We start from the raw sequence: 72,089 nt of genomic DNA on the forward strand, positions 1-72,089 counted from the left end.
GGCCTTCATCTAGGCATTGTTTTGCTTTGGTTTTAAGTGAATGGGAGATGATGTTATTTGCATCCAAAACAAAGACAGTGTATTGCTAGAACTTCTGCATATGTTACCTCACCAGCTCATTTCATGATTTCAAGTCAGACATGAAATAGTAATAGGGTACTGAGGAAAGACTCAGCTGGAAATCTGTTGATGGCTGCCTCAGTGATGGAGACCTATCTGACTTTGGTATGCTGGTCAGTTTGATTTGGTAGGAAAGACCTGAGGCTGTTAAGTTCATTTCTGTTCACCTCTGCTTTATTTTGGCAGTAGAAGAAGAATATTAGATGATAGGCAGCATTAAATGTGTTGCTCAGAAAGTATAGAGCTGTGTCTTTCTTATGAAAGAGCCATATGACCACATGAGAACCCGAAATCCCTGAGCATTGGCCCCAAATCTGCTTACCAGAGCTTTCCGACATCTGCCAAATGGCCCTGTTGGTTTTGTTTTCTTATTTTTATTTCTTATCAGAAAACAGAGTTTGAAGTCTGGATTATAGCTGTGGAGCTGTTAGTACTGAATACCTTTTTATCCAGTGGTGGATAGGTGGACATACTCATTATCATCAGTAGGAGCACTTCAGGCAAAGTAGGAAATACATTTTCCTTTGGGAAAAGGTGGGTTGAGACTGGTGTTATTCAGTCAGGTTTCTGTGATGTGATAAGAGTGAAGACCCATATATCTAGCTCACATTTTTCCAACTGTGCTTACTTAATTCTTGGGCCTGGACTCTGAGGTCATGGACACGTGTACCTGGCAGACATTTTTAAAACAACATGTTTAATTTGGGAATATGAATCTGCAAGCCCCAAGCTGTATAGAGTTTGTCACTGTTGAGAAGGCTTTCTGAAAACAGCTTTTTTCATGCTTGGCTGGGTCTCCAGTGAACAGCAAGGTAACTTCTGTAGAACTCTTCACTTTCATCCCCAAACGCATTCTGCCTGCATCCTAGCTGCTTGTCTGAAGTAAAGTTGATTGTACTAATTTCTAGCCTAAACAAGTTGCTCAGCTCTCCTGAAGAGAAAGATGGCACTGCCAGATGATGACTCGTCCCATCCTGAAATGCATCTTGTGTAACTTGCCTAGGTTAGTTGATGGGCATTCAATTAACTTATGTTAAGTAAGAAGAATATTTTTAGGTGTGAGATGTGTTTGAAAGCCTAAGGTTTAACTTCTTGAAATATTAGGTGATCTTTTTATCATTCTGGATACCCTGATTGCTGTGCAATTTACTGTGTGGTATTGTTCACTTGAGGCATTAAAAATAAGGATGCTACACATTAGAGTTACTCTGGCCCTTCTTTCCTTGTAAAAATAGATTCTGATGTTTGGCTTTGTCTGCTTTTTGTCTTGCTTTGTTTGGTCTTTAGTGATCTTCTTCACAGTAAGGTACTGGTTGTTCATGAAATGGTATATAATAACAATAATGTATAATGTAGCAGAATGAAGTATATAATAATGTAGTATATAATACACAATATTCTGTGTATATTATTCTGGAAATTTTGTTACCAAACGTAATACCTGCTATCACAGGTTTTGTTTGACATGTTTGACAACTATCTTACGATTTTTGTATCATTTGGAATTTTGATCTGGGACATTACTACCTTCTGCCATGCATATGCTCAAAAATTATGAAGTGACTGGGTCTCTCACAATGAAAGAGTTATATAAATGGAAAAAAACCTGGGACCTAAGAAAAGTCCACAAAAATATCTGACATACACATAAAAAATACTTTTAAAGTATCCAGACTAATGCTACAGTATTGCTTTGAAATACAACATGCTCTTTCACAGGTGGTACTTATATATATTTTTTAAACTGCAGTCTAGATGCTGTAGAACAAAACTTTTGTATCACATGATTTTTCGTACAGTTCTGCTTGTGCTCTGGAGTGTACGGACTGTGAACTCAGCCCCCACTGTACAGTGACTCACAAAAGGTTTTAAGCTTCAGCAGTACAACTGGAACAGATAATACGATGAAACACACCAGACTCTGTGTTTGAGTGATTGTGTGTTCATAAAGTATGGGTGCAGAATACAGACAGAAAATTTTGAGAGAATAGTATTATTATGAAATATCATGTATGTCTTGATAGTAGTTGTTAGCATCACGTAACTGTCATATAAGAAAAGCAGTCTGGCAATCTCCCACAAAATCCTGAAACATTTGTAAAATTGCTTTACATATTTTATTGTGGTCAATACAGTATGGAAAATTAAACAAAGTGTTCTTGCTGGAAGGTAATGAGAAAGTATGAATTGACTGGTGTGAGTTTCATTCCATCGGTGTGACTTTAGGTTTATGCTCTCATTGTGTGCTAGAATAATTGTGTTCTTTTGGTAATAAATTTGTAGGTGGTGAGAGTTTAAACATGATAGTGAGCTTGTTTTAAATAAAAATTTGAGAGAAAAAAAAAAAAGCATAAAACACTGTGAAGTAGGTCATAGGCTTCACAGTTGTAGTCACAAAGTGACATTAGATTTGATGGGTGAAACCTTGATCCCAGTGAGAGTTTTATCATTGACCTCAATTGAGCTAAGTTTTCCTATTTGGGTTTTAAGGTAGGGAAAGTAAGCAAGCTGTAATTTATTCAGTTTGGTGAATTCTTTATTTGAGACAACGCTTTTGAAATTTTGGACTATTCACATATTTTGTTCAGTATCTCAGAATGCTTCAGTTCTGCCTGGGAATGCATGCAGCCAGTGACTTCAGAGGTATCCACAAACCCACATATGAGGGAAAAATTTGCCCTTATGTGCTCACCATGTAACTGATTCAATAACGTCCCTGTACACTTTTATTTTGGACATGACCAGAGGTGAAGTAATTACATTTCAACCTGCAACGAGGTGAAGCTCTAATGCTCAGTCTAACAGGAAACAAATTTCGTAGACAGAAGCATCTTTGATTATTCCAACCCCTTTTGTGTAGTTCAGCAAATCTGTTCATTTGCTGGAAGTAGAGACATTTCTTTGCCAATACTTCCCATCCGTCCCCAGGAACAGTGCATGGCTGGTAAATCAACACAATTATTATTCTATTCCAGAGGACATACAGTGATTTACATTTATATGCCAACATTTTCTTCCTTGTTGCCCCAGCAAGAGCTGGGAAATGATTTATAAGGATGCAGAAGTGCTGGCACAGATGTTATACAGCCTCAGCATGTTTGCATTGCACAGTGTGGCAGACTATTCTGGAAATGTTGATGCACAGGTAGGGCGGGAGGTAGCGCGTGTGCCAGCGGTGCCCTTCCAGCTCCAGTGCAGGGCAAACCCTGGCCCTGCTGCTGGCAAATGTATTTGGCATCCGTCTTTCTAACAGGTCATTTCTGTGTGCTGCACTTGGGGGAGGAGGATTGTTTGGTTCTTGTAATTAGTTGCTTCTGTTGAATTCCTGATGGACTTTTGGATCGTAAAAACCTTTCCGTTATGGAACAGTTGGCAGCTTCATTTTATGTATTTACTTATTTTTCTTTCCCTCTCCCCTGCCCACCACCCCTATAGAGGAGGCTTGGAGGCTGAATAGATACACAGAATAAAAACATACTTTGCGATGGGAACCGTCTTTCGCCTTCTTCAGAGAGGCTGGCATTACTGGGAAGCTTGCCTTTTGCTTTGAAGTATTACCAGAGCAATTGAAGACCTCCAAATCATTTAAATCCACATTTCAAATGTTAGCCTTCTGGAAGAAAAAGCCATTGGAAGGTCTGATTGTGAGTGCTGTATGCCCTCTAAGAGATTCAACTTAAGTGGCTTAAAGATATTTCATGTTTCATGATGTAGTGAAGGGTGGGAGTCCACCTGGTCTAACTGGTGCAGTAGTGATACAAGCATCTCCTTTTTCTAAGCATTGCCATTTCATAAACCTTGAATGTCTGAGGCTGAAAAGGGCTAGGTGCTGGGGACAGGTATGAATCCTGCTGCTTTTCCTCATTTCACCTGGTCTGTATAACAAAGTCTTATGTGAGTCACTATTTGGTATTCCTTTCAAGCCCTTCCCAGGGCTGCGAAACCTAAATCAGAGCTCTGGTTTGTGGTTCAGCTTGAAGATGTGCAAAATCATTCTGGTCTCTGCCTCTCTTGAAGGCCTTTGATTTTATGGGGGCTGGTCCCTAGGAGACAGTTCACATCTGTGTTATCTCCTAACCTGCCTGGTCCTGCTGCCTGTGGAGCTGGCCTTGACCTTATGGGAGGCTGAACTCCACAGCTCCAGGCCATCAGGAAGAAGGGGTTTTGAGAGTGGTGAGTAGCATCCTATTTTGGCCAAAATTACCAGCAAGAGGAAAGAGAGAAAAAGCTCACATCTTAGTTGCACTGGTGGAAAAGTGCATGGTTAAAAAGATGAACTTGCTCCTTGGATGTGATGAAGGATGCAATGGACAAGATGATTAAAAAAAAAGTTCTTTACGGGACATAAATCAAGGCAAAATGCTATGTTCCTCCCATTAAGAGAATAAATAAATAAAACTCAAGCACAAAAGCTAAGTCCTGTAACCTCATGATTTGAGGAACATTCGTATAAACTTGAGGAGATTAGTCCTCTGTGGGTTGCAAAAGACAAGGACCTAGATTTTGGGGGCACATATTGTTGGAGAAATTGCTGCTTTAATGCACCAGGTCCATCATAGGCTTGGCAGAGTAGAATACAAGAGTGCACATGCGTGGCTCAGGGCTTAAGTCATTTGGTAGAGGAGCAGTGACGATGAGGAGGAAAACAGAGGAAAGGGAATTATACCTTAGTCATGGAAATTATGCTCTACTCTGCCCAGAGTCAAACTTCTGCAGTGTCAGGTTTTGTGGCTTTAACTCGGAAATACTTAGGCCCATGTGTAGGTGAAATTAAATAGTGCAACAAAGACGGGCTCATATTTGGGGCAAGTCCCCTCCCTTTCGACTATGCACAATCCCATTGCAGGTGGTAGATTGCGCTCACTTATATCAGGACTAATGTTTTCGTTCTGATGGCTGGGTATACTGAGCAAAACAGGCTTTAGTGACTCCCTATAGTAGTAAACAACCTCCCTGTGGGTTCTCTAAAATACCCCAACTCCTTCATTCAGCACTGAGAGATCTCCAAACACTTAGTTCATAAACAACCCAAGCATTTTAACACACTTTCCTCCTTCTCCCAGGGGGTGTTCTTGGCTTGTGTTCTCTCCCTTTATTACAGCTTTAATCTTACGATGTGAACTGGGACTTGTTTACATTTTTATTTTTAAAGGCTTTTTTTGTGTGTGTGAGTGCATGCACTAAAGATCTAAATTGACAGATGCCTTTTTGTAGGACTGAAATGACATATCTAAGTTTTACTGCTCTCTTCCTTGTATTTGCATTTTTAATTACTTGCATCATATTTTATTAGTGTGTTACCTGATGAAGTATTCCAACTAATTAATTTCACCTGGAATTATACGCTGGTATATGAAAAATTATACTTGGCCATTTGTGGAGACCAGCTGTGTATTAGGAATATCTGATCCCCATCTGAAAGATTTAAAAAAAAAAAAAAGGCAAGCAAGAGAAAACAGCTGATTGTAAAAGCTAGTCCTTTTTTTTCTCAAGCCCTAAAGATATTATTATTGGCAGATATCCTTTATTACTCACCCTATATACTACACATTAACTCAGAAGTTTGTTCTAACTGAACATCATTCAGTCAGATGACTTTTTCTTCAACCATTTCAGCTTTAATTTGTAGTAAAGCTAATGTTGTTGAGTTCCACCCATATGCAAAGACTCATTTGTTTCCATTCCAGCATGATTCTCAGAGATATAACTTCACTTTAGCCATAATTTTTATTTTTTTCCACTGTAATTTTATTTTCTAGGTGGAATTAAGAGAGGGGAAATATTGATTAGGAATGTAGGCATATGAAAAGCTATCTGTAAAGGAAGAGGAAGGAAGAAAAGAGAATATGAAACGTGACCCGATCCTGCAACACAGCTGAACGTACACACACACACATGCGCGCACATGCACACTCTCTCTCTCTCCGTGGATATTTCTGGTTTGATTCTTTGTCTGCACTGACAACAGATGGTGTTTTAATAAAGTCCAGTAGGAATATTACTGTGAGTAAACAATCCAATGCATGCCAATTTCATAATTGCTGGGTACTGATACAGCCTCTTACCTGATGAATCCAAATTGGGAGGAAACCAACTGTGCACACACCTACTGGCAGCAGCCAAATTCGCAGCTGTGGTATGCTCCAGCATTGAGCTTCACCACGGAAGGTAAATTGCAGCTCCAATCATCTTTCTTGGCACCGGGCTTGGGGAACAGCTGCCATCTGGCTTGTCATCAAAGTATGGTCACCGAGTTTCTGGGAGATGAAATAGCTTGCTTTTTTACCTTGACATGCATGAAGATTGCAATCTTCATCTTTACAGGTATCTCTTAAAATAACATTCTTGGCTTCCTAAGCCAGAGATTTACCAAGTGGGATTTTCTTCTTTAAGTGATTCCCACGCCTATAGGGACTTGAAGTCTAAACCTGTTATATGCTAATTAAAGATTCACACCCACATGACTTGTCAAAGAGATAAATCTTACTCATTTGTTTTCATCATTAACAGGGAAAAAATTGTAAAGAATACCATGCCTTACATTAGCAGATTTATGTGGAAATGTTTGTTTTTAATAGAAGTGGAGATGCGTTATTCCCACCACTGTTGATACAACCCAGTATGGAAATTACAACTTGGCAAAGAAGAAGGGGGTGAAAGGCAAAAGAGGGAATTCAAATACTCAGACTGTATAGACTGCACCCAGTAAATGACTGCCTATTCACTGCATTACATGATCATTATTTATATATTCAGTCCTTTAAAGACACCTTTAAAGACAATGGCAGATTAAAGCACAGGAGGAGCAGGCGAGTTGTCCCCTCTAAAGAGACTAATCTATAGCAGTATTTAGGTGCTTAATTTCTGTTGGTTTCTAGCAGGCTCCAGTGCTGCACAGATACACATAGGAATAACTTTATTTCCATCAGTAATTCTTAGTGTTGAGAATTTAGTCTGCAAATTCCAGGCAAGAGTCTAATCTTTTGAAATTTTCTTTCAGCTCAGATTGCAACATTGATTGAAATGCCAGGTAAATCTCAAATAAATTAAAATCCCAGTTTGAAATCTCCAATAGATGTAATTTTGGAAATTTATTTGACTTTACCAGGTTGCTTTATTTTGATGAGAGCTAAGTCTACTTTTTGTATTATTGCCTTGATATATTATATTGTTGTCTTTCAAGATATTTTTAAATCAGTGACTCTACGTTTTCAAATGGGAAACTAATAATCCTGGAAAATTTTCAGCTGTGGTACTATTCACAGACCTTTGAGGGATCAAGATTTTTCTTTAGTGAAGATTACCAGGCTCTTAGCCTGAGAGTAGAACTACTTTGCTCTGGATTTGGAAATTCTATTGCATTCAGAACTCGCCATTGCAGTTCACTCTGCCCACAGTAATTGTTTTGTGCAAGGAATTAAGTAAGAGAGGCAGAGAAGGCTGCTCCTCCTACTTAAAGGCATGCTTTGGAGTTGCAAAGCATTGCTTGAAAAGGTTCTGCTTCTGTCTGAGAGTTTACAGTAACGGTTGCCCTGTCTAACTAGAGTGAGTTTTTGAGGGGGGTCAGTGGATTTGGATATACAAGTAGTGAGTCTTGCTGCTCCACCCAGGTTTTTTCTTGCCAGGCCACAGAAGGTCAGCATGGACACAACTTCTGTGGTATGCAGGGTTAAAAAAGTGTGCCTAGGTGTTTTATTGACCCATGTACTGAAAGACTTGCATGCTCAATACCTTTCTGATGATTAGTTCAACTGTCGGTGCTGGGCTGGATTAGTTTTGTGTATGCTTTCTGTTTCATACTGTTCTATCCACAGCTAGACTAGAAAACACTTTTAGTCTTTTTAATTCACAGCTGACAATATATTTCTAAAAAAAAAAAAAAGGCAATTTCTGAATAGGTGTGGATAAATGCTAGAGGAATAGCCATTTTATACACTGCTAAATAAATGTACAAGGAAATGTTTTGGCAAGAGCTACCGTGCTGTTCAGTACCTCCAGCAGAACTGAACAATCTCTCTATGGGAAAAGCCTTGGTGGAGCTCCAAGATATGCGTTCATGGTAGCTGCCTGACACAGCAGTCTGACTGCACAGTGCCACTGATGGACAGAAAATGAAGCTGTATGGAAATGCTTAACGACTTTCTGGTGGAAAAATCTGCTCACAACATAAGGTTATGCAGAAGATGAAAAATCGTTCCCTGTGGGTTTCTCTAGCTCTGAGACTGGCAGGCCTGGATATGTTGGAAGGTGCTGACCTCTTGGTCACAGCTTGGTCACACCCACAGCTGAGTGGCATTTCAACACAGCAGCTGCCTACTCGCCCAGATTCTCAGTACCCCATGAAATTTCATGTTTTCTGTGGCAGGAAAACACTGCAATGCTTTCAAAGCACTATGGGGGTTGTGAGATGTGGTGGCTTCAGCTGTGGAGCAGAATAGGATACCTGTGACAGAACTGCGCTTCTTCTACCTTTCTTTTCCCACAAGTTGGGATGAGGGGAATTAGGAATTAAGAATCAGGTCATGTCAGCTCCAGAAAATATTCCAGTCAGGATTATATGTTGCAGTGATCTGTTGTTTGAAAGCCATGAGAACAGGGGTTGGACATGTGAAAGCAGTACTTGCTATACACTGACAAACACTGAATTCACAAAATTAGTATTTTCTTTTAATTGAGAGCAGAGGTTGTGAAATCGCTTTCTACTCCAGGACCTGGGGCTCTAAACATTGACTTATAGTAGAATAACATAATTTGGCCCTAAGCCAAAGCAGAAACAATGAGAGAATCTGAAAATGGATGGGAGAAGCAGTCATAAATCTAGCACTTAACTAAGGATTGATCCAGCATAGTGATGAGAGGTGTTTATCTCATCCATCAGCTAACCTTGAGATCGCCTGACCTGAAATCCATTCCATCTTGTACACTAGCAGTTGTCCATGGCTTTACAATATCTAATAACAGTTTTAGGCTTCTATATAGGATTGAAAGCAAGCTTTGCTGTGATTTTCTGAAAGAACTGCCTATCATGTAGGCAGTTATGTGTCCCTATCTCCCCTCCCTTTCATGGCAACTTGTAGCAGCTTCCTGGCATCAGTAGCTCCTGGAAAAGGGTTAACATTTTTAACACCAGCAAGTCAGCCTTAGTTTTCCATAAGTCAATGCAATGCTGTCACATCTGATGACTTTTTTTTTTGTTGGAATGTCATTTACAAGTATGACTAAATTATTCTCCGAAGCTGAACTGATATTTAAAGTAGATATATATTCCTCTAAAAGAAATAGAAGATATGCTACCTTACCCTTCAATGCTCTAATCAACACTTGGGCTTCAGAGGGAATGGAGGCTGCTCATTTTTAGTGTTCAGAGAACAACTCTCTGAAAAGACTTCACAGCCTCAATACTAATTTTTTCAAATACAAGTATCCTGTTTCTTTTGGTATAGGTCCATTTTGAGTATGGAGAGGGAGGGCAGTGTAGGAATGTGACAAGGGAAAACACACCGACAAATATTGGACCTTAGTTTCTCTCTTTTGGATTTGCTGGGGTAGAGTGTCCCATGACAGAGATCCATCGCTGGTTGACACAGAAACCTTGAAGCCCTGACTTGGGTCCATCACTGATATTACCCGGCCTCCACAGGTTAAACAAAAAGAAAGTCTGTAACTCACACCACAATATATATTCTATTCCAACAATTTTATGATTGTTTTCAGAATAATATATTAAAGGATTAGGTAAAAGCAGTAAGATTTACATCCTCTAGAGCTCCTCTTTGTATATAATGAGGTTCTCCTATGCGTAAAATTTTCTGTGTTGAGAAGACCAAGTCATCAGGATAGACATGTTTACCACTTATGGCTACCAAAAGGATTGCATTTTTCTCCCCATCTTTAAAAGGGGTTTTCTCTATATTATACAGTACTCTAATACTCTCTCATCCCAATGTCCTTTGAAGCAGTGCTGTGATACAGCTGTGTATATGAATTGCTTCCTCAGATTGTGAAAAATACTGTACTTTTCAGACAAGCAATAATACTCAGAGCCACATAGCTGTTCCAAGGAACCACAGGGCAAAATGCTGAAACTTTATTTTGGGATGAAACAATCTGGAGACCTTCTCTAAGCCTCAAAATACAGGCTATAGCACATGCAGCCTAGCTTGCCACTGAACTCCAATCTCAGGTAATGCTGAGTCTTCTTCAGAAAAACCAAAGAACTGCCTGGAGCCCCTGTCCAACTCCACCCCCGTGAAATGCTCCCTAAAACTTTGGAAAATAAAGAGCTCAGTAAATCTGAATTTCAGTTGCTGGCCTGCTTGAGTCTTGTTGTCCAGGTCCAGAAGAAATGTTGACAATACTTTATCTAAAAGAACTTTCTCATGTTATTTGTGGCTCAACTGCAATATTTAGAAGTTATCAGGAGAGGTTATTTTGAGGACACTGTCAGAGTTATGCAGCCACAGCCACTGGGGTAAGCTTTGCTTTACTGCGACTGGCCACTATTCAATCACACCTCGTCCACGCGTGTGTCCTCTTGGTAAAGACAGTATTCATTTCACAGCTAAACGGGGTGGGATTTCAAATGGTAAATTCAGTCTTCAGCCCAGCAAAGCACATGCTTAATTTTAAGCACATCAATATTGCTTAAAGGCAACTGGACTATTTGGATGGTAAAACTGAAATATGTGCTTAGAAGTGAAAAGCTCCACAAAACCAATAAACAACTTAATGACATGCAAGATCAGTTTTCTTTAAAAAAAAAACAGAAAAAAAATGTAAACAAAACAAAACCAAAAGCCCCTGAAACAAAAAATAATCCCTCCACCAAAACAGCCTCAGACCCAGCCTTTTTTTTTCAAGCCAGCTCAACACCCAGCATGGGGACTAGATTTTTCCAAAGAGCTCAGCTCTCATTTATGCTTTTAAATACAGGCCAGATTTTTATAAATGCTCACAATCTAATGTTCAGAGCTCTTTGGACATCTGGCCACTTATTTCTATGCCAGAGCTAAAGCCTTCTAGAAATCTGGTCCCAATTGTGGATGCTTGGCTCTTTTGAAAATTTCACCCCATGAAAACTACTTTTATAATGGCAATTTTTTTCCCCAAAAGGAAAAGCCATGAAATGTAATTATTTTATGTACAATGTCCACACTTAAAATATAATTGTTTACACTTTTTCTTTTGCCTGTTAAAAGTCCCAGGCAAAATAATATTTTCCCCTGCTCCTCAAAGCATTTGGGGTCTATACGCACACAGAAAGATGAAAGAAAGTAAGTTTTGTTCTATTATTACATGATATTGCTTCAAGATTGAAACTGATGGAGGACTTGCATATAGGAAGAGACAGGGAAAAGCTATTCAGAATGAATGGATATCATAGCAACACCTGATGTTGTTCTATCACTTGTAACAAAGAGTCAAGTGTCTTAGAAATCATAGCAGGAAGAAAAAAATAATTTTACCTGAGAAGACCTTGAAACTAATCAAGCTATGGAATCTTCTTTTCCCTTGCAAAAATGTGACTGACCTGTTATTTTTTTTATTTGCCTCTTAAATGCTATGGTTATAATTGCTATCCTGCTGTGAACAAAGACCAGTCAAGCTACCCCAAAAGAAGCATCTTTACTGCTCCCTGCAGTGCTGCCTATCATATAGGGGCTACTGATCTCTCCACATAAACAGAATGCAAGTGCCTAACTGCCAGATATAAACATAATAGCACTATTTAACCGCCGCTTGCACAAAGTGTGAGGAAGTATGCTTAAGTGTCTAAACAACATCGTTTTTACTGAACAACCCGCAATGGATGTTCTAGTGGGGAGCTTGCATGGGCACAGTTAAAAGGCCTCATTTTCCAGCTGAAGAGACATTTAATGAAAATTAAGTAGCATCCTAATCCATCAGCTGCTGTTTCTTCCTCTACCTCATTCCTTACCAATAATCAGGGAGTCATAAATACTGGAGGTGGAAAACACCTATTAGATCCTGCAATTAATCTCCTTGCCAAGGCACAGCCTTTCCCTCCAGTGACCCTCCTCTTAGACATCTCCCAAAGCTACTTCAGCTGTCTCAGACGGTGGTGATTTCATTGCACCCTGTCAGAGACCGCATCCACAGCAGAAATATTTCCTTGTTCTCTGGAGTTGGCCTGATGACGCTCTGACGGTGCCCTGAGTACAGGGTTGCTGTCTCCCCTTCCAGTGCTGGAGCACCAGAGCAAGTGGCTATGGTGCTGGCACCTATCAGCCCTGCTCCCAGTTCCCCATGGAGCTGCACTGGCAGCAACAGCCCTTTCCTGGAAATCCCTGCCTGCAAGCTGGGCTCTTTCCAGCAACTGGTGTAGAAAAGCAGGTGGGACATGGCCCTTCTTCCTCCCTCTTTTTATCTTCTGGTGCACCATGATTGTCACATGTGCTGGAGCATGGCCACCACATCCATCTGCGCATATTGATGGGGAAGGAGGAAATAGGTAGATCTTGGCAGCCCTCTTAACCTCCTCTCCACCCCAATGTAAATCAGCACCTGTCTCCACTCATGCCGTGAATGAGAGGATTTTGCCTGTATCTTCTAAATCCTGGATTGCAAATTATGGGCCACTGCCAGCTGTTGTCCAGCAATGAGGAACTCACCTTTTCCTGAATTTCAAGACTCACTTTTATGCTTAAGTACTTAGCCAGGATCCAAAGTAGCAGTTTGGTAATTATAATGCACCCCAGGGAGCATATAGGCAATTAAATCAAAGAGAATGATTTAAAAATAAATAACAATTACCTTGCCTAACTATTAAGGGTAGGAGAGACTATCCAGGAACCTATATTTACACCACAAAGCTTATTTATAGCCTTAAAGTGATGTTACTACATGTGTGCAGACTTGCTCTTACCTTGGATGGAACATCGTGGAGCCTAAGCCCTCTAGGGCTTCGCAGCCTTACCTACCAACATCTGAACCTCGTGATGGGCCCAGGGAGGTAGGTGTGCAGCCCACAGCACTGTCATTACCCCAGCACACAGCCACCCTCATTCAGAAACGTGGCGCGAAGGCCTGAGGGAAAAGGGGTGCGGTGGAGTCAAAAAGGAAAGTCTGCCTGTTGGAAAACAGGATTTGATTAGTAGGTTGAAGTTCTTCCACATGACTGGGAAACCTGAGCCTTGCCCCCAGTTTGAAAGTGTTTGAACTTATTTCCCAGGAGGAATGCTGTTCTCGCTGGCTCATCTTCCCATCAGGAGGAATGAGACAGTCATCTACATTCAAAAGACCAATTTATGGTCCTAAGTACAAGAAACTGTTTCTTGGCTCCAAGTAAGAGTTTTAAAAAGCTGCTTGACTCAAGGCTGCAGGCTGGCAGCTACATATGACAGTGAAGGATGGTTTCATACATATGGTCTATGTGGCATTTGTTATTAGTTCATTTTTGATAACCTCTCTGCCACTCAGCTCAATGTTGGAACTGTTGTGACTGGCTTTCCTGGACACACAGCTTCTCTTGTTTGTGTAGGTGGAACTTGACTTGGCTTTGTGAATTTTGCTTGTGGAAATGGATACCTTCCAAGCCCCTTTCAAACTCCAGTTCTTAGGTTTGCTCTCTGTCTCTCTCTCCCTGCTCCTCCACTCAGCTTTCTTTCTATTTTCTACCAAGATAACAGCTTTTGTTCTAGCAACAAACAACCCTGATGCTGTTTTCTTTAAAAGCAAGCTTTTTTGGGTTACTTTTCTCTTCGATATGCTTGGTCCACCTTGCTCTAAGCTGGTAGTTTCCAAAGCAAAATGAAAACAAAGAAGTTTTTATAGTGATGGAACATACAGTACCTGTGAGATTCTTAACTGTGAGTAGGAGCATAAATTGATTGTTTAGCTACATAAAAATTGATGTTTTGTTTTGTTTTTTTCAAATGAGCCTTTGTATAGTAGCAGCAAGCTTGACATGTTCCTCGGGAATTGTGCCAGAAGACATATACCGTCTTTCTTATACACTTCTGTGGGTTCTGAGACAAGATGTTACACCCGTATCTATAGGTAACCCAAAGGGCCTTCCCTGTTCCCGCAGCGTTCCTGCATGCTATTTACTGGAGTACTCCATTCTGAGAATAATAAACAGTGGTGCATGTTACCATAACCAATATGTACAGAAACTGGGGGGTTTTTTTGAGTGAAAAGCTAATTAGCAATTTCACTATATGATTTAGGTGACTCATGTAAACAAAGCTGTTTTTAAAATTGACATAAAATTGGCTTTATCTTGAACTGAAATAGCTGCATAGTGCCAGAGCAATTCTTCAAGATTGCTACTGTGAAACTAGCAATAATGCAGTTTTGGGATGGTCAACATGTCACAGAGTGGAGCACTTAGCCAAAAGATATAAATAATATTTGCTTGAGCTATCACCTGGAGCTGGCTTGAGAAAGAGATAATTTACTCTCATTACCCATCCAGTTTCACTGGGAGCTGTACTACTGGCAGATTATAAGGACAGGACTGACTTGCTTTCTTCTTTGGGCTTCACCAGCTCATGTGGCTACCTCATGTAGGAGAACTGCTAGTGGGAACAAAGTACAGAGATATGAGAGCTGGCACTGCCAAAAGAGAAGAAAGAGCCAACACTTCTGCTAAATTTGATGGTTTAATGGCTGATTGCTAGGTTTATTTCCTTGGAAGTCTTCTGAAAACATTTTTAAGTTCTGACTGAACTTTACAGTACTTTTGCATAGAGTAGTTTGCCTTCTGAAAGGAACTACCACTAGGACAAGCTACCTCAAGAGGTTTTGTTGCTGAGGCTCAGGATAGGGTAGGCTTGGTATGAAAAACTGCTAGCAAAATCAATGGCTGTTGGCTCTGAACATGAAGGGACTGCAGGAGGAGACTTTCAAATTTGCACTGTGGCATCCACCAAGGCGTAGTGCATGGGCCTTCCAGAAACAGCATTTGACCCAAGGAGAGCAGCACTTCAAGAGGCAGCACTCCAGTCCCACTCTCAGGTAGACCCTAGGCAGGGTTTAATAGGATAGACAGACAACTTGTGAGAAATTCATGACTGGATATCATCAAAGTGCCATTGCAAACATATAGAAAAGCAAAATAAACTAAATATGCTACTTGTACATGCATATTTGTACAAACACCTGATTGCATTTTCATTTACAAAATTGTTTAGCCTTATTCGCCATGTAAAGGCTGGCTTCCGTCACTGTATTTTTCAGAGGAACCAGCCTCTGAATACCTCAGTGACACAGTACACGTTTGGCAGGGCATTGGTCCCATCACATTAGGCTCCGTCACATCACATCAGTTGATGTGACTGACAGAACCCGACATCTCATGTCACAGCAGGGCACGTCGCCCAGCACTGCAAGTTACAAAGACACACTTTCTAGCAAAGTAAAATAAAGATGAATTGAAATGATGTTGGGTGGGGGAACACTCTTAAGGTCTTCCTGGTCAGAGCAATCTAACGGCAAGCTGTATTCCAGTTCGTTAATTTAGAGTAAGATGGGTGAGACTTACTCATATGTTCTATGTAATTAGCTACTTATGAGAAAGGATGGTTTTACTAAAATACAAAAGGAGATGAAGAGGCAATAGCTCCCTCAGGAAATACTTTGTATATATGTGTGTATTCTAGCTTGGCAGGCATTAAGCTAGCTATATGTGTTTGTATGCTGTATGTGGTTATATTCCCATACATAGGTAGACAACTGGATAAAATGCCTACGGACACAAGGAAAATGGCTACAACCCCACATTGCATTTTATATTTTGGGGCCTCTGGATGACTCACACTGCTGTATGTGAACAAGCTGCTAGTACCATACTCAGGTGTGCTGGGGGTGAAAAGACTGCCCTGTCCCCAGGCTTGAGAGCTTTTTTAAGCCACAGGTGTCTTCTACCTTTTACTGTCAGCCTGCAAGGTCCTCAGCAGGTCCTCAGGACAGCCTTTAATTTCCATTTGGCTTAGTGACAGACATACTTTCTTAACCCCATTGTTGCTCATTTTTTTGTCATTCTGACAGTTAAAGAGAGTGCAGAGCTTTCTTTTCTGCTTGTTCAGCGGGCAATGGAGGAAGAGTGGATCAGCTCTACTGCTCTAACACCCTGTACTGCCAAAACCCTGAAAATCATGAAATATATATAAGTAAGTAGTTACGTATTATATAGTGTTATGTATTACCTACTAATATAGCAGTGATAAGTATATTTTACAAGAATGCCTACATATATCTGTACATATTAGCAATTAATATACATTAGCACCTCACGATCATCGGAGGTTTTGCAGTGCAATTATTCTTAGAGGTTTAGCAGTGCAATTATTTTTTAGTCTACAGATCACATCCCGCATTCTGCCTAGACACCTCACACTCTCTTTTACCCTACACTTACATGCATGCTGTCTGTTTTCTGACACCCTTCCCCCATGCTTCATGTTCATGCACCCTTTTCTCACAGTGCCTTCAGAACCATCCCTTCAACCCTCTTCAACCTCTCTCAAAGTACTTTCCCGTTGGCACTCCAGGATCTCTTCTGCTTCCCCCGTTTGTTTATTGCTTACTACTGCAATCGCTGTCTATGGAAATCAGGAGAGGGCCCCCTACCCTGAGTCAAGCTGAATTTCCTCACTGCAAGCAGTGGAAGTGGCAGCTGTCGTCATTAGGGTGGTCAGCCTACCTTTTACTGGGAAAGCCTTCTGGAGAGGACAGCCAGCCCCGCCGAGATGGACTTGGCACGTGCCCCAGAGGAAATAATGGGCAGTGGCTGCTCTTCTGGAAAGAAGAAAACAACCTAAACTTTGAAACGGATTACTTGAGCTCAGTCTTTTAAAACAACAGTCACACCAAGCTCATGAGATGCCTGCTAAAGGAAGCTTCAGGCATGTGAAAAGGTCACATGAAGGCACTTTTCCCACCCCTGTTTGTAGGTGTTCAGAGCAGTTCAGCCTGTTGGCCTTGATAACTGGTGACTAGTTGAAATCACTATGCATCTTGCTTTTTGTCTCATTAGAAACAGTGTTTTGTGAGTTTCCTTCCTTTATTTTCTATTTTGATGGCATTCAGGACTTTGTGTCACCCTTCCATCATTAAATGCTAATTTGCAGTGCATTAGCTGAGTAAACATTCATATAAAAATAAACCCAAACTTTGCTATATGTTACAGTTTTTAATTAAGCACTCATTTATTCTGAGGCTAAACTGTGATGTTTGGTTAAAGCTTTGCCACAGAAACACTGGCCTGCCTAAAGTATGAGTAAAATATATAGCGTCTGGAAAAAATCTTTGAGATGCTCTGAGTGTCTATTACCATTAGGGACTGAAATACAGCTTTTCATCTTACCTGAATACTCTTTCTCTTGTTTTGGTTTCCCGTGGCTGCTGAAGAAAAGCTATGTCTCTAATACTTCAATAATAGGAAAGTAAAGGTGGTTTCTGCAGCCAGATTCATACTGTTGAACTAAAACCTGCCAGGGAATATTCCTTAGCACTGGACCTTGATCCTCTGTGCTTTTGTTATTTTTAGCATGGGCTCATGAATTGCTAGCATGGGCTCTTCCATGGCTTTGGACTTGCTAGCACCACCAGCCAATACCACCACAAGCAATTCCTAGGCATGTTTCAGGAGATTTTGGGGGGTACAGACCATTTCCAGTGGGCAGTCTGCATGAAGCTGTCCTGTTTTAGAGGGTAAGAGAGCTTAGGTATCACTTCAGGTAATATGGGGCATTTTGTGCTAGTTGGTGTCATCACCAGAGCACGGGCCACTGCCCAAATTGCCTGTGCAGAGGCTGCCCATGTTGGTACCTGAGCTGACTCCACATTTGCGTTGATGATTCAGCTGCTGTCACTGGCAGCAGTGGGAGCTGCCAGGTGCTCAGGGCTGTTGTCATCAGGCCAGACACACACGCCTGTATTTAAGAAGCTGAGATTTGTAAAATCTTGATTTATGTGTATCTGGTTCCATAAAGATATAGAGAGACAAATACAGAAGGCAGTTTTGAAATTCAGCAGCAGAAAACAGTTACAGAGCAGTGATTTGTGAAACACTATAGAGCTGCACACTGAGAAGAGGAAATCAGCATCTTAGCTCAGTCACCCCGGTGTGTTAAACCGACAGCTTTGGTAGTCAGCCCTGACTGCAGGACGTACCTGTTCACAGTGCAACGGATAAAACGGCAGTTGTTTTAATTTGTATTGTCATGTATACTGGGATTTTCCAAGACAATCTAAGGGAATACATAACCCAATTCAATAAGATATGGTGGTTGTATCTCCCTTATGGTCCTTTGAAATCCACTTTTAGAATATTATTTGCTTTAGTATATAAATGCTCCAGAAAAATATTTATACTCAAAGGCCGCCTGATTTTTTTTAAAGCTACCCTATTAATGTCTTAGGACAAAACATTACGAAGTTGAAATTGCACTATACCTTCATGCATATGCATGATTGTTCAGTCATTAATGATGTGCACCTACTATATTGCAAATTACAGTTATCTTTTTCCTAAATAGACATGAGGATGTGCAATTGTGTAACAGTTAACTTTTTTCCTGATATATTCACCTCATTTTCATGATGATATCATGATTACAAGCTCCACCATGTTTTCTTTTTTTTAATTCAGCATTTTAATGCAAGCCTTTTTGTTTCTAAAATAGATATTCTAAGACTTAGGTGAAAATTACAGTCATATTTTCTGCATTTTCTTTTGTATGAACATACCTTTATTTAATCTGCCATAACTTCTTCTGGTATTATTTTTCTTTTTTTTTAGACATTTACATTACATTTTAGATGTGTCCTTTTAGCCATATTACAGGGTAAAAGACGATTGTAACGTAACTTACTTCCAGAGAAATTGTTATAGGAGTAACACTTGTATTGCAGAGCCTAAGGATGTATTTTATGAAGATTTTATTTTTAAAAAATTATTAATTTATACATAATTGATTTAAAAATGGATATTTACAAGGTGGAGGGTTTTTCTATAGAAAGTAGCCTTTTTTTCCTTGAATTATTTCAGTGTCAGAAAATTATATATTAAACAGTAAATGTAATTAGGAATCTGATTCATTGAATTAACCAGATTCACCTGAATCTGATGTTTTCTGCTACATGTCAGGGTATTTTAAAAATTTCCTGGCATTTTCATCATTGGTTATTAGAACTGAATATTCCTCTTTTCTTACCTACTGGTAGATTGTTTTCTATGATGTCATGGAATTCCTTCAGAAAAAACCTTCTTTCAAAATTGCTTCCATCCTCTGATCTTTAGAAAAATGCTTTTTTTTTAAAAACTCAAATTAACTAACGTTAAGCCAACAGATCCCAGAAAAGATGAGGAAAAACCGACATACTTCTTGGTTGGTTGTTGCTGTAGATTTTTTTTTAAGGTATCGTGAATATCAGCATCCCATTAACTGACTTAGGATACCTATTTTTTAAGCCAAACTTCACCAGCACGAATTTAATATTCCTGGTGTTCCTAAAACCTAAAATAATAATGAAAACATACCAAGATTTGACTTTTCTAAGAAAGACCCAACTGGAAAAGGTCTTTAAGTGACAGAGGAAAGATTCCAAGGTATTAAGGGATAGATTTTTAAAAGTGAACTCCTAAAATGGGAGTTATGCACAGGAATTTTTAAAGCCCTATAAAGCTCTCTTGCTCTTTCTCTCTAAACAAATATGGTTAAGCTATCTATCTGAAATAAATATCGTTAAACAGCTGCTCCTAAGTCATTTTGTGCTAGTGGAAGGACAGAGAAATCCTAGGCAGAAAGCAAATATTTAAACCCAATTATTGATTTACATCACAAAAAGAGTGAGATTAAGTTTGTTCTTGCTTTTCTAGCAGGACACTCTCTTCCCCATTACAATTAATTTGGCTAATAATCAGGCTAAACTGATTTTCTCACCCACGGTTACAGGCGAAACACAAAAGGATGCTGCGGTCTTGCAAGATGGAGAGAGGCTAGTGTTTCTTCATTATACTTTATAAACATACATCACCTAAATAAAAATGAATTATGTGGTAAAGGATTTTTTCAGGATGTGTTTGGGCTGAATGTATTACTCATGAATGAATTATGCAGGTTATTCCAAATATGTGCTGACAATATCTCTACAGCACAAAAGCATTGATATTGCCGACATGAGGCTTTCAAAAAATCTTGAGTCAGGTCACAAAATACTAAAAGTGGATTAAAACCCAAGAAGTTTACAAAAAAAAAAAAAAAAAAAAAAAAAAGATGATTAAATTTTTATTCTCTTATCTTTTTGATTGTGGAATGTGGACCCTTAAGAGCCACATCCTTAACTTTTTCTCTGCAGCTACATGGCCATATTTACCGTAATTACCATGCACCATATTTAAATGAAAGCAGAGGTCATCTTTTAACCACTTGACTGTAAGAATTTGTTTTTAGAAAAAAAATACCCAACTGGTAATAAAAATGTAAGACCTGGAAAAGCTGCAGTGTAAATGCTAGGGATTTCCAAGTGAATATGCTGCATCTTGTAGGTTTCAACTATTTTATTGAGGGAATTTATTTCCTTTCTCCACTTGTAAAGTCTTAATTAGTGAACCCCTGTTTCATGAATTCAGGTAAATTCAGTGGGGTCCAAGAGCATCTAGAACTGGTAGAAACCTAACCATGTCACAAGCTTAACATATCTAGCCCAGATTTATCACCCTGCTGGTGATGATCAAACAGATTTTTGCACTGGTGGCACCTGTGTGTGCATTTGCTCTGTGTGGGGTTATGGGAGAAGTGTTAATGGACTGCAGTCAGCCACACCTCCTGCATGTCAGATGGGTGTGCTTTGGATGGGAAGGAAATCATTGGTGATGGAGAAAAAGTTCTCTAGAAGAGAAATTGAACTCTGTTCAGTTTAAACATGCCCAACGACCAAGAACTGGGACCGTGTGGTATGACTGCTGTGCAGCTGGTGGTGTTTCTCCTGTGCCCGATCACTCCTGGTTAGGAAACTGCCTAACACAACCAATGGCAGGTCAAAGGGATCGCAAAGCCAGGACACACCAGCTCTCTGAGGTCTGACTTGCACCGTGATCTCGTACCGAGCGACATCTCTCTCACTGGAGTAGTCTCGCCCATACTATGACATTCCCATACAAAGGGCAGCCTGAGCACGCTTTCTCTGATCACATCTCTGTGCCAACACCCTCCTGCTCCCATGCATCGTTCTGCACACCCCATCCTGGTACCGAGGGTTTTTCTCACTGCCTACCTGACCACACAAACCAGAACATTCCCCACTAAGGAAAGGTATGCATTTTACAAGAGGCAGCTTTACTTTAAAAAAGACCAAATCTCTTCCCCTTGATGTTATGAACCAGGATGGGGAGCTGATGTCTGCGGAGGTGACACGGCAGGGTAAGACACTCACGAATTATGAGGGCAGATGTCAGTTCCAAGTGGCATGTTTTCCATAACCTACTGCCTCTCTTTGTTTATCCATCAAATACAATCTATAAAGCAACTGCTCATCTATTTAGTCTTGGGTAGGGCATAGAAATGCAAGTCAGACCTCAAATTTAGTTTGTCATTTGCCTTCTCAAAAGGAGATGTGATTTATGTTTATGATAAAGTATTTGAAATGTCATTTAATAGGAAAACAAATGGCAGTTTGATTCCCATGAGCAAGGAGAGAGGACTGTGAAACTTTGAATTAAACGGTTTTATCTTATCACACTTTAAGTTACATATTTTTATTCTAATTGTAAAAATTATCTGCCTTGACATATCTTTTCCATTATTTTTGTTAAAGGGTATTCATCAGCGGTGTTAATGATGACACAAAATTTTAATATATGCATTAAACATTTAAGTTTTAATATGTTAACATGACACAGGATGTGAATAATAACAATGTTTTATATATGAAGTGAAAACATATTTTATGTTGGAAATAGTTAGAATGCCTGGCAAGTGACTTATATCCATAACAATTTCATTTAAATATTGCTTTTGCACCCCATCTATCTTAGATGCAATTTTATAGTCCTTTTTAAAAATTCATTTCAGCATGACCTCTTTGAGGCTGCAACTTAGTGCCTCTAGCCTACATATTCAATTGCACTTGTACTTGTTCCTATTCAATTACCTTTCAAAGTGCAGAAACCAGCAAGTGCCCAGACCTGAACTGCATTTACCATTCTGGGACTCTTCAGGAATTACAACTTCTGTACGGTTACACAGTAATAAGGGTAAAAGGCAAGAGGAAATCCATCAAATTGCTAAAATATGATGGTCCACCAGATTTGATTTAGATCTTCATAATTTGGGACCTCTTGGAGCAGCCAGGTAGTTCCCAATATAAGATTACATTCCCTTCAATATCAGAAGATTATGGTGCATATATACAACAGCTTTTCTTTTATTTCCTCATATCATACCTTCTGTCTTGTGGCTTAACAATGAGTGTCCCAATAGCATTAGGGAAAGGGATATCTTTGAAAGGATACATCTTAAAAGGAAAGGAAATGTTTTGGTGTTTTAATGTGCCTAAACGGGAAAGTAATTTACAAAAATCTGTGCAAAATTACCATCCTTATTATAAGAACAAGTTGTGCTGAGAGAACGAAAACTCTGCTCTTTGACCCTATACACAGCATAAATTCAAGCCTAGTTTTCATTCATGACAGTGTATACTCTTTAATAGACCTTGCTGTACCCCAAAGGTGCACACTTTTAATCTGCTAAGGCTGCGATGTACGTTTAAAAAAAATAATTGGAAAATAGGCATTGTATTGATACCAAGCATCTTTCAGAGCTGCAAACAGGCTCCCCTGTATGGTGCCTGTTCTCATTAGCTGGCTGAGAATTTATGGCTGATCACCGAGCACATCTCTCACTGCCAGTGGCAGATAGTGCTGTCCAGCAGTAGGCTGCCTCCACCCCACCACCTCCAACAGATCTAAGAAGTCAAGGAAGCAGGCCAGGAACAACACCAGGGAAGGGCAGCGGACACCTGCATATCCTGCCTGGAAAAATTCTTCCTGCAACAAGGCTGAGATTTTTTTCTCTACATTGAACTCCAGTTGAATGTGGTAGTGTGATACAACAAGCAACGGGGAGATACTAGAAAAATCATCCTTTCAGAAATGTAGCTTAAGAGCTAGTACTGAATATGCAAATATTAACATGCAGATGGGATATATTTTTATCTTTAGAAATACAAGCTATAATTTGCTTCTATGTTTATTTGTGTCTGGTATGTAATGTCAAGCATTTAAAATATTTATGGTCATGTTGGTTTGAGTCCAGCCCTTTGATCTTTCCTATTTCTATCTTTTAAATGAAATTCCTTGTTAATGAGCTACAGTAAAAGTATTTTAAAAGATGAGTTTTCTTCTACGTTTTATACATATAAGAGCAGAAATGTATGGGTCAACACTTCTTTTGAAGAAAAGGTTTATTCTACTTATTATTTACTCTTCTTTTTTGTTATTATCTCATTTTAAAAAGGGGTGCGAATAAGTTTACGAGGGTCAGAAGGATTGTTCTGCCTCTGAAGACAATTCACCTACAGAGGCTCAGTCGCTGATGGAAATTTGCGAAATGGAACTTCTTTTTTTCCTGTGGTGAATAATTTATGCTTGGGAATGGTTTCATCACCGAGCACTCTTCAAGTCATTAAACTGAACTGAAGAAAATGGGGTGAAGTCATCATCAGAGAAGGTCAATTTATGGAAATACTGTTATCTCTTTCACAGTATTATTAATACCTACTGACATCTCCATGTTCGGCAGGGCAAAGCCAATCATTAGCCTATAAGGTATAAGTAAGGTCTCAAATACATGCTCACAATGAGAACATCGTTATTGTAAAAGTGATCTGAATGCAGCAGCTATGAGAAGGAGAAGACAGGGAGAAAGGGGGGAGAGGCAGCTCTTGATCTGAAAAAGGCACAGACATGAAACCTAACTTTTAGCAGGCTGCCGTATCTCTTGCCATGGACCTGCATGGTGCTGTTGTTACCCATTTGTAATTGCCTGTTGGTATCTACATGGCAGATCATTTTGATGTCTAAAGAACAGCCAGAAGATTTGTCTTTAATTTTAGGAAGAATTAATTTGTCTGAGTGTTAAAAGGAAAGGCTATTTGACTCCCTTTGAAATGTGCGTAATTGTAATATTTACAACATGTTACCTACTAATGTCTATTTAAAGCACATTGTCACTTGGGAAAAGGTTTCTTCTTCAAGTCCTACTATTGTCAAACTGAATGGCTTGCATGTAGATTACAGACATGTTAATCTTTGCAAAGCATCTGTCATGCCATGAAGGTTCAGATAAGGCTACTTCCTTAGCAGGATTTTTGGCATCAGCAATCACAAACAGTGCAAGTTAAAGAATTTGCTTAGCTGAAAATGCTATTGCACTGCATGAGTTTAAGACGATACAATGCTTCATTGACAAGGTTATATATAAACCCTTTAGAATTACCTCTGAAAATTCTACATGCAAACAAATTAATTTGACAGCATCCCACCTACGTATCATAATATTTAAAATGAACATATAAATGATGGACACATAATGGTGTATGTATTTAATAGGTAATTTCTGAGCCAATACCACTAACTTTGACTTGCAATTTTTACAAATCTGATGACAATCCAAGTGCACTTTTCTGTGATGAAACACAACAAATCTTGATCCTGAACAACACAGAATCTCCTCTTGTAATCAATACAAATCATGGCTTTTATTTCAAAGGGAGATGAACTGTCCCTTCATTTTCTGAGAAAGGTAAAAAGAGTTTATCCTGTTTGGTTTTGGGTTTTTTTTTAGTTTTTTTTTTTTTTTAAATGGAGCCTTCCAAACTGGAATGCAAATCCCAAATGAGCTATCTGACACTTGCATGATCAATAAGAGCCGCTGAGTGCATTGAATCTTTTTTTTTTTTTTTAAAGTGAGTTACTTAAAAAAATAACTATGTATTTAGGGTAATTTAAAAATATTATTTTCTAAGTGACTTACCAATAGCACCATAGAAATGTAGGAATGAAAGGCATCTTTAAAAGTCAGCTAGTCAATCTCCCTGCTTTGAGAGAAGGTCAAATATACTCAGACCATCTATCTGATCTTTGTCTAATCTGTTCATAGAAGCCTTCGATTATGAGGTTAAAGAAGCTGCCTAGGCAGCCTCTTCCAGTCCTTAACAACCTTTGCAGCTGGAAAGTTTTTCTTTAATGTCTAATTTAATCTAGTCTTATTTAATCTCATCTAAGTTCTTTCTCCCTTTTGAAAAATTAAACCAGTGATTTTTTTCCTACGTTGGGTGAACATGGAGAATAACTGATGACCATTCTTTTTACATATTAGAAGATGGTTACTGAATTGCTCCTCAGTCTTCTCTTTTCCAAACTAAACAAACCCATTTCTTTCACCCTTCTGTCATGTTTTTAAACCTCTTAGCAGTGTTTCTGCTCTTGCCTGCACTCTAGTTTGTCTGCATCTTTTCTTAAAGTGCCAAGCTCAAAGCCAGGCTGCGTATTTTAGCTGAAGCCCTGTTACTGCTGCACAGGACAGAATAAAGACCTCCATCTATTACTTATGGCACATCACTTAACACACTCCAGAATGACACTGGCCTTTCTACTCAACATAGTGTTCAAACATATTAGATTTTTTAATTTACCATTACTGCCAGATTTTTTTTTTTGCTTAGCCATCTTACATTTTCAGTTGGTTTTCTTCCTTCCCAAGCATAGCTCTCCTTAGAATTTCATATTGTTAGTTTTGGATTATCCCAGTAACATTTTAGGATCGCTGTGAGTGCTAATCTTGTCCTTCCAAGTGCCTGGAATCCCTCCTAGAAAGATGCCATCTGTCAGTTTTATGTGTACTCCTTAATCTATTGTCCAAGTCAGTAATGCAACTATTCAGTAGACTGGACCCAGCACAAATTTGTTGTGTGAGTTTTATAGCAAGCTGCTAAAAATGAAAAAGTTTAGGGGTTATTTTGATTGGAATCCTTCACTCCATTCATTCATAATTACCAGCCTAGCTCAACATATGAAGGCTTACATGATGTAATTCTTGTGATTAAATCCCTTTACAAATGTCAGCATCCGTAAGTAGCAGTGTCAAATACAACACATCTTTCATAAATCGCATATAGAAACAATAGTGCCATTGCTTTTCCTTTTTACTTTTTCTTCAGTCCCTTCCAGGAGAGAAATGCTAACTGCATAAGTCCTTTGTCATGTCCTCTTTGCCCTGATTTATGACAAAGCTTTGCAGAGAGGCTTGGAAATAACTTTTGGTTTTACCACTGAAATTATAGCTCATGATCCATAATTTCCTATAGCATTTCAATAAGAGCAGGTATAACTGTCACTAGTAGAGTTTCTATATACTGTACAAAATGTTCTTTCCTTACATATAACATACAGTAATTTTACAAAATAGGAGTGTGGATGCATGCATAAGTATGACACTTGTTTTGCATTTGGAATTTGTGTTCAGAGAAACGCATAGGATTGCTGAATCATAAAGTAGATTAGTTTGGAGTGCCACCGCTTACTAATTTCACTCACTTAATTTACCCACATTGCCATCAGTAAAATTGTACAAGAATAATGCACGTAATTCGCTTAGGTGTTTTTGTCCATATTACTGACTGACTGTCTCTCAGGGTGCTCAAATGCCTTTTCGTATCTGGTCCCTAATAAATAATGAAATGTAGATGTTGCCCTCAGCTTACCAGCTTTGCTTTAGCATTGCCTGCATCCTGCCTGTCAACTGGATTTAGCATATTTGCATAATTATGTTCCATTCATTCACTACTAGATTTTTTTAAAACAAGAAAAGGAAAACCAAACCAAACAAGGAAGCAGGGAACAACCTATCTGCATGAAGCATTTAAATGCATCCTGCTAGGCATGTTCGAGCAGATCCTATTTATGCATTTAGTCTGAAAAAAAGTAAAACATTTAAGGTAATTAAAATAATTCTGAATTCAATTTTAAATCCTGCTGGCATTATTTAGTATTCTATGAGAACTGTCGTGCAAAGAAAAAAAAAAGGGGGAGGGTAAATAATCTTTTCCCAGTACAATGAAATAGTCCTACTGCTATTGAAATGTATAACAAAACTTCTGGGGTCTTTTGGAACAGCAGCAGATGATAACTTCAGGTTTTTCCATATGCCTGATTATTGTGGTTTAACCCTAGCCGGCAACCAAGCACCACACAGCCACTCGCTCACTCCCCCCACCCCAGTGGGATCAGGGAGAGAATGAGAAGGGTAAAAGTGAGTAAACTCGTGGGTTGAGATGAAGACAGTAAAGCAAAAGCCATGCATGCAAGCAAAGCAAAACAAGGAATTCATTCACTACTTCCCATCAGCAGGCAGGTGTTCAGCCATCTCCAGGAAAGCAGGGCTCCTTCATGTATAATGGTGACTTAGGAAGACAAAACTTCAGAACACTCCGAACTTCTCCCCCTTCCTTCTTCTTCCCCCAGCTTTATATGCTGAGCATGACATCATATGGTGTGGAATATCCCTTTGGTCAGTTGGGGTCAGCTGTCCCAGCTGTGTCCCCTCCCAGCTTCTCCTGCACCCCCAGCCTGCTCACTGGTGGGGTGGGGTGAGAAGCAGAAAAGGCCTTGACTCTGTGTAAGCACTGCTCAGCAATAACTAAAACACCCCTGTGTTATCAACACTGTTTCCAGCACAAATCCAAACGATAGCCCCACACTAACTGCTATGAAGGAAATTAACTCTACCCCAGCCAAAACCAGCACACTGATTTTTAAAAGAATTCACAGAAGTTCAGTAAGAGAGAATCCTCTCTAACTGCCAAGTCGAAGGTGGCCAAGGCTGCATATAATAAAAGTTTTGCTTTTGCTAATTTGGGGATCGGAAGCTCAAGAACAAGTCTTGGCATCTTCTGCAGGACCAGAATTGCTTCTGTCATTGCAAACTGGGTAATTCCAATGCACAATTAAGCAAGGGTTTAGTATAGCTTTGCAGGGACACAGTCTGGAAACACACAAGAAAAAAGACCATAGCTTTGCACAGATACAGGAGAAGGATTATGGAGGGTTAACCTAGCAGTGAGACAAAGAACATTCCCTTTTCAAGGGATCCAAAAGGAAAGAACAGAGGAGAGGAGAAAAATTTAAAAGCGAAGGGGAAAAAAATATGAAAAAAGTAAGATTTTTTTTTTCTTCCAAAATCTTTGGGTCTAAAGTTGCCTAATTTACTCCCAGACCATAAAAAAAAAAAAAAGGCTATAATAGAAGCATAGAACATAGGCTGCGTCTCAGGATCCTGTATTTCAGAAGAACACGTGGTCTGTCCTTCCACCTTTCTGATGGGAACAACTATACCTGCATTAAAGCATCTTCCCAGCACATTCTTAAAAAACTCCACTGATGGGTGAGATTCAACAGCTTCTCTTGGCAACATATTCCAGTGTTTCATTACTTTTATCAGAAGAAATTTTTTTCCCTGAAATCTAAACCTACGTCTCTCTTACTTGAAATTACTTCTTCCTTTATCCTCAGTGGACGTGAAAAGATGTTTGTCCCTCCTTTGTAAATAGCCACACTGTTATCATGCTCCCCCCTAGTTTTCTTTAGCTGTTGCTTTCAACCACCACCAGATTTTCAGTCTTTGCTTACAGCCCATGTGCTCTGGGTTTCTTGTCATCCTCGTTGCTTTCTCCTGGCCTCTCTTCAGCTGATCTGAATCTTTACCTACCTGCGAGGCTTGAGTAGGTTCCCATATCCTGTGGCACCTAGATGGAAGAGGGAAGATATGGCCTTTCGCACATCTTCTATTTAAACCTGAATAATCCAAGTGATTTCTTTAAAGGCGATAAGTACTGTCCTCACAGAGAGGTGATGTTATGTACTGTTTCATCGACATAAGGCATGCTTTTCTTCGACTGCTTGTTTGCTCTATATCTGTCATTGTTTAACTAAGGATTTCAATGACTATTGAAGAAGTGGCCCTGAAATTTTCAGCAATGACAAGTTGGTTCAAAATCCAGCTACTCACCACTCTCCATATTAAGCACAGCAATGAATTAGTATTTTTATGTGCACCAAATAAACCAGTGAGAAATAATGCTGAGTATGAAACTGAGATGAAATCCCTTCAGAAAAATTCAGATTTAGTGCTTTAGGATTTCTAGGACTGTCATGTCTGATTTTGAGTTGTTTCTTACACTAAGTATTAAAGCAAATTTATTTTCTGAAACATGATTGGAAAAAAATGGTTTTGTGGGATTTTATGGGCATTGTGTCTTTGTTAATGAACATGAAATACATTGCATTTACCAGTAAGAAATTAGAAATTAATTAATGCGTATCCTTTTTTTAATTGCCACTCTTGGAAGCTCAGTGTGTTTATGAAAGTCAAGAGCAGCTCTTTCACATCACTAGCCATTACCCAGAGCAAGCTGAGACATGGAATAGGTGCAAAATAGGTTCAAATGAGGTTCATCACACATACTAGAGGTAAAGATTGTCCTACTATAAATTAGCTAATAATGTATTTGACAATACAGAGAGCTAAATGAATGTCTCATGTCTAACAAACAGCTGTATTTGCACTCCTACAGATAATCGGTGAGCACTCAACCACAATGAATAGATTGAATGAGGCTGATAGTTCTTTACTGTAAGACTAAGTCAGAGTGTATTAATGTAACACACGGTCATACATGTGCCCCAAAAATGTGGGACACATGTGCCAACCATCCAGCCATGCTGATCTTTGGTACTCTGTCACCTTGTTCACAGTGGATGACTGCTGACAAGTTGTAAGTCCAGCTTGGCTGGATTCAGCTACAGGATCTGATCCTTTGTGATGCTGAATACTGCTCTAAGTAATACAGACTGCCGACTGCAAGTCAGCACTTCATGGAAAATGCTCAGAAAATTGCAGAAATAAGTCCAGGGGCTGCCAGCTCCTGAGAGGAGACAGGGAAAGCAAGAAGTGACTCAGAATGGTCCCCAACTCCGCTTTCTGATTTCCTCCAGTTGCTCCTGTCATCAAAAAATACCACCAAAAGGATGCAAAAATCATAATTAATGGCCAAACTATGTGTGGGCCTCCTCCTGCAGTTCTAGGCATGAGGTTGTTGTGGCAAATTTAAGAAGAGGGCCTTTTTTGGGATTGTTTTTTGTTTTTTGTTTTCTCTTTGTACAAACTGGACCCAATCTCTGCAGGCTCCAGGGTTCTATTGTTCAGTTTATTAGCCTTTCCCAAGAAATGTAGTTTTAACCATTGAGGAGAAAGAGGCAAATAGTTCCATTTCTCTAGAAAAACCAACTACATTATGATTATGAAAAAAATGTGACGCCTGAAACGCTTTTCTTGTTTGACTCTCTTCCTTTTTACTGGCTAGGTGTACAGCTCTCAAGCTCACATTCTATCGGCAAGCATGCACCCATGCCACACAGCTGACTGTGCACTAAACTCTTGTGCACAATTGGTAGAACAGTTTATTTCCATCAGCTTGGCTTCTGGGACTCACTTTTCCATACGTGCAGAACAGTTAAGAGTCTCCAGTGCAAGACCGGAGTCCCAGTTGCTTTTTATGTGGATGTGGGAAGAGAGAGAATGCCAGGCGCCTGGGCTTGAGCCCAGTTGTCCCAGAAGACCAAAGTCTTAGCTCAGGAATTCAAATATGGAGCAACCAGAATCTTTCACATGTGGATGAAGGGTGTGTGAAGATTTTTGGGAAGTTCAAGAGCAGGTTAAATTGTCCATTTAGATAGCACATACGTTTTTTCAGTATAAAAGTAAAGTAGTTATCTTTTCTCTTCCAACCTACTGATAAACCAGTCTCACTGTTGGTCTTTCACTTTTTAGCTGCATTTTGTCAACTGGAGGCAATTTACATGGCTTTTTTCATGTCCAGGTAAGGTAAGCAAATGGCCCTTTAAGCTGTAAAAATCTAGGAAGGAATGAGCAGGCAGCAGTAGCAGTTGTAGATGGTATTACTTTATTTACTTGTGAATCAGACGCATTATGAGATGGGAGCGGATGAAGAGAAGGGAAAGGAACTTATTTGTCATGATTGGCTGAGTTCATAAAAAAAAGGACATATTTTCTAAGGGATATCAATGGGAGAGGGATAGCAAACGTGCTTTAGATACAGGGAATTTGGTCATGGCAAGTATTGCCACAGGTCACTTTGCCAGCTTGTCTGAATTTTTTTTGCAAATGCATGCTGCATCTATAGTATAGACCAGATCAGAAAGTCTGTCTCCGAAACATTCGTAGAGGGTGTGTTTCTTGACCTGACATATCAGGTTATTTCCTATGTAACTGGCTTGCCTGGCATCCTTTACGGAAGCAACGTGTTTGATAACTCCAGGGCCTTTTGTGGGCAAGTGGACTCTGTGCTCCCTTGGATGGGGAGTCCTTTGGTTACCTTTGCTCCCTGCTCACAGAAGGCACAGGAGGAAAAGGAGCAGGAGAAAGGCATACCCTGTGCAATGATCCAGCCTCGTGCAGCAAAACTGAGTCTGTAGACCAGCTGATTCTTCATGTCTGGGGAAACAAACACTATGAGTACTAAACCGAGCTTTCTGAAGCTCACTAGGCTTCATTTATTAACTTTAATAATGACTATATGAGACACAAAACAGACCCAGACAATTGCTAGAAAAGCAATGATCAGTATTGCCATTTTGCATTACTTGTGCATAAAAAGCAGCCAGGGTGAATGGACAGTAATACAGGAAATAATGGAATGTCATTACATAAATCACTAGCAATGCCTGATCTCAGCTGCTGTATATGGTCATATACTTCAAAAGGACATTGCAGGATTAAAGAATATTTAAAGAAAGAGAATCATGATGACAGGTCTCAGGTAACTCAAACATCTAATGAGGAAATAAACTTTTCCCTTTAAAATTAGACTAGGGAACATCATAGTGTAGATTCATAAGACTAGAGAAAGGTTGGGAGGAGTTAGACTGAGTGTCTCATAGTGCAAGGAGAAGGGAGCCCCTGGTTGAACTGCAAGATTATAAATACACCTCAGATTGAAATGTGCCTAAGCAATGAGGCCCAGAAGACATGGAATTTGAAGAGGAAATTTCTCTGAACAGTAATAAGAATATGCAAAACTATTGCACTTTTCTTCTGAAAGACAGACTAAACCACACAAAGCTGGGCGTGAACATTTAATTCTTCTAACTTAGGGACCAAGATGAGAACTACTACAGTGCCAGAGAGCAGGTGCTACAGTAGTTGAGCTGTGGGTCTGATGTTGTCTGGCACTTCATCTGTTTCCAAAAACCACTGTCACTGAGGAGAGAGGTGTAGTCTTGCATCAGAATGTAGCTGCCAGCACCAAGGAATGGAAGGGAACTGGCTGGCAGCAGTGTCAGAGACTGATGAGGCCACTGAACAGTCAGCAGAGGCACCAGCTCAGGATGTGGAATCACAACCATCAGGAACATCCGAAAAATGAGCCAGGTTTTGTTTTCTGCAAAATCTGGAGAGTCTAGTGGCCTTTCAAGCTGAGGCTCTGGTTCTGGAAAGAACTGTACAATGTGGCTGCCTGTGATGGCAGGAACATAATGATTTCCAGACTCCTGGATGCAGCCATTTCCATTTGTTCCTGCATTCACATGCCCACACATAATAGTTTGTTCCTGACTGCTACATCTCCGAACAAAGCCCAATTTAAGATTAAAGCATGATGTCAAAGCTGCCCAACTCCTCTGAAGAGGCAACCATTGAAAGGCTGCTGTTATTTCAATACTAACAGAGCATAAGGATTCAAGTGCAAACCATTGTTTTGGGTATGGTTACTTACAAATATATAGTAAAACGTCATGTCTTAAAACTCAGAGCATTTGTTTAAGTAGAACAGACAAGCTAGGATAGGAGAGAAAACTGATGCAGAGACCACAATTACATACTGGGGCAGTGGCTGAGCCAAAAATACACCTGTCTCAACATTCAGTCCAATCCCCCTGCACTGGGCTGCATACCAACTATTTATAGCAAGTCCAATTTTAGCCAGAAAAAGGCTGTGAAAGGACTCTCTTCCGTGTGTGTTAGTGGAATATTACTACAAACAGCATTTACAAAAATGAAACAAAAAAACCCCATGTTTTGAGCTACTGTAGCTGATTTTTTTCAGGGTCAGAAAAAAAGAACTTCCCATGCTGATTGCTAAAAAGGAGGGCATATACCCCCTAATACCTTTAAATCTTATTTCTTATGAAAAGGAGCTCTTACTATTTTTGCTTCTAATCTAGGCCAAGTTCTGAAATCCTTGTAAAAACCAAAGGCTTAATAATGAAACAAAAAATAACTGGTAGCTTTATTTTTATATCAAAAGGAGATAAGGATTAAAAATACTAATGTGTCCAACTGATTATATTCCAGTTTGCTTCCCCATGGAAAAAGAGTTTGTAAAGATTAGGAACCAGACTGTATTGCTTGGCACATGAGGACCTCTGACCTTGACCACGGTCATGACATTCTGGCTGAGCTCCAGCTGTCCTCAGACGGTGCCTGGCTTCAGCAGAACATGCTGAATAGGACTGGTCATTGACACAATTTAACCAGTCACTTCTTATTAGCAATTGTTTTTCATTAGAACCATATAAAAATATGCAGAGATGCTTTTATCATTATGTCCTGAATTTACATGCTATATATACCTCTGTTTTTTCCCCAGGTTATTTCTCCTATTGCTACCACTTTTATACTAAAGGAGAAGCTCCAACTATGTCCAAATTTTGTAGGCTTTTCCCTTCCCTTCCCTTCCCTTCCCTTCCCTTCCCTTCCCTTCCCTTCCCTTCCCTTCCCTTCCCTTCCCTTCCCTTCCCTTCCCTTCCCTTCCCTTCCCTTCCCTTCCCTTCCTTCCCTTCCCTTCCCTTCCCTTCCCTTCCCTTCCCTTCCCTTCCCTTCCCTTCCCTTCCCTTCCCTTCCCTTCCCTTCCCTTCCCTTCCCTTCCCTTCCCTTCCCTTCCCTTCCCTTCCCTTCCCTTCCCTTCCCTTCCCTTCCCTTCTTCTTCCCTCTTTGAGTTCTGCATGAAACCTCGCTAAGATACTGAGTATGTGGCAGACAAGAGTTTTTGCATTTTGAAAATTATTTGTCATTCCCATTGAGATGTCATGTGGAGTCCTGGAAGAATTACACACGGGAACTTCTGGTTGCTCGTGCTTTTTGGGAAAGCAGAAATTCACTCAGTGATCTCACACTTCATTATTAGCCCACAGCCTGTAGGACCCTAGCATCCATATCAGCAGTGATTATCCTTCCCTGGCTTTCCTTGTACCCTGAGATTAAATTGTCCCCCTTCCCTAAGCTGGGTGCTGATTCTCATAGGAGCAGATGAGGTTCCCATTTAAACACGTAGCTTTGTGCAACCGTGTATCACACCAGCTGATGTTAATGTGTGGCAAGCTAAAGATCTTTCAACCTCACAGTAAATCTATGCAGTCCTAAGACTGTATGCTTGGCTGCAGCCATAGACCATGCAAAGTCCATACTTCCATAACCATACCTCCATCTTCAAGCTGACAAAGGCTGGCTTTTGGGAGGGAAGAGGGAAGATGGAGGATGAAGACATGACAGGAAGGGGATGGGAAGAATCCCAGGGTTCATCCATCCAGCTCCTCTGAATCATGAATGACAAGCAAGTTTGGGTGATGCTAGCTGCCAAATATCATTTAAGAGGTACCTTTATTTGCTCTGACAAAACCACATTGCATTCAGAATCCTTCCAGATCTCTATAAACAAATTCCAGAAGCTGTTAAATTAGAACCGTTCAAGGCAGGTCTTTGTTATATTCTGATTTTTCTGTAAAATACACAGATTAAATAATTCTGTTAGGAAATTGTAAAGAAAGCACTGGCAAAATCGCTTCTAATGCATTAAAAAAAAAAAAGGTTGGAATCTATATCTGTGGTGATCACTTCGTGTTTTGGGGCTTAATACCATACTGAATTATTTCAGCATCTTGGAAAGCCCATTCAGTATGTCCTTCTTTAAGGGATATTTATAGATACCTCATGCAAATACACACACACAGACACATACACACATGCCTCATTGCTACATTTCATACATAAAAATGAAGGTGGCACTTTAGTAAAAAGTATTAACAATATGTTAATCTTCACTGCATCCTTTATATTTATTCCCCATCATTAAAAGGTGTGAGATAGTAAAATGGATTTTCAAATTTGTTATTTCTCCTCAATATTGTAACTTCAGTGCCTATTACCAGTTTCAGAAGGAGAGCTAGGCTGAAGAAAGGCATTTTCTAATGGTCAAGGGTCAATGGCCCATTTGAGAGAAAACCTTGAAGACCGCAGACATCTTTTCCAGCACATAACATTTTCTATAGTCTTTCTACGTTTTCTGGACTTGAATCAAGCTTAACCACTACTGTTTGCATATTCGGTTTGCTATAGTTTACCTGCTGTTACTTGCATCCCTAATGTTGAAAACTATTTCTGAGTACCCATCTTCTGCTCATCTGTCTTCTAAGAGAACATGCCACATGTATCAGCTATTAATAATATACTGTCTAGTCTCTTGCCTGCGTATGTCCCTCATCTTCTGTGCTCATGCATCAGTCCTACTGGGTGTCAACAGAATTGGCCAGAGATGAATACTTCCATGCCTACCTCCTGTTTCTTACTGCTGGCATTTTATTACCCTCCACGGAGCCACTGCAGAGCCTCCATTGTTACTGCATTTTCATACCTTGAGGTTGTGATAACGTTATGGTACAGAGCATGTGCTAAGGAAAATGCAAAATAACTACCAGAACAGTGTGCTTCCAGTGGGGCCTGGAACAGCCTCTCATTAGAGCTGGGTTGCCTGCAGTGACATGATGCCAGGCCCTCTGCCCTACCAGATATACTTGTACCTGAATATTGTTATAATCATCAGTGGAGAATAAAATGAAGGTCTGATCCAGTCCAGAAGGAAGGTTTTAATACCATGGGGTCTCCAGGAGTGATTGGAATTCCTGCTTACGCACATGACCAGCTCCAGGAAGAAAGTTTGCTCCCTTCTGACTTTTGCTAGCACTTTTATATTTACATGCAAGAGACCATCTGAGCCCAAAATCTTTAATCCAGCACCAGAAGAAACCACTGATGCAATGCACTTCAGATTTCAGATGTGCTCCCATTTGAACTTCAGTGAATATCATCTTTATGTTTGCCATATTGATCTGTTGTGTCATCTAGCCATTCTGGCATGATGTGTTTCTTGGTCTGATCTTCTATACCAGGAAGAATAATATTTAGCAGACAGATATTTTTCCTCTAATAGGTAAGAAAAAAGATCAAAATGCTACGTGCAATTGGCCTCTGCTGTCATCAGACTGTAGCAGTGGTGCCCAAAAGCAGCTTCTCTTATAACAGCCATTTGCTCACATGCAGTAGACCCAGCTCCTCTGAGAAGCACAGGGGTTTTTGTCCTGCTGCCATCAGGACAATTGGTCTGGCCTTCTGCAACCTTCTCAAGTGCGCTTGGAAGAGAGGGCTGCTCGAAGCAATCTTCCACTGGGTGGCTTGAGGGGAGAGTTTGTGGATACTGGGAGAGCAGAAGGTGGAGCTGGCAAATGGGTTTCCAAGCTCTGCTTATCTGAAAGCTGTTTTCACTAGCACATAGTCTAATGCTGAGTCACAAGAAATGTTCCTGACAGGACCATAATTCCAAATAGTTTTGCACACCCTCCTTCATTCATTCAGATGATGGAAAGGAAAAGACAAGGGCTGTGTTAATCAGTCTCATTTCTGAAATAGCCTTTAGATACGTTTGGAAGATGTAGAGCAGCAGAGCAAATGCAGGTCTTCTGTGATAGTGCATTAATTTTGGTGGATTAAGACTTCCAGTAGAAACAGAAAAAAATCTGTCCATCTGTATTCACTCTGGTTTCCCTGATCAATAGCTTATTTTGATTAAGTTTTACATAGAATGTTATACAATGCGGATATTTATGACACAATAAACTACAAGATGTGAGACACAAAAAAGTTAATGAAATCGGTCTCCACTGCTTAAAGATTCCTCCCATATCCAGACACAGTGCATTAGGATGATAATGTTGAAAGAATAGGAACTACATATGTTTCTGGATTTAAAATTTTACAAAGTTTGGTGATAGTCATCTTTTAAGTTGCAAGTTTTGTAGATTTGGGGGAAGGTTAGTTTGACCCTGGCCTAGATCTAGTATGGGACAAAAGTCAGATATGGCTCAGATTCATCCAAACCATTTACAACTTCAAGTTTTGGTCCATCCGTTGCAGAAGCAACCTAACATTTATTCCTGAAGTGGCATTAGGAAAAGGTCCTACTATTCAGTGGAAAACATTTAGGTCTAAACATCACAATGAAATTTGGAAAGGTAAGATATAACTTTAAACAGATACTCTTTCTTGTGATTTACCATTGCACTGCTCACTAGTAGTACTTTCTGAAATCTGCAGTGCACTTGCTAGGTACATACATAGCATAAATACACATTAAGATGATTAAAAAACAACTGCGCAATAACATATTGCTTGCTTTATCGACTTGTTTGTATACCTACTTAATGAGGCTAGCTACTTAGCTGCTTTAAAAAAACAACACACAAAACAACTACTTGTTCAAGAGACTGCAATATATATTAGGAAACCCTGTATTCACTGTTATACTAAGGGTGACTCTTCTGGTTTCCTGCCTCCCCAGAGAAAGGATGACTTTGTCTCCTAGTAAAGGCAATGGCAAAACCCCCACTAGGATGATTACGATTTACATTAAGTCCTAAATGCCAAGTGAGGCTCTTCAATCCCTTTTTGCAATTTTGGCCAGCGCTCCCAGGTGCTGCCATACCTGGCTGTGGGCTTCTGATAACGTTTTTGATGTTCATACTCTCTGCATTTTGCTTTGATTTATGGAAACTTAACTAAACCAGTCACAGTCTGCTAAAAATTGCAAGTTCCTGGGTAAAATATGTATCTTACGACACGTGAATGCTTTCCCCTGAAAATGCTTTGCTTGCCTTTACTTAAGTAAAGTGAAAACAATTACTTAGGTGTCATCAACAGGTCTGCAAACTTGGCTAAAGTTCAGGGAATGGAATGAAAACTTCATTGCAGCACCAACTGTCATGCAAGCTGAGACAGCATTTGGGCCACATAATCAAAGGATCCCTAACCTGACCTCCATCTCTCCTGCTCATGGACATATGTTGTAGTGCCCCATGCTAGTGTGGGAAAGCCAAAAAGGCATTCATTATTCTTTGAATAGGAAAGAGTTTACCTGAAAAATCTGCTCCTAGTTAACAGGCTTTGTATTTCAATCTGCTATCCATTGGAGTTGCAGAGAGAGACACGCATACTTGAACATGGCTGTCACCATGGGCAGGCAGAGGTGCTTGAAGGGAAATTAGTTGTTTGTGGCAGCTCTGCAGCCCAACGCTGACCAGCTAAACCAGCCGGGTGGTCTCCCTGGGCTCCCTCTGTGGTCAACGGGTCAGTGGCAGAAGGTGGCTCTTCTCCACAGAAGACAAATTTCGGCATTAGCATTGCGCCCTCTTTTTCACCTCTCCGCTGACCACAGAGGGTGCCAGGGGCAACTGGGCCCTCATGCTGCGTGAAATGCCCACACTTGGGGTGTAGGAATAACCAAGTGCAAAAACTGTGTCCTGGCAACTGGATGGCCCCTTTCAAAACATGTCGTATTTCACAGCTAGGTCCGTGGCAAGTGTTTTTACTTAAAGAGTAGTTTTGAACACACCCACAGCTACACTTTGCTTACAGAGGTTTAATGATTACGTTGAACCACTGCGTGCTTAGCATTTCTATGGATTTCAAGCCTAGATAGGTTGGTTCACAGCTTCCTGAAGATCTTCTTAAAAGCATCTTTCCGTTGGAAGTAACCCGCTCAAGGCCACGGCAGCCGTGCCGTGTACAAACCGCTGGGTGCTGGGTTGCGCTCACTTCTTGTCAGGACAATAGAGCTGTTTTCCTTCTTTTCATGCTGCAAACCAGATTCAGCCTGGTTGCATTAAATTCTTATGTTGATGTTCCATTAATTAGCTTGCCTTTCTTTATATTTGGTCTTCATTGTTCTGCTTTTACTTTGTTTCACTCCTCGTGTAATTAAAATGTTTAACATTGTTCCTTCCTGTGGTCAGGACACATTCACTTACGTCCACGTCGCTCCCAACCCAGGCAGCGGCCAAATGGAAGCAATTAAAACCAGGAACCGTGTTGTCCCCCCTACCCACCCCCCTGCCGCCCAGCCCCTAACGCGGTGGCGACGGCGCTTTTGTAAAATCCTCCGACCTCTGCCATTTCTCACGCCGGTGCCCGCTCCCGGCCTGGCCCCGCAGACAGGCCCAGCGCAGGCCGACATCCTCCGGAGGCTCGGGCACGGCTCGCCCGCTAGTTGCAGGAGGGCTCGGGGTCTTTCTGCTGAAATAAGGGCTTTATTATTTCTTTTTTAAATTTGTGTATTTGCATATGCACGTGCATGTAAGGGCACATATCCATCCCCCTACCCGCCCCCGCCACACACACGCACACCCGCCCCCTGCTCGCGGGGGGGGGGGCGCTGCCGCCGCCTCCCGGTAGGTGGCGCCTCAACACCGCCCACCTGCGCGGGGCCGGCGGCGGAGGCGGCGCGGCCCGGCCCGGCCCGGCCCGGCCCGGCCAGGCCAGGCCCGCGGCGGCGGGGGGCCGGCGGGAAGCGGGGCTGACGGCGGCCAGAGCCCTGCGCCTTCCTTTTCTGGCGCTGGGGATTCGTGAGCTGTTGTTCGTTATGGGCTTGTGTCCCGCTGGCGGGGGAGGGGAGGGGAGGCCGCCGGCCGGGTTACACAAAAGCCCTGCCGGCATGGCTGTCGTGTTGCGCTCGCTCTCCGCGGGCCCTCTGCACCGGGTGTGCTTGAAAAAAATAAAATGAAATAAAAGGGGTGAGCGCAGCTGCTGGTTGCTTCCTGAGGGTGATCGCTTCTGAAGAGAGGAGCGGCAGGATGGCCTGCGAAAGGCCGATGCGAAGTCACCAGCGCCGCGGGCCGGCCCGCCCTGCCGTCTGCCCTAACGGAGGCTGGTTTACAGAAAAGCTATAAAAAATGTGAATTAAAAATACCTTAATTTTCAGTCATCGGGGCCTGACGGAGTCCACCTGGCCGCAGGCAGTGGTCATGGCCGCAGTCAGTGTGTGGGGGTTAGGGGTGCCTGTGCAACGAGGGCGTGCTGTCGCATCGGCTGGGTTTACATGACAGTTGAGCTATACTGGCATAAAACTGGTTTAATGGAAAGGTGAATGGGTCCCTTTTGGGAATGAAAAGCGGCAGCGCCAGAGAAGAGGTTGCTGGGCTATGGATCCCCACCCGAAGTGGGGAAGAGTTAGGCACCAGGTTTAGTTAACATGAGGCTAGCTGCCTCTGCCCCGAGCTCCCGTCCCAGCTTCCCGACTGCCTCATCCCGTGCCCCGCGGTACCTCACTTCCACACTCGCTATACCCACGTCTGTGCGTGTAAACTGGGGCTGGAGTTTCTACTCAAGAAGCCAGGACCTGATCTCTCTTACTGTTTTGTTCCCTAGCTGTAAAAGGGAGCTACTGATATTTCGCCTTGCCGAAAAGCAAACCCATTAATCAGTGTGGGACAGCCTTCTGCTATGGTGATGGGAAAAGTGAGGGAAATGATAGATTTAAAAAAGCTCATTTTGTACTTTGGGTGTGTTTGTTTTTTATTAAACACAGAAGTTCATTAAAACAAGCTGATAAAATCAAGAGATTTATTAAGGGGTTTCTTGTTAGCCCATATCGGTTTATAGAGTATCTGCACGGTGAGGTAGTCTACTGCAAAAAGTGTGAGAGATTTAAATACAAATATCCATGTTTGGGAAGCAGGCAGGAAGGCAGTGAAAATAGCCAAGGTGCTTTGCTGCCTTTGTTGTTTCTTCGTGTTGTTTTTTTTTTTGTGGGTGGTGTTTTTTGAGTCACATTGGACAGAGTCACTATGGACTTTAAAGAACTGACAGCTCAGTGTCAGAAAACACTATTTCAGTTCACCTCTCCTTCTTAAAAATCTTCTCCTGCAAGCAATACAAACAGTGATCCCCAAATGGTGGGATATTTCTGGAAAGAGAAAAATATTTATGTTCTGACACCCATGCTTCCACTTTTGTATGTTTTTAACATAAGTAGCTAGGATGTTGGGGGGGGAGAGTGGTGGTATCACATCTTTGTTACTAGAATATTGACATCTCCTGCTTCATTGATTTTTTATTACAGTCCTGAGGTTAGAAATAATGATTGTCAGTGACAGCTTCTTTGCTGCTTGCTTTAGCTTCAAGTGATAATTTTAGGCATATTTTATTTTACTTTATTTCTCCGCATCCATACAGACTCCCTGCCTTTCTGGCTTATATTTAACAGGAATAAGTGGTTTGTAAAAAGCCGCCTCTGAAAAGTTTGGGGCTGCAACATGCCAGCATAAAAGATAGCACCAAGCCAAGCTGCCTTTCTCGCCGCTACTGCTGCTGTCTTGGCATCTGTCGATGAAGAGCCGCTCCAATCCGGGGATCCCTGCCGGGGTGAGATATGGCCACATCTCCAGCAACGGACCAGGCGACACCAGTGCCAGAACGCTGCGACCATCTGATGCAAGTCGCTCCTAATGAAAGTCCAGCATGGGGCTAAATGAGTTTCCTCCACTGCTGGGTGAGGGGCTAATGATAAAAGCACTCCCTGGGCTCGCCGCTGCTGTCGGTAGCTTTGTCAGGGCATATGGCAGTTGGCTAACTGCAGCTCTTGCAAGGTTTCCTCTTGCCGCGTTACCTCTGGAGTTGGCTGGCGGGCTCGGCCGAGAGTCCTCTGCCCGCTGCCCGAGGGGCGTGCAGGCGTGCGGGTGCACGGGTGCTTGCCGGGGAGCGTGGCGAAAGGGCGGGGAGTTGCTGAGCAGAATTATTTTGGCACCTGGTGACTGTTGTGATTGCTGCTGGAGAAGCACAGCTCAGATAAAATCTGTACCGGTTTGCGGTAGAAAAGGCTAAAGATGTGATAGTGAGCGAGGTTAGCTGCGCTCCCTCGCACGCAGACACACTCTGCTGCCCCGAATGTGTGGGCTGAGGCATTCTGCATTTCCAGTCACAGCATTCACAGTTTTATTAATGTAAAATAATAATAATAATCATAATAATCATTATTATTATTTTAATGAATAGGACAGTTGTGGCCAGGAAGTCCCTAGGCAGCTCACGAAATATAATTTAAAATAATGAGAGAAAGAAGGTAGATTCTATCTTTCAGTAGTAGACCTTTCATTAGAGAAACCAGTGAGAAACAGGGTGGAGAGAGGTAGATTAAAAAAACCCAAAAGGCAAGTGCACACATACACGCAAACACACACGCACACACACACACACACAGATCCTGAATGGAAAGTGTGCTAAGAAAAAAAAGAAACAACAAACCACTGCAGGGATAGGTGCTTGCTCGCTCGCTTTTATTCTTACAGCAATTTCTTCCACCTCCACTTTTTGTAGTTGACGTTAAATGTGAGACCTGTAATTTTTTTTTTTTCCAAACATAGCAGCAGCAGCATGTTCTCTGCACCTGTTGGTTTTATGATTTGCTTCTCACAACAATTCCTTTGCTGTTGAGACATGATCTGAATGACAGGCACTGCTGAATCAGCTTGTAAATAGAAATGGAGGTGGATTCAATGCATTTTCCAAAATAACCTCCCTCTTCATGCCTTCTGTGACTTGCCCCTTTCCAGGCATGCTTTATCCCTCTTCATCTCTTGCCATTCGATTTCTCAGTTCTGTTTTAATACTCTTTTTATCTCTCACCATTATTTCCACATTCTTGTCTTGTTCTCTTCTCACTTCATTCCCCTGGGTTCCCTCCTCAACATGATCTCAACAACTTGGATAACAGCAGAGGCATTCATAAGTGAAATGTTTAGTTAAAGCTTAGTAACCCTGCCCTTGAGATGCATTCAGGGCAGGTCAAAACCATATAAGACTTTTTTTAGAGACCTTCAATTACAGGACTCGCTTGCGAGTTGTCTAGTGCGAGTGTGAACAACTGAGAGACTGCTTTAAAGCTTAGGCAGCACAGTCACTGCTCTTGACTGACCACACTAACTCCATGGTGCCCTGGGAATAATAATTCCCCGGTACTGAGTTAGGCTGGCTTTTTGACTGTAAGGACACAAAGCAGCTCAATGGAAGGCCATCATCTGTAACATTGTACTTAGAAGAAAAAAAAACAAAAACAAAACCCAAAATACCCCAACAAAAAAAAACACAGCCTTACTATTGCAATCACTGTCCATTCTCTAGAAGTTATAAGCTCTTCTCAGTAGAGCCCTGAGTCAGGATTTTAGCATGCTTTTGGGATCTGTCAAGGACATACGTATTTGTAGTTTATACTCATATGGTGCACACTGTCTGTGGATCTCAAAGCACTTTAAGCCTGTGTATCATGTAGACTCTTAACACCCCTGGCAGGGTAGGTTATTTCACAGACTGGGCAACTTGGGCATTGGGGCTGTGGTCTTCAGAAAATTTGTTGCTGCTAAGATCCCTTCCAAGATCTGTGCCTAAATGCTTGAGGCACTATTGAAAAAGGGCTTCATGTGCCTTAGCAGATTTGCCCTGATTCATAAGCTTCTCCCTGGCATTACTGTCAATCTTGAAAGCCAGCAGGAGTTCTGGATAGGTCAGGGTGGTCACATGAAAGTCCATTTAATAGTATCAGATTGAAGCAAAGTACAGATGGAAGCCTGCTGCATTTTTCTGGCACACATTGCAAGTTGTTCCAATTACCATTTAAAACTAACCTACATCTTTGGATGAAACAAAACACATGCGTTAGCAAGTGCTTCATGTGAGCTTCAGGTAATTCTTCTGTTGGTGGTATAATTTAAATGAATCCACTTTTTAAGGGAATTTGCAGGTATTTAAAATACATTGTTGTGAATCACGTGGCAGGGAAGCTCTGTCAAGTACAGAAAGCTTTATGTCCCATTTGGCTTATTACCATGATAACATATTCAAGAAATACATTTTTCAAATGAACTGAAATAAAATAAAATGGAATTTCCTGTGCAACGAAAACATTTTTCCTGGTAAAAATTTTTAATTTGCTGTTGATAGATCTGCATATATCCAGTACAAACTGAAGTTACATTGTGAGTGGCATTCAGCGCGTCTTAAAAGCTATGGGAGAAGCAACTGAGGGGCTATGCACCCTATGAGATATTCTCCGAGAAGTCAGGCCCCAACAAGTCCCTGCCTGCATGAGGGCAACCCTGACCACTACTGAAAGGTGTGCAAGCCCAGCTGAGGTTCTGGGGATTGCTAGGATGTCTGTTTCAAGCTCCTCTCAGTATAGTCCCATGTTTGCTGTGCTTTATCACGTAGCGCTGCCTCACAGAATGGTTCAGGTGTCTTGATGCAGGTTGCATCCAGTTAAGAGGTTACGTACGGTCTGTCTCCAGCTCCTGCTCAGAAAAGACTTCTTACAGGCAGCCTTAACTGTCTAACAAAGCACACTGCTTACACAAACTGTGTATTTTAAAGATGCTTGCAGAACGGGGAGGGAAATTTTTCAAGTAAGCTGGGCCTGTTAGAGCAAGTTTATATAAAGACTACAGGACAATTAACTTCTTGACAACTGCTTTTTCCCCGTGTGCCCTACATAAACAAACTAAGCTACCTGAATGCAGAAAAATGAAAGTGATCGTTAGTGAACATATTAAAAGTGCCCTAAAAGGTGTTGTGAAGTTTTTCCCATTCACCTAAAATCTTAGGTTTCTCTATGGAAAAGGCTGCCCAAAATACCTTTCACCTTCTCCCATTCAGAAAAGTTTCAAGGGCAATTTTCAATTCAGAAAAAAAAAAAAAATTCAAATGTACTTGGAAGAGAAATTTTTCTTCTAAGTCACTTTGACTCAAAACATTCTTTAATTTATGAAATGTCAGCTTTTTTTCTTCTCTCTACCTTTGTAATTTTTTCACCATTTTCTCAGTGTTTCAGGATATGTGGTAGCATATTCACACTATTACACTTTTCTGTCTTTCAAAGTCAAGGAAGATTTGAAAATTGAGTAGAGGAACACATAAAAGGAAGAGGGGGGGAGACAGATGAAGATAAGAGTAACAGAAATATATTCAGGGCTTATCCATTTTATTGCTAACCTGCCAAAGATAAGGGGGGGAGGGGGCGGAAATCTGATTTAATATATTAAGATTGTTCTTCTAAGTCCATAAGTAAACATTTCAGTCAGAAAACAGAAATTTAATCTGATTTCAAAATTTCCAGTGTAAAATATTCGGGAAAAAATCTCAAACTAATTTTGTTTCAGAAGCTGTTTTCAATGGAATGACATTTTACATGTGAAAAATGCCATTTGGTTCAACTTATGACTTGGCCCGCATTATTCCAAAGGCTCCAAGGGAGCTGTGAAGCCATCGTCTGTGTTCTGTGTTAGTGTGGCTCTTGGACACTTCAGTAGTGGCCACATTTCAGTATCTGCTGGCACTTTATCTAGGACTAGCTTGTCTATAAGATAGCATAGTCTTTTAAGCAAGAGAGTAAAAAAATCAGTTTGTTTGAAGTAAAATGATGATGGAAATAGAAATCCCAGTACTTTATATGGAATAATGCTTCACTGAAAATGTTTTTTATCTGGGTGGAAAGGGGAAGGAGTAAAAAGCTAGACTACGGATGAAGAGTGTGAAATTTTACAACTTTGTCCTGTGCCCCAGTATGTTACCAGCCACAGGAATGCGTTGGAAGAACTCCTTACTCCACTGCTTATGCTGTTTCCTGTGGCCTCAGTAAATCATTTAACCTTTGTCCCTAAGTTTCCTTATCCAACAAATGGGAATTTTAATACTTAATTTTCTGCCTCAGAGGAGTGTAATGAAATTTAACTAGTTAATGTCTGTAAAATGCTTCGAAGCCTCACAAAATCACCAGTTTCCTCTTTTTTTTTAAAGGAGGAATATGACAAATCCAGGGTGGAAATATATAAATAATATAAATATATAAAACAGTCTTTTTTTTTTTTGCCAGAAACAAGAGTGAACAAGTTGAATGTGAAATCAGTGCTGCTGTAGAGTATAAAGAACCAATGACTGAATAAATCTGCTCTGGAACACACCCTGGTAATTCACAATTCTATCAAACAATCTTCCATCTCCCCATTTTGAATTACTGGCATTTATGACGACTCCACCATGCATTTTTCCTTCTGATTTTAACTCCCCTTTTAAAAACACAAGTTTGTGTCTGCCCAGACAAGTAGGAACATTCTCAGCATGGGATATGCAATGAATTAATTGTTTGGTGGGGGTTTTTTCCATGAAAAGTTTTGCCATCCCAGTAATATCTTCTATAGTTTTCTTCCAGTGTTTTGTCAGCCCTACACTTATCAGGTGTCATTTCTTTTTATTCAATAATTATGCCATTTTCAGTAGTGCTGGATGAATGCTTCTGAAAGCTGTCTACAAATACTCATTCCAGCTCTTAAACTCATTTCAACTCCGTTCATACATATTTCATGTACACTTTATCTGATCATTCTAGTGAATGATTAATTGGCAGGAATGTTTGTCCAAATGAAAGATTTTGAGGTTCAGGTAATTTGCAAAAAAACTGAAATCTGCATTTCTAATAATAAAAATCTGTACTATAAATCATAACTAAACTCAGGATCAACCAGTTACTGTACAGAAACATGAAATATGAGCCAAAGCCCCACAAAATCCATTCTAATTTAGTTCATTTGCAATGAACTAATCTTGAGCAAATGGCATACTAAGAATGATTTTTAAAACATCAGAATATTTTGAACAGGTAGTATATGAAAGAAAAACAACATTCCAGTAGTTGACAATTCACACACAGTTGCAATTGGTAGAATAAATCACCTTCAAATTGTTTGGCCATTTATTGTATTTGTCATATTTGGATACTGAATTTGTTACAACAAAATTCATGCTGTTTATCTCAGCAACACAGCAGAACAACCAATTGACAATGCACTGTTGTCAGTAAGGTAGCATTTGGAGAAAAGTCGATTTACCTGCTGGATAGAACATGATTATAAAAACTAGAGTAACCCATAACATTTCCAGTTGAATAACTTATATTTTTCTCCACATTTAGTTTCAGCATGTTCATATCCAACTGATGCATGACTTATGTAGCTGAATTATTATTGATTAAAATGGGCAAAAAGATGATAACCACACTGATGAGTACTATTGCAGGGTGACATTTAAACTGTCAGCAGTGCTGAGAATCAACAGAATATTTCTATAATTCCTTCTAAGAAGCGTTCATATGTGCAGGATAGTTTGGAGAAGTCACAAGTGCTCCAAGGACAAGCAATCTAATATTTACAAAACCCAGATAAGAGTATTTTGTGGCATTATTTGTCATTTTTAAATTTTAGACTAAAATTAATAATCTCCAAGGCAAACTACCAAATTTCTCCCCTTAACGAACAAAATGTGAGCCCATTGAACAAGCAGGCCAAACAGCACAAGTTTCTGTGTTAGTTTGTATATCCTCATATCAGTTTACATTCAGACTCCTGCAAAGTGGTGCATTTGCAAAGGTTGAAGAAACATTACCCTTTATAATCTGTCTTCTTTGATAGGAAATTAATCTCTCATTATCATTCCTTTCTCTCCCGTTCTCTCTTCCTTTTGCACTTTAAAGTAAGTTGTGGCTCTACGCTATATGTGACCGCTCTATCATATGGGGATTTGGCCAAACCAAGAAGCCCATATCTACAGAGAGAATACAAGTAGCTGAACGGTTCTGTTGCCATCGGTGGGATTACTCGTTCTGAAAGTCACATCAGTGCCTTGCAGCAAGGACGGCAAGGGACAATCAACAAGAAATGTTCAGAGGTGACCGGTGTGTTGAGGGAGGAGAAGAGACATTTAATTTTTTAACTGAGAGTTAGGCACCCAGTGCTGCACCATGAAGAGTTTCACAGCCTTAACAGTCTCCAGCATTCATGGCTTTAGCTAGTCCTGTATTACAGGGCAGTGGAAGAACAGTGACAATTCCGTGTTACTAAAGAGCAACGTGATTACTGTGGTCCTTAAGGATGGGTTGATGCAGTAAATCACTCCATGCAGGCTGAAATGATTTCAGTTGGAGGGGTAAAAGGAGCCATGTCCTACAGCTACTGGGGGGAATGAATCAACTCCTCCTCTTCCCCCTCTCACCTCTGCCCCTCCTTCTGTGTCGTGGAGGGCTGGGTAAGTGTACTCCTACACTGCAGGCAAGATGGGAGATAATTGCCTGGTTTGTGGATCACAACAAGGCTTAGGTACGAGGAAATGACATACCGGAGACCAGTTGCCTGAACAACCAGGAATCTCTGTTAGAAAAGCAGGATATTTCAGCCCTTTACAGGCTTGCAAGTTTGACCAGGAGATGCTTTTGTTCCTAAATGTGGGCCTTCGTTGCTGTTGCTTTTAGTTCCTACCTGATTTTATTATTTGTCATTTTTAAAAGTGAGGAGTGGTTTTATTCATAAACTGTAAGGTTTATATGAGGTTCATCAGGATTCACTTCTGCAGCAGCTGAAGATGAAGAGGGAGTGATAGTCACCAGGGGTAACCTGGTGGGGGAAATACCAGAAGTGGAGAGACACAGGATGCCGAAGGGTGCGAATCACAGCAGGCAGATAAAACCTCTGTTCTGAATCACCCTTTGAAGAAGCTGTCTTTTCCCACTGAATTGGGGGATGCTGGAGGTGATCGGTTATGCTGAGGCTTAAGTTAATCTTTCTGTATACTCCCCTTTCGTAGTCTCATGGAGAACTGGACCTTTGGTTTGTGGCATCCTAGCAAATGCATTGTAAGAGTGCTGTGTTTATGGAGTCTGACTGTCTTAAATTCTGAAATATTTGGTTATTTCATTTACTCCCAGGAAGAAACAAACAACATTTACTCCTTTCCTAGACCATCATTGCTGATTCTACTTAGCTCCTTCACAATTACTTGCAGCTGGAGCCATTAAAAAAAATAAAACACCCTCTCCCTTTTAGACCATACACAAGATGAGGGCAGACAAATTACTCTGGCTACAGTGGGCTGCAGCTACAAATTTCATCCAATGCTATCTTCATTTCCTTCCTTTCCCACTTAGTTAAGTAATGTGAAAATTGGCCTATTTTGGTATTATGATGATGATTGATTTTGAGCTTCTCATTCTTCTCTCACATAGTGTTGGCTGCCTAAGATGACCTCAGAAACAATCTGGTTAAAAAAACAACAAAAAAAGAGTTAACAGAAGGAAATGTTCCCTTGTAGTGGCAACGTTTCGGGTAAGAGTACCAGTGTAGCTTCTGCTTACTGAATGCTTTCTGGGCTATTCTGGGAACCTGGGACACTCCCACTTATTCTGATTAACTTCTGATTAATGTAAAGAATGAAAGTACTTAAAAAAAAAAAAAGATGAGTTCTATTTCTAGTGAATTGCTTTGTGTATAAGAAGCCAGCATATGGTACAAACAGGGACAGAAAAAAGATCTCTTTGGTATTTATTTCTAAAAAGAAGAATAAATGAGGCAAATTGCTATTCAGGCTGTAGCCTGGGTTGTATGCCCATCTATTCATAATGGTTTTGAAGTAGTAAGAGCTAAGTTGGTGGCAGAGCCAGCTCAAGGCTTCTCAGTAGAGTAGGCAGAAAATTAGTTTTATTGATCTAGAACTGAGGGGTAGGAGCACTCACTGTGTCTGTAAGAAAGGAAAACCTGGACCCGGGCGAGAGAAGCAGGTGGTTGGATCAGATCACGGTGCCCCTCCATAAATTTCGCTGCTGCTTCTCAGTGGGCAGCTTTGTTTTCACAGAGGCACAGGTGAAAACAGGCAGTGGGGCCTGTGTCATTTCGCTATGTCTATAGCAGCCTGCTACCCTGTGAAACTGCCTTTTTTGCCTATGTCTAAAACGTGTCTTCCTTCTTGACTGAACAGATTTTTATAGCGCAATTAAGTGCTGCATTTGTGGTATTTACTGCAACAGGCCAATGTTTGGGTTGCTACAGTATTGCATGTGATATGGGAGGGCTAAGATCACATCGTGGTTGTGCCAACTAGAGACTGCACTAAAGTAGGAAAAAAAACCCCTTAAACCCAACCCTAAACTTACTTTGCATTCTGTGGAGCCTCAAATCTCGATATACATTATTCCACACCAAAAACTTAACCTTGAATATCTTTCCCACTTTAATTAAAATAGTTTTAAAAAAAATATTGCTTGTGTTCACCTACAGTATCACAGCCAAATTTCCATCGATGTGTGTCATTATGTTAACCTGAAGGACACACAGGGAAGGCATGTATGAAGTAGCCAGGCTGTGGAAGAGCAAATACCTAGTGAAACTACAAAAGAAAACAAGCAGTTCTTTCTTCCAATGTGGTCTGTGTTGAGTTTCCTATCCCTATTATGAAAGATAAAATATGTTTGCATTATGGCAACATGCAGGAGTCTCAGTGAAACTGTATCTTGGCACTCTGCTGAGTGGGCTTTTAATATACATGTTCCATTCAAGTTTTCCCCCGAATCTGCAAGTATACAGACAACAGAATCAGAACTTGAGCTAGGATTTTGGGAATCTGAATCCTGCATGAAAACCTGAGGATAAAAGACATCCTGGACAGTTGGAGTTGATGAAGAGATCATTTTGTCCATGTTCTTGCATTTGGGCAGAGGATCAGTTCTACTTAAACCATTGCTGACGCTTGTTTAATCTGTTTCAAAGTGATATTTCTATTTTTCTGACCTATCTATCTGCACGATACTGAGAGCTGAACTATTTGAATAAAGAAGTGAAATTAACTGATGAAAAACAGATAGCATACATATTTCATGGACTGACATTTATCCACAGTGTAACACTTACTTGCATTCCTCCACGTCTACACTATTCCCTCACTTTGGACTTCAGGTACTCTTACCACTAGTGTTTATAAAAGACACTGTCAGGCACTATCAACAGTTTTACAGACCTTTTTTTTTTTTTTTAACAAACTAAATAATACTACTACACTGTAGCATACATAGGGAGTAAGGAACTGAGAATATGAAGGATGTAAAGTATCAAGTAAGTTGTTCCCTCTTGTCACAGTCAGTAGTCTGGACATTATATTGGCAAATAACACTTATGATGAATTGCACAGCTCAATCTGCAGCTCATACATGTATATTGGAAAACTGAAGAGAATTAATGTGAGCAATTTTTTAATATTAAATTGAAAATGAGATATCTTTTTTGCCAACAGAATATTACGTCAAATTGTTTTCTTTATTGCATTTTTCTTCTGAATATGATTACTATTTTCCATTTTCTTTAAGAATGCACGATCCTATTGTTTCCCCATACTAACTATTTGGGGTTTCCTTTGATCTAGAGCAATTTCATTTCATTTAACAGAACAGGAGTTGAGTTCTCAAGCATTTTATCAGTTCCTTTGTGATGAAATCTGATCCAAAGTCCATGACTTCTGTAGAAAAATGCACTGTTATTGACATGAATGTGCATTGTGTCAGGCCTTCACATTTCAGACATTTTTTATATGTCCTGACAATAGTTCTTGAACTGTGTAGACAGTACTGATGTATTATCCATTCTTCAGCATTTCCAAATGGAAACAAAAAAGTTGGTCAGAGAAGAATCTTGGTCCCACTGTAGTCAAGGGATGTTCATTACAAATATTTCAAAATGCTTTTGTTTTGAACTATAATTCAAATATGTAGACTTACTAGACTTCATTATAACACAAAAATTAATTCCTTTCTGACTGGAACTACCAGTGGTTGTCGAAGGACTGGTGAACACAATTTGATTACATTGAATGTAATTCAATGGCCTCAGTCCAAAGCATAGTTATATTACATATGATGAAATGGGATTATTAGGTAGGATCATTCCACATTCTGGTACCACAGGAAGTCAGCTAGGAGGAGGAGTGCACAAGAATTTCTTCAGTTGTCACATAACAAAAGAAAGGTTAGTGAAGGACAAAGATAGATAGAACTACAAACATCTGCCGAACACATACTGGTCAGACCTAGAAGGGGCACAAGAGATCAAGAGACGTGAGACTAGTGCCAACTGTATGTTTGCTTAGCCTATTTTAAAGCATTTGATTAGGAGGAAGAAAAGTTTTGACTTGAAGATGGGATGTCCACCATGTTTAGTTGACACATTACATGCTTACTTGACATGTTAATGTGAAAAAAATACTATTAAAGTGATTTGTACTCCAGAAAGGGATAAGGTAGCAGGTTTGCTCTTGCTTTATCCCTTTAGTATACTAACACAGATGACCATGAAGAGATACTAGAAAGTGAAATCAAAACAGACATTAGGTTTATTAATAAATACCTAATTAATAAAAAAAAAAAGTACTGATTGCCCTGTTCACAGAAGAATTACAAGCTTGGGGCAGGGGACTGTGTCTCTGACAGGGACAGAACAACATAAAGGGTTCTAGCAAGAATGAAAGCTTCAATAAGTGAAGAGCTCATTTATGTGTATAGTCTTAGTCAAGATAATTCACATGAATGGGGTTTTCAGAAAAAAAATATAGACACGACAAAGTCAGATCTGGGAAATTCATTATGAATCAAGGCTCATTATGAACTGAAGGCTCAGGTTGAATGCAAATAAGGAAAAAAAATCACTTTTCTGAAGGAAATTGTGGGGAGAGTAGCCATTTGCAAAGGTAAGAGCAGGATCTGGGACAGAACCTACAGACCTTCAAGGTTCCCTCTTCACAGCAGCAAGCAAGAGCCACAATGGTCCACAGTTCTGTTAATTCCTCTGTGTCCTTTGCCCACTTCACACACATTCACTCTTTTTCCTTTCACACATCCTCAATGACGGTCTTCTGTGGGACTGTCATTTTAACTACATGCTCCATATTTTAGGGTCTCTTGTCATACCAATTTTTCCAATATTCAGTCAATCAGGTAACAAGATTAGTAAGAGACAACTGGAAGAGATGTGGTTTATCATGCCACTAACCCTCACATTGACAATGATTGATGATAATGATGTATATATGCGCACAAATACTCTGTGATTTAAAGGAGAATAAATCTGGTAAAATCCTAAACAAAATCTAGAAAGAAACATATGAATGAAAATTTGGAATTTGCTGAAAAAATCTGTAGCCAGAAATCATGGTTTGATACAAGAGAAGGAGGAAAAACTGTACTACTCTAAGTTTGTCATTACAAATAAGGTAAACATGTTAGAATAAAGGACAAATAGATATTGGATGATCTAAAATAGCAGTCACAAAAATAAAAGCTTGATGGCTAAAAACATCAGAAAGAAAAGCATGTCTGGCAATGTTGAGAGGGTTTCTCCCATCACGCTAGCAACAAAACACAGTAGATGGGAGGTGGCAGTATTATTCAGGATGCAAAAAGGACAGAAATGTTCAATAAAAGTTTCTGTCCCTGCATTTGGAAATAAGGGGAATGATATCTTTCTGTTTGATGAAGACGATGAGGTATATTACCAGCCTTCTTCATTGCTAATGGAATAGCAAAAACAGCTCCTGGAAAACAAGCACCTTTTAAATTCGGGGGAGAAAGAATCATTTCACTGCTCAGTCTTGAGGTTTGATTGACGGGATGTTCTGTAAATGTAATGGACTTTTACAAGACCTTTGAATCAGTGGTGCATAATACTCTGATTACGGAGTCGATGCTGCGCGACATCAATAAGAACATGTTAAATGGATTAAAAATTGGCCAAATGACAGCTCTCAAAATTGCAGTCATCAGTGGTCAATGGTCAATGCTGAGTTGCTGTTGAGTAGTTGTGTCCTAATGGTGGGAGGTTACCATAAGGATCAATGCTGGGCCAGTATTATTCAGCATTTTCAGTGCTGGGAATCAGTGATTGGGAAATAATGAATTGCAGTTGTGGAAGGTTCTAGGTGACCAAGACATCGTGGAGGCAAGCACACAAAGTGATTTGGATCAGTTGTAGCTAAGTTTATTCAAATCAACTGTTTTGAATACAGCTAATTTGTCTTATCTAAGAAGAAAAATAGAGCTCGTAACAAGACAAGGGTGAGAGTAGGGGAAGCTCATAGCCTGGAAACAATGCAACTGAAATAGAGCACATGAGACAAAGAGCTCTGAGAAAACTTCTAGAACAACTGAAAGGCCAAAGGAACTCCTGCCATCCTTGTGTAAGTGAAGGGAACAGTGAACATGAATGGGAAAGTGATCTCACATTTACATATGGCCTTAGCAAATGGGTGTAGGTACACCTAGAGTTCTCGTGGCCATGCTTTTTCATTAAAAAAAAAGACGCTGAAATATTGGAAAAAGTGCAGAAAGAATCACAAAAATTATCTGAGAGTAAAAGTGAGTGATTTAGTGATAACTGTCTCTTTAGCTGATCAGAACGATGGGATGTGATTTGATCACAGGTGGTGGAGAAATGTTTGGTACTAAAGGACTACTTAATTAAGAGGGCAAAAAAGCATAACTATGGCCAAAGGCTGCAACTAGACCTATTCAGATAGAAAATAAGGTGCACATCTTTAACAGTAGTGGTGAGGACTACTGATTACCACAACAAAACACCGTTTTGGCAGGACCTTCAAATCAAGACCTTATGTCTTTTTTTGAAGATGTACTTTAATCAAACACAAGTAATTGATCTTGGTACAGGGAAATGCATGTGGATTGCAAGGGCCTAGGATGTGAAAGAAATGAGACTCAGATTGTTAGTGGCTTGTCTGACTTTGCACTCAATAAATATATGACTTAAGGTCGCCAAAATTTCAGCTCTTGTGAATTTCCTATGAATTTGTGTTCTGATTCGGCTCTGTTTGTATTTTATGCAAAGCAGTTAGCTCACAGCTTTAAAAAATGAGCCATGATTGGTAAGAGCCTCTTAAAAACATAAGCTGAGAAGGGAAACAACTGGATCATTAGTCACTGGTTACCCCTTACTTACCTCTCCCCATCCCGTGTGCCACACAAATGCTAAGTAAGGCAACTGTCTCGAAACTCAAGTCAGAGAAGTTTCTGGCAGAAATCCTACACCTACCAAATTCAGGGTTTGGTGAAATCCTGCCTTCTGAAGTGATCAGCAGTATGACTATGTACTTAATTTGCTTGTTTTTTGGCAAAATTTCATGTTGCCGTTTCTATCTTCTGCTCCCACTTTTTTTATTCCTTCTGGTCCTTTTTTTTTTATATTTGATGTGTTAAGTTCTCCATGCAAGGCATTTTTTCTTGGCATAACTAGATCCCATTGTAACGAAGAAAATTTTCTTAATACTCATAATATTACCTAGCCTCACAATAGTACTGAAGCATGGAAAATTTCATATGTGTTTGTGGCATGTAGCTGATTTGGTGATATTATCTAATGTGATATTATTACTGTAGCCTACAGACTATGATTGCCTGTCTCTACATGCAGATAGTGATGAAGCAGCAAACAAAAGCTTTCTAAGTGAGGGAGGAGACATGGTACAATCTGAAGTTGTTAACCATACTATATAACAAAGAGTTCCAAGTTTGAGAACAGAATGTGAGATTACAGTTTGAAAAGAAGATAACAAAGTGTGGAATTGTCTACAATAGATTTTTTTTTTTAAGAGCTTGCTTAATTTAACCCCATAATCCCATATGTGAGCATATCATTGCACAGTATCCTTTCTAAAAAAGCAGTTATTGCTGAAGACGGATGAACTGTGGAGCAGTTAACATGAAGAAAGCCCCTCTTTATTCACATGTAAAAGTGTAGAATTGGGTCAGAATTTGGGATGAAATTACATCTGTCAGAAAGTGGAGTGTTGGCAGCGCTTTCACTATTTGCACTATTACGGGATACAGGTCAAATTTAGGAAAGGGATTTTACTGAAAAAAATAATTAACTCAGTTCTAATTAGAAGGCCGCCTTTTTTTTTAAAATGTAGTTCCAGCATTACTATCTCATAGTGGTGAAAGGAAAAGCCCTTAATCCTAGAGATCAGCTGTCTTTATTATGGAATCACCTACAGGTTCCTGTATACCTTGGGCTGATGATAAAATGCCACTAAGCAAAGGAGTTCTGTATGCGGCTCCTTGATATTCCAGTTAACAAAATAACCCAGGCTTAGTCTCCATTTTGTGTAAATAGTCCTTTGACGTGTACAACACTTAATGGAAGGTGAAAGAGTCCAGTGGTTTGGCAGGGTACATTTTGTGTGTGCAGGAAGAGACCACAGCTGCGATGAATCACTGTATCCTTATTTACATGGTTTCCCTTGTTACTGCCTCCTCTAGCGCTGTTTTAGTCACATTTTGAGCCAACAGTAGGTGGGGAGGCGTGTGCTGCAGGAACCACTGTGCTGATAGACCTCAAGCTGCTCCAGGGAGTTAGTATCAGGACCTGGGGGAAGCAGGATAAGCCCTGTGATGGATCTAATTCTCCCTGTTCCACACTTCCTCTCGTTTCTTTGGATTACGCTTTGATGCCGTTAAGGTGTGCCTATGGATATATAATATGCTTTGCATAGGTGGGTGTGGTGTCATTTCCTCTGCCTAGCTTTGCTAATGCATCTTGACAATGTACAAAATCCTTATTCCAGTCCTCTAAGAACCTCATTAGAAAAGAAACTGGAAACACATATCTCCTTGAACAGAGAGTCCATGAGCCTGATGCAAACCCAGAAATGGAGATACTATAGTAGCATGTTTTAAGTTTCCAGAAATGACCCCTCACCTGAGTAGTGCAGTCATAGCTAAACACAGGGAAATGTAATTCAGCTGTTTCTAAGATGGGTAAAAGAGTGATTAGTCCCCTGTTGGCCACTTTGGAAGAACAAATGGGTGAGTTCTTCCATTTCAGTGTTTGCCACTATACCACTGAGTAGCAGCTACACAAGCTGAATGGCCAGCTAGAAATTTTATTCTAATCCAACATACTTTGGAAGCAAAAAAACCCCACTACAAAACCAAAGCAGTATAGATTATTTACTTGGGAAAATTATTGTGCTCAGACCTTAGAGATAAGTTTAATATAGAAATCTAACTTTTTTAGAAGTTTTAACTTAGAAGCAGCTATTCAATATGGTTAAGATATGGGAAAGGGTAGTCCAGAAGATGAAGGTGAGAAAAGAGTTACAAAAGCCTTTCCCTTTAGGTGAGCTTTAGGAAGGTGCTTATATTCAACAAGAAGCTGCCAACAATGTTAGTACTCAGCAACTTTCCCTCTTCTGAGAACTGCAGTAGATCCACTGATAATAGCATTTATGCTTGAGCACGCAGCACTGACTTAAGGTTAGTGTTTATGAATATATTAACGTTCCTTTCAAATTGTAAGGAACACAAGGACTTTAAAAATAATTGAGTGTATTTAAAAGTCTACTGGTCTTTTTATATGTTAGGTTATTTTGGTTTCGGGGGATTTTCCTCTGGTGGATTTCTGCTGTAGCGCGGTTAATCAGCAGGCTGCACACAAAATGGCTGTTGCATGGAAAAACCCGTGAGTCGGGTGCCACTTAGCACTCCTTGCAGTTGTGGTCTTCCATTGCACGCCCAAAGTTTAGAAACTAAACTGAGGACTAAATTGAGAAGCTGAACTGAGGACTGCTGAACAAAGAAAATAATGAGCTGGCCTATTTTTTTTTCTTTTTTTAGTTTTGTTTTAAAAAGAAAGATTGAAGCTGCTCTTTCTCCTTCATAACATGTGGAAGGTGAATCATAAAGGTCTGCCTTGCAGGGCATCTGAACGCCAATGGTTTGAGCCTCAAAGTTTGGCTCTAAACCTGAAACTATTTTTGAGGTGGAGGCATAATACTAATACCTCTCATCTTCCCAGGGAAACAGGTTTATTTTCTTCATCAAAAAACAGATGTGCTTTTTTAGACAGGTAACTTCATGACATTATCGAACTGTAAATAAACAAAATAAATCTTGGAGCAACTTCGGAAACCCAAACTGTATATTTGATTGCTTCTTAGTGCCCTTTTAAGGCTTTCTGATCTTCTTCCAGTCTATAGAAATGATTTCGGGTTAGGGAGACTCAGCATTTTTCTGCACGCATCTTGCCAGGACAGGAGGACTGAATAGGATTTGTTCACCTACGTGCTCCTGTGATGTAGAGAGAATTGGCAACTGCTATTACCATGTTAAATGAAGTTGCGAGGCTAAAGCACAAAATTCTGTGCCTTCGCTGATACATCAGTGGTCTGAAGAGAATGATACCGTTTTTCTTGTGCTTTGTTTTGCCTCTTTACCTTACAAGGTCTCCGAGGTATGGGTTGATGCTGATTATGGACATATACATCACAGTGTGCACTGGAGCCCAGTCACAAGCAGCACTTCTAAGAGTTATTATGGAAAAAATAATAAATAGTATTGATGAAGAAATATGGACTGCTAAGAAGTGAAGGAAAATACCACCTCTTCTGCTGTGAAATCCAAATTAAAAGAGCTTATGTGCTCTTTGCTTTTCTCCCTATGAGAAAAGCCTTCACTAACCATTTCAGAGCAGGACAGCTGACCTTCAAAAGTAAATACGATTAAAGCTGAACAAATCAGGTAATTACAATAAAAACATGACTTGACAAGCAGCCTCTGGACAGAATTACAGTTCTATACACAGCCTTCACATTCAATTAGGATGACTGGAAATGGTAAAAATATTTATTTTAGTTTTACTTGATATTTGTGGGACACTGTGTTTCTAAGCTATATTAGAGGTCTTTAGAAAAGAAAAAATAGCCCAACTTAGATTCTGAGTTCTTGCACCTGTCACTGGAAAGGATGTTAGCAAGGTGTTACCAGAGGTACTTGGACCCTCTTCTCCACCCAAGTCCCTTGTCACACAGGACTTCCCTCCCTAGCATGGCCCTCTTCCCTCTCCCGCCCTCTTTCTACAACCTGTTGGCAGCTCATAATTGGCACGTCTGCAGAGCCATGCAGAGAGAAGGGGCACGTGCCTGTCTCCAGCCTCTCCCTCCTCCTTTTCTTACTGGGGAGAAGTGCAGGTAGCAGCCTCCCAGCTCTAAAAGAACACATAGAAAGATGATGTGAATGGTGAGAACCAGAGATGGCAAAACATGTAAGTCCAGAAAAAGAGCAGGACACAAGACTATTGCCATGAGTGTTGCTGTAGTATTAGCACATTGTAATATTGGCATCAGCACTTCGAATCAAGAAAGACACTTCACTGTCACTGGTCATTACTGCATTGGCCAAGCTGCCAGGTGTTCCCAAACCAAGGATGAGTTGCAAGGTCCAAACAAAAATGCTAAGCGGAAAAACAGGTGATCCATGATGACATATTACAGCTCTATGCATTAATATCTTGGATGACTTCAAGGCTTTTAAAGATCAGGCCTGTGATATTCCTTTTTATGATAAAAGTCAGTGGTGTTTAACCCTTTGAGTATCCCTTTACTTTGAAATTCTTTCCCCCATGTTGACAATGTGCAACATTTCACTCTGTACAAGAAAACTGAAATACACAACTAAGTAAGAGAAGGAGAAAATACGCTGAAAGCCCTGTGGGATCTTGCACTACTGCAGTGTGTGCAATAGTGCACATGGTGGTCTCCCCCAGGGACAAGTCCTGGTGCCAGCAGGAGCAGATTGGTAGGGGATGAAGCAGAGAAGGAAGATCCTTTCCCCACACAGTGCACTGCAATCTCACTGCCCAAGGGCTCGGAGTAGAGCGATACTTAACGGCATCATGATATGTTGCTTTCTGGTGAAATGCTCAGATGGAAGCACCCTCACTGTGGAGACAGAGAATTGAAATCCAGAATGTGCCACTGGAATCGTGCAGGTTGGCCCTGAAACACAAGGTCAGAAAGGAGAACCAGCACTCCCTGGATCTGCAGGACATCAATAAATTCCTATGACCACTGTAGGTCTTAAAGCACCTAAAAAAACCCAGGGCAAATTCCTGTAGAAACAACTTCTAAAAGCCCTTTAATCCCACTGAAACCAATTGGAGCAACACCCTGTAAAGCACAGAGTTCTCAGGCCTACAATCAAGAGAGCACCATAATCTAGTTAAAAAGATTAGATAGGTGAGCTGGTCTGGTGAAATCCCTGGTGCTACTTCCATGCATGAGTTCCGCAGGATCAGGCATATGGTGGAACCAAGTCCCAAACAGGCAGGAAATCTGGGATGGTTTGGATGAGTCTGGCAGAAAGACCCGCTTGTGCAGATTTGCTTGGGGTCCAAGTCACGGAAAGGTGTCTGCAGGGCTGTATTTATTAGCAGCATTACTATAGTGCCTTGGAGGTTAGCTGCTATTCTGTCGTGGACTAAGAGCCATGGCGCAAAGGTGCCTGAGCTAGTGGAGACCCAAGCTGGAACATCCGTGTGGCACAGCTCCATGCCATACGGCTCCACCAACATGGATCCCGAAGTAGCGTGGTGACACTGGCATGGCACAGCACCAAGCTTGTCAGAGACACACAGGAGGCTGGTGCTTTTTCAGTGATGCAAGCACAGCACTATGCCGCTGTAGCTGGGCTGCCTCTGCTCCCGGCAGGAGCTCAGGTGCTGCTGGCCTGAGCAGCTCTGCACAGTGTAAAAACATCTAGTCACAAACCAGAACCCCACTGTGCAACGCGCTTGACAAACACAGCACAGAAAGATACCTTGCCCCAAGGAGTTTACTATCTAAATAAAATGGAACTAGTGTAGAGTGCACATTGCTCAGTGTATAAAGCAGTGCTTGTCACTTTTTCTGCCAGCAATGTGCCAGAAGTCAAGCTATTAAATTGCAGTTAGCAGATGGGCTAGGTACTCCCATTGCTTTTGCAGAGTACCACACAGCTACCAGGGCTCTTCATCATACACCTGACTCCATCAAAAATCCATAGTTATATCCTAAAGAGTGATATAATATCTCCAAGCTCGATGACTTATATGCCTCTCATTAATATACCCTTTATTTTCAGGAAGCTCCCATCTTTTGAAAGGGTGAAGATTACTTGAGGTTTTAATAAATGAACCGCTGCAAAGGAACATGTTGCCTTCCTCCTCCTAAAAAGACTCTATTTATATCAATAATCCCATTGCGGGTGTTACTCCAAGCCTCAGAACAGAACAGTGACAAGTTAACCAACCACTTTTGTAATAACATTTACTGCCCTTTATGAAGTTAACAAATCTATTTTTCAAATTTCAGTCATTTAAAATACAAAGGGAAAAGCCATTTTTTCATATGATAAAATGCAGCTGCTGCTGGAATCAAAGTCAACCACATTCTTTTCATTAATTTGATTATTCTGAAATGATTGATAAGATTAATTAAAATTGGCTTGATTCAGAGATCTTCAGAGGACCCATCTACACAACTCTTGCAATTTCGACTTGAATAAAAATGTAACAGCATCTATAGGGAGACAGATATACCCAGCATGCCTCTTTTCCTCTCTAACTGTATGGTAGTTATTATGCCTATTAGTCTCCTTGTGAAGCTTCAGTCTATCCAGAATATTTTGAGATTTTTTTTAGTAGGGTGTAGAAGGAAAAAAACCTGTGAGAGAGAGAAAGAAGGAAAGAAAGAAAAGAAAGAAAAGAAGGAAAAGAAAGAAAAAGGAAACAAATAGAAAAATAAAGAAAGAAAGAGAGAAAGGGGGAGAGAGAGAAAGCAGGAAAGAAAGAAAAGGAAAAAAATGAAAATTAAGTATCATTTCAACTAATTGAAAAAGCTCAGCTAGTCTGAATTGAACCTTTTGGGGAACAGATAATTTCGCCTCCCTGAACATAATGCCTTAAAGACTTCCTTTAAAGCTGTGAATAAGCAGTAGTTCTTCACCCCTTTCCCCCTCCCATTCCTGGGCTGTGATCTAGAGTTAAGTGTACTTAATAAACCAATAGTATTTGCATGAATAAAATCAAACTTGCATTACCAGATCAAGGCTAAAGTCTTCAATGTTATTCAGATAACATGTCATGCTTAGGGAGGTCTTAATCTACTCTCTGGGGCCACAGATGTTCTTCTTGAGTACATCTAGGAAAACCTGTTAGCAAGCGTTTATTTTCCCATTTCATGACGTGCCCTGTTGTTGACTACTCTTCAGCGTAACTGTCCTGTTCCTATAAATAAAACAACCTGCGGAAGGGCACAGGCGACACAGAGTTCCCATCACTGCCCTCCCTTAGCGTTTTTTTCCAAAATCTGTGTTCCCCAAGATGATTCTTTTGTAACATCTCAGTAGAACCAGACTATCCAGACAAATTTCAGTGATCATCAAGAAAACATAATCAAATAAACACATTGCTATGCCCCATCACTGTTATGGTAGGTAAGGCCATAATCCAGCCAATTTTTAGGTATTTGCCTAATTTAAAAAAAAAAAAAAAATCAGTTGACTGCTATTCAGTAAATGGGCTTCAGTGGGCTTTGATATTAAACATGCATGTAGGTGTTTTACTAAATTGGGTCCCATAAATGAACAATATATTTAATAGGTATCACAGGGGAAAAGTAACTCTGTTTAAAGAAGTAAAAAGAAACAAACTACCACTTCAGGTGGCTGAAGTAACACTATTGGTTAAATAAAACAGCTCTTGGTCTACCTAATGTTGGTAGTGCCAGTCATTAAACATTATAAGGCAGTGGAAACCTGTTCCTCGTCCAAAGCCAATGGGAAGTTTTGGCATTTACTTTACTAGGCCCAGAATTTTTCTCAAGACTTTTCTCAGCCATTCACGTGCTTAGAGTAATGCACATGCATAACAGATGTACTTTACGCTACCGCAGCATTACAGTTTAGTCAGAGTGCACATTAAATTTCTCTTTACAGTACTGGGCAAAGATTTGCATATCTGCATGAGTCTATTTTTTTGTAAGCTCATGTACAATGTAGGCCAACATTTGCATGTGAAAAGTCATCAAAATTCAGGAGGAAAAGTGCCTACCTCAGTCATTTTTAAATAACTCAGGCCATTAATTGGTAACCTTTGTTTCTCCTACTTGCACAGCCATAAATTAGTTTTATGGATTAAGTATATTTGAACTTTTAAAAATGCTTTTATAGCTTAGAAAGCAAAACACTGTATTTGCAATCACACTTCAAAAACAGTGGAGAAAAGGTGTGTGTGGGGGGAACTGATTAGGACTCTAGTTTCTTGCATCTTGATTACAAATTGTTACTGGAAAAATCAGTCTAGTTAATAATTGCAACACCAGCTCTAAGGTTCATGGAGAAAAATATTAGCATTAGTAAAATCAGTTTTCACAACAAAAAAATGCAGTGTGTAATTTGTTTATAAAGGAAGGCTTTAAGAAACTAACAGCCATCAGCCAGCTGTATGGTGCATACCAGTTAAAACAGAGAATATGAGAAACCTGGTGTTAGGATAAAATTGTAACTTCCTCAAGTGCCACTTACGATTTCATTACCACTTCGATGTCCTTACTTATGGAGCCCCAACCTGATCTTTTAAGCACTGGAGTAATCACAGGTTGTCTTCCACTTTCCTGACACGCCTGGTGTTAACTGATGCAAAATGTTTCCACAGTGCTTGGGACTTAAGAGCCAGAAGGTCTGGCCCATGTGAGGGCGTCATGCTGGTGGGATGGACTTGTATGCTGCATGGCTGAGGTTTTCCAGGAGCAGGCTGTGGTTTAAAAGGCCTTGACTTCTGGTTTCCAGAAGGGACCAGAAGTGAAGAGGTGGATTCTCAGGCAGTAGTGGCTCAGCACTTAAAATGGTTTCATATGGTACAATTCAGTCTCGTGCCACGGGGCTCTGCTGGCTTTGGAACATCTCTGAATGTCCTAATCATTCACATAGTATTGGCGGTGAAGCAAAACGGTATCCCAGTAGCAAGGGAACTGTAGATGTCATCAGAGTTGCTGATAGTGCTTGCTACAGGAATGCCAGCTGCATTCACTACTGGTGAAGAAAAGCATTCCTGAATTCCCTACGCCCTTACCCAAGTCACACGATTTAAAACCAACCAGCCAATGAACCCCAGAGTTCCCTTCGTTTGCCTTGTGCTTTACAGCCTTCTGTTCCCATTTCCAACTTGTCTTTCCAACCATGATAAGGAAATGTGTTAAAAGAATAAACCATGAAACCATGACTGTTTTGCATAATCTCATGACTCCAGGAGATGGAGCTTTAACAATACAATTTCTGGACGCATCTTTAGTAACTTCTGCCTCTCTCACTACCCCTGGTTTGAAACAGGCAGTAGTTTTGTTCCTGGACTCTCTTCTACCAGGGGAGACAAAAGATATGTTTTTTTACAGCTGTGAACAGTTAGAGAGCTTCCCAGACTGAGCAGCACCACGTGGACAGAACTGAAGATATTTCCACAGCCATGACTGCCTTGCAGAGCAGTTTCACAGGCATATTTTTCCCTCCCTAGCATGGATCTCCTGCCCTGAATTACAGCTCAAGAAATTCCAGAGGACATCTAAGTATCTGCTTCTGCTCCACACTGGAGAGAAACCAGATGGAGAAACTCCTTGGTGGTGTCAGCATTAGAGAAACAAGGGGCCTAATAACTGTCCCTTGGCAAACACGTTTAAGTTCATAGTGGTGGATTTCACCATATTGGACAAGCATGCTCTTCTACTTCTCTTGACCGGAGCATGTTTCAGTACTCTTTCAGTTTGGGGTCTTTAGTCCAAGTCTTTTGGCACATACAAGGTGAAGTGAGGGAGTGGGATCAGTGTTGCTCCCTCACTGTAACCCAGTTGCTTAAGGTTATCATTTTTCACCAGCTTTGTAAAAGCTCTGGTTTGTAGTTCACCTCTTTATAGATGCTGTGAAGCATGTAACACAACAGCTTCTCAAGGAACTTTTATGCCATTATCCCATACTTTAGGAGAAAACATAAATGGAGCCAAAGGAAATACTGAAATAAGCATATGCACTCTCTTACCTGAGTTTTCTCCCCATTCTTGAGCATTCATCTGAATCTTTTAAAGGTTTCAGAATCTTGCCTTTCCCCTTGCACATAGACCTGTATGGATTTCCCTTAACCACCTGGCATCCCATCTTACTCCTGCAGCCACTGAGGTAGCTCAGCACTTCTCTCTCTCAATAAATGAAATGACAGGAGAGCTTTTCCTTCGTAATCGCCAGATTTCTCTGTCAGATAATGTTACTTAGTTACCGGCTCATAAGGGCAGGTGATTTTTCTGGGCGGCAGCCAATTCCTCACCTACAAGTAACTTTGTGTGAAGAGATAATAACAGAGGCTCAACAACTTTCTATTGTTTTCTCTATCTTCATTGTGTGGAATTCCAGTCCAAGAAGGAGGTAGAAAGGATAGCTATCCAACCCGTTCCTAATGGATAGTTTGATTGAAAAAAAAAAAAAACCAACCCTGTGTTTCTCAAATATATATGCAAAAATTCACGGCCTCAAAGAGGAAATTATTTTTTGTACAGTGAGGGATTCTCCCAGCTGTTGTAGACATCCTATTCATACACCTCTAGGATGATTATTTTGTGCAGATGAACATTTTTACCTGATTGGACATGTTTGTATCTTGATGCAGCATAATGCTGATAGAGCTTTTCATCAGTCAAACTGAATCAATCCATCAATCAAATATTGGTGCATGACTAGCAAGTAAAATCTATCCTTAGTCTATCAGTCTTTCATTCCTCCCTATCTTCAAAGTTACCCACTCCTACAGACCAATTAATCCAGAGGCTGACAGTAGTACTCTTGCTTTGATTTCTTTGTGACAGAGTATCCAAAAGTATTTCTTGGCTTGTTCTAGCACTTACTTTCCTTTGCTTAGTGGTTCAGCAACAAACATGCACACTATTGCTAATTAATATGTTTGAAATTCTATCCTGGCCCACAGCACTAAAAAAAAAAAAATCTCAGAAGTCTTTGACTGCAGTAGCTATTAATCAGCCTTAAGCCTTTGCATTTGTCCTAATTCAAAGCATTTGTTTCACAACATATTTTCTGCATACCACACCAGTGTTGATCAACGTAGGTTTCAAAATTCTTGTTTATTTTATTTTACAGCATGTCAGTCTGGGAAGTTAGACAAAAAAGCAAAAAAAGAAAAAAAAGGCTGTTTATTTGTCTCATGCTGGGGAATTTCAGACTCCAGCAGGGTTCAATGGAGTGTGTGTCACCATCACAGAGCGTGCTAAGGAGGCATACTGAGTGGGAGCTGGTGATGAGAGAGAAGGGGCAGAAGAAGTCTGCATTTGGCAGCTGAGAAGACACAAAGGAAAACAAACAATACTCTTTGCAGAGAAGCCTCTTTCATGCTGTACAATGGATGCATGTTATTATTGGCCTGCATTGTCCATTCTGCTGCATAAAGGGAAGTAGCCTCTTTCCACAAAACTCAACCCTACCACGCGCAGAATGTGTCAGCTCCATGGCAGCTCTGCTCTGTGGCCTCTGAAGACCTCAGGGAAGACACTGGGACTGTCTCTAAACTGAGAGACTGCCTGGGATATGGGGAGGAGCAGTGCAATATATCGTTCTCATCCAGCTCTATAGTACTTCCCTGAGAAAAACAAATAAAACAATGCATTATGCAGATACAGACATCCCAGGGCTCCTGACATGCTAAGGGTGGATCTAGGCAGCCTCTTTCTAAAATTTTGCAACCAAAGTAGAGGGAAATTTGAGATGTTTTCTTTGCCTCAGATCTCTCCCACACACATTGACTTGCTGGATAAAGGCTAAAACATTGCTGTGAGCAATGACTTATCCCTGCCTTTTTCAAAATACTCCTCCATAAGAATGATTTTTGCCCCTGCGATGAAGTGGATTTAATCAAATGGCAGGTATTTTTAAAGTATGCAGGCATACTGACATGTTCTGTGAGGTCTGCTAGCTCTGACCCTCATTGTACAATAATATTGTGTTGTTCCTGCCAAAGGAGAGTATATTTTTAAGGAAAAAGTACCTATCTATTTCCAGGAAAGGGCAACTGTGACAGAAACACAACTTAGCTGTAGCTGAGGTTGCTCTGCCTATTCTTTGAATGAGATAGTTGAAGAAGACAGAAAAAAAAAATCAGAACTTTATTTGAATAGAAACTAGAAGCTTTTAAAAACAGATATGCTAAATAGAGAACAGATTAAATAAAAAGAAAAGGAAAAGGTTTAAATCCAACTCTGGTCTTGCGTACTCTGGCCTTGCAGTTTCTATGTTTGGGTCACAGTGACTCACTGTCCAGCAGCTAAACCTGCCTGATCTCCTGGAAAAGCCTTCCCGTCACCTCTGAGGCAGCCAGCTCCCATCTGCCCCACGGCTCACCTGCTCTCCTGAGCAGGCTCAGCAGCTCACTCTGGAAAGGAGCCATTTCCCCCACCCACCCAGAGCCCATCTGACCTATTCTTACAAGAATATATGATAACTTAGTACAGATAAATCAAACAGATTCCCCTTCACAGCAACATGATATTACCAGCTTTCTAAACACTGCTTTCACCTCACCTTGGCTATGCAAAAGTTTTCTGACTTAAACAGCAGGAGATGTTACTTTTTTGGCTGATTTCTCCTCCTTCCCTCCTGCGGGAGTGCTCAAGGACAGAGGACTTATTGAAGGCTGGGACAAAATAGTCTTATCTGTAGCACATCACTGCTTAGAGCAAATATTGTTTCTAGCTTCTGATTCCTTTTTCCCTAAGGTAAATATAACTCTCATTTAGTTTAGGTGTTTAGTTTGCATTTGCTTTTTTCCTTCCCTAAAGTTGTGCAAAAGCGAAAAATAATGCTGTGTCCCTACTCCCTTTTGGTGTAGAAAGATCTCTGTATTTTTACCCAAAAAAAAAGAAGAGGAATGAAAAAGTGGTTGATTTTTTTGTAGGATTTGTGATTTCTCTCTGTTGTGCTGGAAGACTCAAACCCTGTTTGAGAGGACAACTAGCAGGGATATCATAACAAGGAAAACCTGAACTTCCTCAGGCTCAAGATACACTTCCAATGTGACAGTGTGTTTAACCTTGCTGCCATTTTTTCTATACAAAAACGTCCATCTGGAGTTTGAACACAGCTTACACATCTACTTAAACAGCTGATTCACTGATATTTTCATCTTGAACCTTTCCACATCCCTTGCAAGAGAACGAGGAGTTTTATGCCTCTGCATCTGTTCTCATTATGTTACAATTCCAGTAAGCTACGCTTTGGAAAAGTCTACCAGTCAAATAGGATATTAGACCCTCATTTCTCACACATACAGTAAAAAAAAAAGAAGGGGGGGTGGAGGAAGGGAGGTTGTGAATGGGAAAAGAAAGGGAAAGGAAAAAGAAAAATATATTTGAGCTTGTGTTTCCTGATGATAAGAGTGTAAAATTTGGGGCAGGAGTTATTTTTTTAAAGACATCATTTGGGACAAAGAAGAAGGGAGAGGAAGGGTAAGGGAGATCTATACTGTTTTTGTTTTTCTGTTCATCTTCAGAATTAGTGTTACTCAATGTATAGGTGCAACATATTGACCCACATTCAGAATTAATACATGACCCTACTAATACTCAGTACTTAATCCTTGCACAGAATATTTTTCCCCATAGCAGTAGATCACACAACAAATTGCAAACTTCGGTAAACAAGTCTCTTATCTTGGTTATTGAAAAGGAGGTTTTGTTGGTAAAGCAGCAAATACAATCCAGATTTCCTAATTCTCCAGATCAGTGTGTGTACCTCCAGACCATTAAGCACTACAAAAATCAATGAACTACATAATGTAATACGGCAGTGGGACTGTCTTACAGCTTGTCCTTGACAGATGTTTGTATTGACAGCAAACAGCCCAAAAGACAAAGCCTGCACCATGACAATTCGACAAAATCACTTAAAAAAACAAAAAGAGTATGAATCCTCAGGGCTCCAAACCTTCCAAATTAAGGAATTAAAATCCCTATAAAATGTCTAACCCTAGAGGCTTTTTACTGTAGAATTATCACTGGTAAATATATAGATTATTTAATTAATCCACTTGGTTTTAACTTGTCTGCTCTTTTATTTTCCTTCTGTGCCTCACTTCAGTGGTTTGAGCCCCCTGGCACCTTCAGAAATTGCTGAGAGGTGTCTGGTAGGAAGGATCAGAAGTTCATAGGCACAGGTGGATATGGTGTGAGGGACCTCATCCCAATGTCTCAGTCCCATCTCCACTCAACACTTACCCCTTGGATGCAGCCCTAAGTTCAAAGGTACACCCAAAGTGGCACCCCAATGGTACAGTCCTGCCAGCTTTGCTTTTAATGAGATCAGGGTTTCACTAGGCTCTGGAGTCTGTGATTCAAATGCTCTCCTCACTGTTCAGTTAATGGGATCAGAGCAGCTCCATCTGTAATGTGCGGGTTGTCTCCTGGGTAATCTGCCTCAAGGAGATGGATTGAGAAGCTTACACCTTTAAATATGATGCAGTCAAGGAGAATTATAATTATTGCATGTATTAACACTGTGTACAAGGCCCAAATTACATGGCATAGAAAATATGAAATAAAATGGAATATTGCAATAGCCAATAGTCAGAAAAAAACCCTCATTGATAGAGCATTATCCATGCTATTGGAAAACTTTGCTGTGGAGAAAAGAAACAGAAGATAACATTCTCCCTGAAACTACTGGAAGTCCTCTAGGGCTGTGAGGCGGATCATCGTACTTAACTTGTGTGTGGGAGTTGGAAAGAACTCCATCAGCCCTATCCTGTCATTTCTTCTTCCTCAGGATCAGTCTTTTTCCTTACTTTAAGATCAGAGAACAACTTTTGCCTCTTTTGCTGGACAGCCTGATTCATTCATCTAAGCACACTGGTTAGTTAAAATGCTCATTTTCTCAGAGGAATTGTTTTCACAAGGTGTCTGCTCATTCTCTGCACTGCTAGAGTAAGGAAGAGGTTGAGTGGATTTTGGGAAGAGCTAATATCTTTGAAGTCGACTATAGGATCTGGGTGCCCAGTTTACTTTTCTATTACTGGGAATTACGCATATAAATCCCTAAGCTTTTGAAAATCATACCCTAAAGGCTTGACGTGTCGTTCTTACCCTGAAGGCACGTAGGTGTCATCAGTTACAAATACGGTTGTTGGCATTTAGCTACCAAACTACTTGATTTGCATGTATAAAGATTGTTTTAACCTCCTTTCCCGATGTTGCCCGAATTGAACACTGAGCACAAAACTGCCCATACAAGATTAGGCTCTGATACCTTTAAAAAGCCCTCAGGAAACAGAGCCTTTGCCTACATAGCCAAGTTGAAGTCAAAGGCACTGAAAGCTTAAGAGAAATATATTTAAAAATATGATTCTAAGCCCTATTTATTTGGCCCAGTAAATGCTGTTATCTGACATATTAACTCTATTAGAAGTGGGCACTGATTATAACTGTTTCCATATTTGCTTCTGTCACTATTAGGATGTCTAAATTCAACACCACATAAGAGACTGACTGAGACCTCGTCAAAGAGATCGTCTTCCTCTTATGTGCAGTTTAAGAGCCATTCTAATTTACACAGTAACAGAAACTCCCACTGTCCATACATTTTTCTAACTAATTCATTCTTCTGTATGAGTTAAAATATAGTAACTGAAGCTTGTATTTCTCCACTTCAGAAATCTGCTCCAAAGAACAGAAACATCATGTTGTGTTGCAGGGATGAGTAAGGCATTTTCACTGCTTTTGTTGAGGGGTTTCTTCATTCCATATCGAACAATATTTTTTAACCTGATTCCCACCTCATACATTACAAATGCCAAAGTCACAATAATAAGTACCTGAAATTACCTAAACCCTTTCCAGTTATTGTAGTTTCAAATGTTTTACTGAGCATCAGAAACAAGCACATTAGGGACCAGCTTCAGAAGAGACTCGTGTTTGTAGTGAACCTGAGCATGCTGTGCAGTTTTATTAACATCAGGGGGACAAAAGTAGAACACATCATGTGTGGATGAAAGTCTTAGCAGTAATGCATCTGTTTTTGAAAGTGACATACTCCATGTTTGTCAAAGGAGAAAACAAGGTCTCACAACTGCAGCTTCCAGATGCAGACTTGTACAAAGTTTTAAAAGCCTGCGAGAGGTTGCATGCTGACTTAAAGAACTTGATATGGAAGTAATTAGGTAGCAGACAACAAGTGAGATGATAGAGAAAATAGTGGAATAAGAGCTTTTAAGAAAGGTAAATGACTGCTCAAACCTCTCCTCCCCTTACCATTCCTGACCTCCCTTAAGTTAAGGCAGGCATGATGAAAGATCTACACACTTTCTTCTTCTAATAATTTCCTCAGTAATCAAGGAGCGGATGTTGTTAAGTGTAGTATGATCAGTTGGAACAGATTTGCTCCAGCATTTCGTTCTTGTGCCAAGAACATAAAACTGTCTAATAGGAAGTCCTCCATATATGAGCAGGGAACAGAGCTGAAGTAGCAATCAGCAGCTGATTGAGGCTATCTGACCACACCGACCAGCTGTCCAAGCAGAAATTTCAGCAAGTGGTTGCTGAGCCATTTTAGACTAGTCCATGCATTGGATCCCACGGGCTCTGATAGTAGCTCTATTCTTTGAGCAAAATCCTGCAACTACTTGCAAGGCTGTACGAGAACCAGAGTGCAAGTAGGTTTGGAGGTAGAATAGACAACAAAGAGAATTCAGTGTCACAACAAAAAGGGAGGTAACTTGGTGGGATAAAAAACTGAGGAAATGTGATCTTTGCTGCTCATTCTACCATCTTCTTCTACCTCCTACCACGAGTAAGGAGCATTTGGGTGGATAAGTGGATCCTTTGGCTTGGTTTAATGCCAGCAATGAGAACATTTGTGAAGCAAAGCCAAGCATGCTGGCAAACATCCATTGATCATCCTTTCCTTCATTAAAGTCCTCTCACCTTGTGAGAATAAATTGATTACACTACCATAGGACACGCTTCCTCCAGCACTTCAAAGCCTGCAGAGGTGGAAGCTGGATTTGGGCCATAGTGCCTGGAGCCTTCAAGAGTTAATTAAACATAATAGTAACC

Source organism: Nipponia nippon, unplaced genomic scaffold (assembly GCF_047370975.1).
Source record: "Nipponia nippon isolate SJK-2023a ecotype South Korea unplaced genomic scaffold, ASM4737097v1 scaffold_1, whole genome shotgun sequence".
In the NCBI taxonomy this organism is placed as follows: Eukaryota; Metazoa; Chordata; class Aves; order Pelecaniformes; family Threskiornithidae; genus Nipponia; species Nipponia nippon.